This window comes from Camelus ferus, chromosome 19 (genome assembly GCF_009834535.1).
Source record: "Camelus ferus isolate YT-003-E chromosome 19, BCGSAC_Cfer_1.0, whole genome shotgun sequence".
NCBI lineage: Eukaryota > Metazoa > Chordata > Mammalia > Artiodactyla > Camelidae > Camelus > Camelus ferus.
In genome coordinates, this window is record NC_045714.1 from 23,432,758 (window position 1) to 23,504,846 (window position 72,089).

Genomic DNA, 72,089 nt, shown 5'->3' on the forward strand with positions numbered 1-72,089 from the left:
AGCTGGCTGAGCAAGTCCGAAATCTACCAGGTAGTTTGTAAAGAAGGGAAGGTTGGAACTCTTGGGCAGGAGCTGAAGCTGCTGTTCACTGGTGGAAATTTTTCTTCTTCAGGGAAACCTCAGTTCCATTCTTAAGGCCTTTCAACTGATTGAATCAGGCCAAACAAGATGATCTTGGATAATCTGCCTTACTAAAGTTACCTGCTTATGTGTTGTAATCACATCTACAAAATACCTTCACAGCAACAACTAGATTAGTGTTGGATTTAATAACTAGGAACTGCAGCCTAGCCGAGTAGACTCATAAAGTTGACCATCATAGCCAGGTATATCCTGATCCTTACGTGTTCATCTAAATTTTTGAATCTAAGTGAAAGATTTTGCATTTGTGTCTATCAGTTTCATTGTGTTCATTTTGGACTGTTTCAGCCTATTGATTACACCAATCAAACTCTCCTAGTTTTCTGTCATTCAAATTTTTGACAAGCATGCCTTCCAATCTCTTGCCCAAGTTCTTGTTGTAGAAGTTAACAAGACAGGGCCAAGTTTAGAGCCTAGAGCCCACAACAATGCACAATAAATTTCTATCTCCAGTATTACAATCACCCATTGATAACATAAAAATCTACATGTGACGAGGTTGAAAAACTAAAATTTTATTTACCAGAATGCCTTGTATAGAGTACACTGCTCTTGTTTGGAAAGATGCCTTAATAAGCATTGGTAGATAGAAGTTAGGCAAACACCCCTTTCAGATTCCCCACCTCCAACTCTGCACAGAAGCCTGGTGTCAAGAACCTATGGAACAAGGAGTTAACAAAGTAGAGGAAGCCATGGAAAAGTAGCCTTGCTTAGAAGGAAGGTTTGAACTTTACAAGCTGTGAAATGACCTGGGAATATAGGTTATATATGATATAGAGCTGACTAAAAACCTTGTTAAATTCCAGTCTCATTCAGTTCCCATTTCAACATTTTTTTGCAGTGGTATCATAAAAGATGGGATTTAGGTGTTTTATATAAATGCTACTCCCCAGACATGTTAGCCCTTCAGAAAAGAAAAATGAATTTTAACCTAACATTCTCAAAAAAAACTTCCTAATTCTTAGTGATCACAGCTCCTTAACTCAAGGTTCACAGGCTGTGGGTAACAATCTTTTCAAAAAAATTAAAGAAAAATTAAGGAGGTTGACATCAAGCTGGTTCTAAAATATGAGTACATTTTTCCAAATCTTGAAAATAGAGGAACTATTTACCAGTTTTCAGTTCTCTACCACTTTTTCCTTTCCTAGACTTTATGAAATATAGCCAATAGCATTTGTATTCCCTTTACTTCAAGGCAAGATCTGTGCCTGGCATTCTATCTGTCACATACTTAATATAAATAAATATTTGCTGAATTAAGTGGAGTTGAATTCTTTTCTTTCTATATAGAGCTAGGATGTAAACTTGAATCTTCTGACTCCAAGTTCAGCATTCTCTACAATATACTACAATATAGGTACTACATAAAAATAATAAAGCCTTACATCTTTAAAGTACATTTGAATAGCATTTTACAATTGAACACAATGCTTTCACATCCCGTTACATTTTTTTTCTAACAGCATGCTCATTTTCTCTCAGAGTATCTTATCCCTATAACTTCAACAACTAATTCTTCTTTCTGAGTCAGAATTGAGTCTAATAAAGTAATTATCTTTATTAAATTGTTAGCAAGACGAATCAATAATTAATCATGCAGTGGGAACAGTGGAGCCTATTCCTGCAGGCAACTGAAACAGTAGCTTCTTTGTCCTTCCTGACCAGATCCCTCCTGGCATTTCTTTGAATTAATCGTCATTAATTTTGGTGGTCAGACCACATCACTTCTGTGTTCTTGGTTAAGGAGGGTATCTTGGAATCTGGCTTTAAGCCAAATGTGGCATTCTGTTTTCTCACTTCTGGAGTCTGTGACCAGCTAGGCTAAGTTTATCATTTGTGTTTTACTTTACTGACTTTGGAATGTATGTGGAGGACTCTGAGAAGTGCCACTCAGAGTCCCTCTTCAGTGAGGGACTTTTTGCCTAGTTGCTGGGAGTGCAGTTTGCAGACAACTGCACAGGGACTTTCTCAGGTGCAGACAACTGCGTAGTCCAAGTTATGCCTCCTCCCTGGGTCAGTCCACTTCCAGTGACTAATCAATTCAGGGAACATAAAAGCCTGACCATCTCAGCCTAACTTTGGATGAGTTAGAAGAACCATGTTAACTCCAGAGTACCCTGTGGGGTCTGGAAAGAGTTTCTCTGGGCTTGTTACCTAGTCCAAGCTTGTACTGCTTGCCACACGCCAGGCCAGTGAATCAAGAGTGGGCAAGGAATAGTGACTTTATTCAGAAAGACAGCAGACCAAGAAGATGGTGGACTAGTGCCCCGAAGAACCATCTTACCTGGGTTAGAATTTAGGTTTCTTTTATAAATGGGGAAGAGGTATGGCTGGCTGTTGCAAACTTCTTGGTTTAGAAATCCTTTGTTCTTGCAGCTGTCCATGTAGGTCTGGGCACAATATTCCTATAAACCTTCAACAATACAATTGTTGTTTTCTGTTCCGAACTTTTTATTTCTATTTGAATGGAAAAGTGTTATACCTTTAAAGGTCAGAGGCTTGAGAATAAGCTATCATGTATATTTCAGGCTACAGGCAACATTCTTTTACAAAAGTGCAGACCCAGCATGACTAAGCACAGGCAACAGAGCAGAGGGTGAAGAGTTAAAAGAATAGATCCAATATAGAGTCAGGTTTGTTCTCCTCTGTTAAAATGAATGAATGAAGCTTGCTTGTATCAGGATGAATGAATCTCAAAAAGTGAAAAACCTAGTTGCAAAAGTATATACAGTACGATGCCATGTATATAAAGTATAGAATAAACACTGGGTACATATGTATGTAGTAAAAGAGATACGTAGCAACTTCAGGACCATAACCACCTCTAAAGAGGGAACAAGGGGAAAGGATGTTGGGAGGAGGCTTGGGTGTGTCTGTACATTCTTTTTCCTTAGAGTTGACACCTAAAACAAACAAGGCAAATGTTACCATCTGTTAAATTGTGTGGGATTGGAAGGAGGGTTAATAGTGAGATATGTTTTATTTTCTGGATTTTTTTTTGTATGTCTAAAATATTTCATGGTTAATTTTTTAAAGAAAAAGTGGAAATAAACATCATTTACACAAGTAGAATCTACAGATGAATGTATATTTAAATAAGTTAAATATCAAAGTTTTAAAGTTTGTGTGTGTACCACTTAAAATTATCTTACGCACCCTGTGGAAAACAGTGACCAAAGGTGCTACAAATTAGCAAGTGCAGCTAAGTGTCAACGCAGCCACTTCCAGCAGGTACTCTTGCTTCCCCCACCCCCCAGAGGGCCATGAGGACAGCATGTCACCATTTTTCTCTTGCCCCTTCTGCTTGCACTCATTACTGAAGATCTTCTCCTTATCCAAGGCCTCCCACCAGCACTGTCTTCTTACATAATTATGGCCAAACCAATCAGACTAGGTATTGTCAGGTCTGCATAATGATCCTCTGAATCATCAAGACCAGGTTAAATCATGCTCATTAGCTTCTGTTGGGGAAGGTGGAGGAATATATTGTATCCTTTTTAGACAGATTTCCACAAGAAAACAGTCAAAATAAAAAGAGATATGACTCATCTCATGGGAAAAATGATTTATATGAAACACCTTTCTCAATAATGATAGATAAATGAAGTATTACTATAAATAAACAACTTGTTTAAAATACTTATAACAAATTACAAATAAACGTATTTTTTAATTTATTTTTTTAAATGTATTTTGGACCTATTTCAAAATTTTTATCATTTGATAGTAACTTTGTGTTTAACACATGATTCTGCACATTGTGCAGCTCTAAGAAGCAGTATGAGCACAGACTCTGGAGTCAGACTGCCTAGATTTAAATCCTTATACTGAGTACCAACTGTATGACTGTGGATAGGTTATTTAACCTTTCTATGCCTACATCACCTCACCTGTACTATGGGAATAATAACTCTTCCTTTTACAGTCACTGAGAAATTTGCCTAGGACTCAAGTCTTTATAAATATTAGCTCCTATTGTAACACTAAATATTGTTTTTGATTCTTCACTTGTTTTATAACCCTTATTTCTTTCTGCTAAATTAAGAATTTTAGATAGTGAATTCTGTCTAAGTCAGAATCCCTATTATTTCAAGTTTTGCTCAGGAGATATTTGAAGAGGAAGAAATATTTTTCTACTTTGTTTATCCAAGAAATACCACTGGAGGTATTTATGTCTGACACAATGATCCAGAGACAGAATGTATAAACTTGACTGTTGTAAATATCTCTGCACTATTCAAGTGTATTTGAGTTGATCGCATCTTTATCTGACTGAACTCTGCTGAGTCATTCTTTCTTGGATGGAATGTTATTTTTAGAAATGGATCATTATTCTTGCTTCTTATCTGAGATTGTATCTTGCTGGCACATATTAAGGGCAAATGTGAAGAGCTCTTCTGATGCATTATTCAGAAAATCAGAAGCTGAAGTTGTTTTATATTAAATACGATCAAAACTAGACAGATGCAGTGTCTGTGTGGGCAAGATTTTCTGCAGGGCAAAGATTTTCCCATTTTTATCTCTGTATCATTTTATTGGTGAAAGCACCTGATTTTTAGTCACACCAAGACATTCATCTTCTTTAACTCTCATTGTCAAGACATTCTCTTAATACTCCATGATCCTTTATGTGGTTCACAACTATAATTTGAGATTCAAAATAATGAATTTATTATTCCCTTTTATTTTTCTAGATAATTTAGATGGTACTCATATACTTAAATTTAAATTTTAAGGTTTTAGATTTTCTGGTGAAACATAAAAGAACGTGAGGAATGCAGGACAGGGTAAGGGAAGGAGCTGAGCAAACAGTTTCAGGAGAAGCTTAGGGCTTTGAAGAATGAATTGCACTGGAGAATTGCCCCCTTCCCACAGATGAGGGAGGTGGGCTCTCATAATCCCACATCAATCAGCCAATGGCTGTGGGCCACCAGCACGCTGAGAGGGCAGGGTTAAATATCCGTGTTCAAGACCTTGCCTTACTTTTTGCACCACATCAATTTCAATCATCTTCATCTCTCTTTCTCCTCAGCCACTCAACAGTCACGTGTAGAGCTATTTCACCAATGTAATTTCAAACTCCGAAACAGTTGTCTCTGATCAGAGCTGCCTTTCTGTCACTTGTCTTCTCTCTCTTTCTCCTACTAAATCTTCACGGTGACCTCAGTTCCCTCCTCTGGCTCCCTCGTCCCTGCTCGGTCCACGGTCCTCAGTCTCACTTCCGCAGCCAGCTTTGACTGCGTGACCAACCGTGACACTCAAGCTCTCAGTCTTCATGTAAGACACACTGCACCCCTCCTAGTTCATTTGCATAGACATTTTCCTCCAAATGGAATGCCATTTTCATCTCTTGGCCTGACAAGCTCCTACCTATCTTTCAAGAACTATCTACCGTGCCATTTCATCTGTGAAGGTTTGTTTATTTCACTAAGCCAGAAAGGGCCCTGAAGTAAGCATTTGCTGTCTGTGGGCTTCCCATCACCCATTTTACCTTTCTCACCATCCCAATTTCCTTGTGAGGAATTAGGTCCTCCCCAGTGGATATGTTCTTATAGGAATGTAATAAAAAGCCTTGTCTTCCATACTAGACCCTTCGGACTCATCATGGAGTCTAGAATACAGAGGGTAAGATCCTAAAAGATTGGATTCCAGTCCATACCAGTAGCTGCATCTGTCTCTGCTTCCAGAGATGCTTTGATTCCTGACTGACCCCATTGATTCCATGAGCTTTCAACAGCCTCCTAATAAATTCCTTTTGCTTAAGTCAATCAGATTAGGTTTTTGTTGCTTACAAACAAAGCAAGCTCCTGTACTCCCACAGTGCCTTATTACATAGTGCCTACCACATGGCCTTGTACTTTTTGGTAAACATGTCTGTCTCCGCTAAGCTAAGACAGTGTCTCAGTCATCTTTGTAAACACAATATCTAGCATTGTGTCTAACACATGGTAAGTATTCAGCTCATACCAATTAAGTGAACAAGTAAATGTATGAATGACAGAGAACAAGTTGTTTCCAGGTCTCCTCTTTCTCATTAGTATTTGAAACAAGCAAGTGGACCATTTTTATTCTAAAGATTTGCTTCTAGTTATTAGGAACAAGAGGATTCTGCATGAATTTCACAATGACAAGTGACAGGCATTAAGAAATAGACTTGGTTAGAGAAATTTACAATTGAAGTGTCAGCAGAAGAAGGCATAGATTCCCATTTCTCCCGTTATCTAACAGAGAGTTGGTCTGGGGATTGCTGGACACATGAAAGATCTACCTACTACACTACGCTGAGTATAATCATGAGAAAACAGCCTTGTCAAAGGTGGGCTACTTGGGCATTCAGCTGCTTGGGAAAGTCAGATGTCCAGCATCTGGAGACCTTGAGAGCCCATGGGAAATTTCATCCCCTATTGCTTTTAGAAGGTAACTACTGATCTGATCAGAGGCTGAGTTTGGGTACATCTCTTCTCACAGGGAGAAGGGACATTTGTTTTCCAAATGCTCCAGGGTTGCCATCTGTATTAGTTCACTACGGCTACCATAACAAAATACCATAAGCAAGGTGGCTTAAACAGCAGATTACTTTCTCACAGTTCTGGAGGGTGGAAGTCCATGCTCAAGGTGTTAGCAGAGTAGATTTCATTCTAAGGCTCCTTTCCTTGGCTTATAGAGGGTCTCATTGTGTCCTTACATGGCCTTTTTTCCTGTGCCTGCATGTCCCTGGTGTCTCTTCCTCTTATAAGGACACCAGTCATACTGGATTAGGGCTCCACCCTAATGGCCTTATTTCTTTAATCACTTCTTTAAAGACCTTATCTCCAAATAAGGTTACATTCTGAGGTACCGGGGGTTGGGACTTCAACATGTGAATTGGGGGGGGGGGGACACATTTCAGCCCATAACAGTATCCAAGTTAGATATGGAGTAATGATAATAAGACTGCAGAAGTAATAATATGTCAAGAACTCTTTACAAATTATATCTCTGACGAACAGTGAAATACAAATTCATCTAGTTGGCCACTTTGCACACTTGCTGTTGTTCTAAATACTGCTCTGGTGTACCTACTCTGCCCTCTCATTCCTGATGGTCATCCCCAGAAGTTCTCAATCAGGCTAGAAAGGTCTTAGAAAGGTTCTGGGGAAGGAGGAGGGAGCCTTGGGCAGATCAAAATTTTCAGGGAGATTCTCTTCCAGTCCTAGGTACATACTGGTCATCTTGGAGATGCCCATTGCTCATGAAATCTTAGTTCAGACAAGGGAGTCTGAGAGCTGAGAGCCTGATGTCTAAGATCCAGGCTGTATAGTTCACCAGGCAACCCCCTGCCTTGGAGGCCTTGCTTCCTGTCTCCTGCTTGCAAGACTTTGCACCCTTTCCCACACCGGGAGCATCTCTCTTCCTCCCACCATCAGAAGGCTCTCTCTGTCTCTTCTGCCCTCTAAGACCCTTTCACAAAAAAGAGGAAGAGGGTACCTTTGTAGGCAGCTTATACCAACTGACCAAAAGTGAGGTGATCTTGAAATGTAGAGGTTCAAAAATAAGGAAAGAAAAATCCAAACAAATATGCCAGCACATTAACGTATTCCTTTTTAAAATATAAAGCATAGCAGGGAGGGTAGAGCTCAGTGGTAGAGCACATGCTTAGCATGCACAAGGTCCTGGGTTCAACCCCCAGTACCTCCATTAAATAAATAGACAAATAAAGCAAATTACCACCCCTCCAAATAATAAAATAAAAAAGACAGAACTCTTTTAAAATGTTTTAAAAAGGACCCACCATATAAAATACAAAACACAAAAATAATTTTTTTTTCTTGTTTGTTCATATACAGTAGGAAAGCAAGCAAAGAAAAATACCATAGATGAAGGAGATCAGCTTTTTAAGATGGGCCTCAAGATTCTTCAGCAGTCTAAAAGCCAAAAACAGAAAGCAGAGTAAGTCTTTATCCAGCTACTTAAGTCAAGTTAAATTTCCAGGTTGAAAAAAAAATAGTCCAAAATCTAGTTTGTCATTAAAAGCCTATTGGCATGACAAATAAGCTTATATGCCCATAAGCTTTTGTTTTTAAAAGGATCAAATGGTGTTTAAAGAATCCTACAAATTATTAGCCTAAACAAGTGGGAGGACCTTATGTGAAATTGTGGTCCCTACACATTAAGTGAAATGCAGAATTAAGGCACCAATCTGAGCATTTGCACAAAAATACTCTCTTTGGCTTTAATTAGGTATTTGAAATGAAATTAAGTAGGTATTATTTGAATTTGAGTAGTTGTTTTAGAATGCTTTTTCTGCCTAACAGCATTTGTACATCACTTTATGGTTTTCAAAGTGTTTTCATGTATGTGATTCAGTTTCATCCCCTGAATGGACTTATGAGCTAACAAGAGCTTCATTTTTCTCCCTTTGAAAGTTGGGAACAGAGACTCAAGAGTGTTAAAGTGAATAATCACTATTACATAGCCGAGAAGTGGCCGAGCCGTGGCCACATGGTCTCTTTCACGTGGTCTCCATGTCCATTGTTTCTCTTTTCACTTGTCTACTTTGTCTAAATCGGAGGCATAAATAATTTCTCCCCCAAGAAGAGGGGTACATCTTGAGGTCACCCCTCCAAGTCTCTAGGTAAAACCTTGGCATCAAATCCTGGTTCTACTATTTCCTGGCTGTGTGATCCTGAGCAAGTTACATAACCACTTTGTGCACAGAAGATACAATCAAGCTCTTAGAACCATGTCTGACACATAGTAACAAGGAGATAAGTGTTTATTATTTCATTTCTATTCCTCTAATTGGTAAGTGGGAGGAGCGGGAGGAAAGAAGGCAAGAATGTCTTGAATCATAATAGAAGGAACGGACTCTGAATCCCTGACAAGGAGAACTTTTTTTGTTTTCACACAGATTAGGCATATCTGCCCCGTGGGAAGCAACCCAGAGCTCTGGTAGCCAGCCCCAGGCAGGGCAACAGCAGAATCCATGAATTTTTTCTTAAAACCCAGAGCCTTCAAGAAGAGCCTGAGAGTGTAGAGGATGCAGGCAGGGGAAAGAGGGACTCAGCTATGAACCTGATTATAACACATCACAATTTCCATTTTTGCAGCTCCTTCTTTGTGCTAGTTATTGTGGGCACTTATCTGTGAAACATTATTCATTGCTCATAGTGGTATTGTGAGACATAAATTATTATCCTCAAATTATAGAGGCAGAAATGAAAGGTCAGAAAGACTATGTGATTTTTCCAAAGTGAGACGAAAAAATAAAGGATTTTGTTCTCCTTGTAGGGAAAGTTAAATTAGAAGCTCTTTGTTCCAGCAAAGGAAACCAAGCCCAGCAAAACCTGGGCCTCATGCTAAGCGTCCGTGGGGGCTGTCATGATGAGGATGGAGTTAAATGTGACCCCAAAATTACAATCCAGCCTGACAAAAATGTCTGTCCACTTGGGTGCCACTAAGCAGGTGGGTAAGAATAGGGAATTGTCAACCTAACGGGCTAGATGAGAGAACAGTGGAGTTCTGGGAAGGGGATGGTCCCTGAGATTTCAGACTAGCTCTTCCTATGGCAGGTGAACTGAAGATGAGGGGCCCACTGGCTGTGCCCCCATCAAGTCCAAGGAAACCCTAGATTCAGCCTGATGGGACAAAATCACTCTTAGAAGGTTCCAGGTAACTATCCACTTAACCTTGACGGGTGCCTTCCTTTTTGGCCTAAAGAGTGGGGAGAAAACCCAGCCCCTGCAGGACCATCCAGCAGTGCAGGCACCTTCATGCCTACCTGGTGTCATTCAGTCTCAGGCTTTCTTCCCCAGCCTGTCATGCCTTCCCCTTGCCCAAGAGCCAGAAGAATAGCTTATTTTTGCAGCAGCATAGACATGAGTGGGTACATAAAGCTGAGTCTCTTGGCCCTTCTGAGTTGGTAGCAATGGAGAACTGAAACCAAATCTGCTCATATCAAAAGACCCCAAGAGTTTGTGGGCAAGATGTGTGAAATTCCTTTAGTTTTCATGATGGTCTGTTCTCCAGTTGAGCCAGTGACATGGACTATAGCCATCTCTAAGGTTCCTTTTGGCTCATCCACACCCACATCTTGGTCTAATCCATTTATTCAGCCTCTTTGTACTATAAGGGGGAAGCTGTTGAACAAGTCAGTGCTGTTAGAAGTACAGGTGTTGAGCAAGCAGATGTCAGGGAGGCACAAACTTGTCTGAAGGAGTCAAGAAGCCTCTGATGGCATCTAGGCTTAACTGACATTAAGAATTATTCCCCATCAGCAAAGAAGGTTTGGGATAAGCTGCTGCCCTACACCAAGTTCCTGATGTGTCCTAGAGATGCATTTAGCCTCCTCCTTCCCCAGCACACACCTGAGCATCCAGTGCCAGGTCCTTCAGAGATAATCTAGGTACCTAACTGAAATTCTTTTTGAGGAATCTGCCCCTACTGCCCAGTTTCTCCTACTTTTTCCTCCTTGGGGATTGCAGTCCAGATGTAAATGCACCTAATTTACTGACATCTTTCTCAGGCCCTGGGTTCTGCTTCTGGTATTCCAGAATACCACCTTGGACTTTCCTGACAGGGCACCTGGATACCCACCCCTCGCTTGGAATCAAAGACACCTAGAGGCATTGGTTTTGCAAACTTTCACTGCCCCAGGGCTAGCGACTGCATGTACTGCTGGTCCCCTTAGCCCGTATCAGGCTTCTCTGCCCTGCACCATGTTGGTATCTTTCTGGTCCCAGCAGGCTATGTGGCTGCAGCAGTATGCCATGCGACAGAAGAGCTCCCAAGAGCCTGCATCCTGGTGTCTTGTCTGTCCCTGGATGCCAGACATTTACATTCATTGACCTTTGAGAACTTCTGTCTCATTATTTGCCTTCTGGTCCCCAGAACCTCAGCTTGCTTTGACCATGACTAGTTTCTTGCTCGACTTCCTGGCTTCCTTTTGTTCCACTGGAATCTACTCTCTGTTTTGCCCTCCAGGACCCTATTTTGTACCTGGATGTCACTGTGTCCTAGCTCTTTTTGCTTATTCTATTCTGCTCCAGCCTTTGACCAAGAGCATCTTATTGTAGCATCAGCATGGATAGGGGTATATAAAGCTGAGTCTCCTGATCCCTCTGAATTGGTAGCTATGGTAGCTTTGTGTGTTTGTTCCTGTGTTTGAGCCAAGGTCACAGGCAGAGGTTAATGCTTTCTGGTCTTACCACTACCAAAAGGGAAGTTGTAAAAGTAAAAATAAATCCCCAAAGCACTGTCTGTCTCCAACACAAGTTTTGACCTTGCAAGGTTCTGCATCATTACTTGTTATACAGATTAGGTCCAGGTGACTTTTGGCCAGGTCTCATAAAATGCACTGTGAGGCAATCCTATGGTATCTGTATTTGTAATCACTAAACTTTCACATAATTTACCCACTAATTATAGGAGAACAATTACAATGTTACAAAACTTTAGAATCTATGCAACAGTCGTCATAATAATGATAATGATAATAGGCAAATTTATTGAGTACTTACTCTGTATCACGCAGTATGCCAAGCATTTCACATGGATTATCTCACTGAATCTTCCCAACAACCCTGTGCTGTTATTATCCTCATTCCATAGATGAGAGAGGCACAGAGAAGTTAAGTAATTTGCCTAAAGCTCTCCAACTAATTAGTGGTGGAACCAGGATTTGAACCCTGTCAGCCAGACTCTACAGCCCTAAAAACCATTAAGGTTTTGTTTGGTTATTGTTTTTCCACACAGTCTGGCTTTGCTGTGCTGAAGAATATGTTCTATTTTAGAAAGTTACTTTGAAATGTGAAAAAGACAGTTGTTCTCATGATGGTAACTTCCTAGATATGACATTCCAGTTTTAATATTTTTTAATTGATTTTGATTATGTTGTTATGTATTTCAGAGTTCACTTTATAAAACAAGCTCTCATAACTAATGGGAGTCGCCATGGGAGAGTTCACTATTTTAGGGCAAGTGCCCAAATTTTTCACTTCACTTGGTCTATAAGCTTGAAGCATGATGTATCCTAAACACTTATCTTTTTCAGTAGCTTCATTAGTTTTCAGATATCATTTAAATACTCTCAGACTGATCAAAGCCTGAAAAAAATCTACTGGTCTAGAGATGTAATGGACTTTAGCTAAACTGTATGGTTAGTAGCAATGACAACTGGTCCTGTTGTTAGAGAGAAGTAATATGAAGGGGGGAGCAGAAATTTGCACTTTTGATAACCAAACTTCTAATGTCATATTCTTTGAAACAGAGCCTACCTACTCTTTGCCAAAGCAGCCGACATGGGAAACTTGAAAGCTATGGAGAAAATGGCTGATGCTTTGCTATTTGGAAATTTTGGCACGCAGAATATTACAGCAGCGATCCAGTTGTACGAGTCCTTGGCCAAAGAAGGATCATATAAAGCCCAAAATGTGAGTTTTGAAAGAAGTGTAAACCTTAAATAGCTACCTCCTGAAATAAGTATAGACAACAAGTGGAAGGAGCTGGGCCTCCACCGCGTGAGCCCAGGCTGGGGGAGTTACTGCAGGGCCCTGAACGCGGTGTTCCTGTCAGGGCAGGGCAGAGACGGGGCCCAGGGCAAATTCCTCCAGCCCCTGACGACTTCCAGGAGTGGAGCTGAGCTGCTCTCTACTCCACCTTCCCATCTGCCACGTCCATTTTTGGAGGACTCGCACCATTGGTGCGAGTTTTGAAATAATGTGAGAACTCCAAACCTCTAACGTGGTTAAATTTTAAATAAAATATATTCACCTCTACAAAGAAATACAGAACTAAATCCATTACCTTAGGATGATGTTTGCCTGGTTTTTATACTTCAAATATTTTTATCAGCTATACATATTCACTTTTCTATTTTAATAAATGTATTTCATTTTATCCCAAGAAAACATAAGCATTTCACAGAAAATCTGGGAAACAGGAAAAAAAAAAAAAGCCTTTCACAAGCCAACCATCCTGACTCGGCTACTATTAGGACCGCTTTGTATTTTTGCTTGGCTTCTTCCTCTGTGCTCCTCTCTACATCATCGTAATCACAAAGCAAATTCATATATCATTTTTGTTTCTGGCTACTTTCTTTTTTTCTTTTCTTTTTTTTTTTTTTTTTTTCCGGCTACTTTCACTTAATGCTAAAGCAAAAGTAGATTTGCAGGTTGCTGGTCTTTTTAATGAAAACATTCCTTTCTGATTACAAAAGAAATTTATGCTGATTACAATAAAAACTTGTGCATTCGGAAAGTATGAGGAAGAAAGTGAAAGTTGTCTAAAATCTTTCCTCCAGAAATCATTTTTGTTACCATCCAGTAAAGGGCAGAAGCTAGACTTCAGAGTAAGACAGATTTAAGTTCAAATCCACTCTTACCGGATAGCCACCTAACAAAACCCTTTCCTCCTCTTCTGTGAGAAGACCTCAATGAAAACTTGACCTTTGGTTCTCTCTCTACTTTTGTCTCCCTGGTAATATGATAAAAGTGTTAACTCTGTTTCTGGGTGGTGTTGCTTACGATTGAAATGACCTGATTGGTAAACTACCTTTGGACTGAGAGAAAGTGTAATGATCAATAAAGACCTGACGGTGGTAGTGATTCTTATGGGGACCCCAGACACTCTGCCCATGGAGTCCCATGCAGTTGTTACATGGGGCATGAGGCTTTTATTTCAGGGTGACATATGTCAGAAGGGCCCAGATGATGGCCGCTGGAGGACTGGGTAACCTGCTGCAAGGACTTCCACAGACAGGAAGGCCTGACACTGCCCTGCTGGCAACTGTGGTTCCTGTACTACCTCCACCTGAGTAGATGGTGGCAGATGTCCCCTGTGGGAGTCTTGTGTGTCTGTATGTTTATTTCATCCAGAAGTTGAACCAGAGGACCTTTTATGGGTGGGGCAACCTCTCTAATTTTCATCTGTAGAGTGAGGATACTGATAAAACACCGGGTGCGGTGTCTGTTTGGTTCACTGCTGTTATGTCTGCAATGCTTGGGACAAAAAAACCTAAGTTGAATGCTGAATTAATGGTGAATGAATTAACAGAGTCGTAAGGATTAAAATAATGTATGAGGGCACTCAATTCCACACCTGGAACTTTGTAATCATTTATCATAAAGAAAAGATACAAATATTATTATTACACTCACTATTATTCTTCTAGAATTTTTTCCATAATGATGTTGGAATTTTTTTTATAATAATGAGACATAATTTAATTGCTGTTTCTTAATTTGCTCTTTATTTGGTTGAAAATATATTATAGACATCTTTCCCTGTGAATACACCCAATATTTGCTTAATCAAAAATACAAAAAGTTCCAAGACAGACCAAATGTTACCATCATGTCCACCACTAAAAATAATATTACCTAATTCCTTTCCAAACTTGTGAACACGTACTTTATTTTCAGTGGGCATATTAATTAATTAAGTCAAATGTTGTTTCTTAGACACTTACTATGTGCCGCACATAATCTTGTTGATGGGGAGAAAAAGATTAATAGGTCAAAGTCCTTATGGGCCAATCTGAAATATAAACAAATAATTGCAGCACAAGTTAGGTGGACTAGAGTTAAGGTATGCATCAAGTGCTTTAGGCACAGAAAAGAGTCTGACTGGTTTTGCCTGGGAGAGTTAGGGAACGCTACAAGGAAGAAGAGATATTTGCACCCAGTCTGGAATATCAGATATAGGCAACAGGAAAGATTTGTTCTGTATTTAAATAAAGTACTCGATACAAAGTCAAAATACTACTCCCAGAAAAGAAATTCCAAATTAACATAGTTGGTACATGAAACTGAAAACTTAGAGCTGAGATCAGGGTTTCACGCCACACACTCTTAGTTAGAATGGTTCTATTGCATGGCCACAGACCGCCTGTCTGTCTAGTACATGTATGTTTGGTCTCAGGAGGACAAGAAGTCAAAATCTGGGTGAGGACAAACTTATCACCTGAAAGGTGGCTGACATAGATCTAATACGCAAAATTCAGCCACACTGTTTATTGAAATGCTGCAATACTGGTTGGAAAAAAGTCTCTGGCCCATGCTCCTCTTACGCTCTCCCTGACCACCTGACCTCCCTTATTCCTCACTCAGACTCCCCTTCCTCCCTTCAACTCCCCCAGATGCCAAAGTGTTAACACCTGGAAGGGCAGGGAGCCTACAGGACAGTGGATTCCATTCTGAATTTTGACTATCATTCCTTCGTTACTATAGGAAATCTGTTTCTGATAGCAAGCCTTCTTGCAGTTGATTTATCTCCTTGTACAAAGAACAGTTAAAGATACAAATGAACTACAAACAATGCTTAGTTCAATGACTGGTTGTTGGGACCAGGCTGGCCACATGCCATATAGATCCCAACTTTAATGGGACTGGCCAGGTGGCCACCTTTCCTCTTAGGCTGTTTGTGCAAACCTGACACAGAAATCCTACTGCACTGGTAGGAAATATTGCTCGGAACTGTGAGGACAGCATAGCAACAGAAATGTGCTAAAGAAGCTGGAAAGTATCCTGAGAATGACAATGAAAGAGAGACAGAGGTCAAGATAGAGAGAAAGAGAATGAAGAGAATGAAGACACCTATCTCTTAAGAACAACCAGAAGTACTGAAATGTAATACATGGGAGAGGCCTGGAGTGTTAAGAGAGCTAGCAGAGACCTGATTAACAAGGAAAAACAGAAAAGATATGAACTCAGATTATAAAGTGGCATTGAGGGGATGGGGGAAGACATGCAGTTTCAGGCTGTGTGTAAAGGGGAAGCTGGATGGGGGGAAAGAGGCATAATTTCTTCTTCTCATGAACCATGACTGGTTCATCTCACAAAAATCCAAATAAACTGAAGGAAATCCTGATAAGGGCAACAAAAGCAAAAAAGATTATGAACAGAGTGCTTTGACTTGATTTTCAGAGAATCCATTAACAAATGGAGTAGTCTTCATGAAAATGGTGGCAATTGAAGAAATAACAAACAAAAACAACTTTAGAGGAACTCCTATAAGATATTGTACTATACCAGCCGGAGGTAAATAGGTTAGGTATTTTTTCTTTCTCTGATTCTTATTTAGGAAGGAGAAATTCAGAATTAGAAAGACTCACTTTTTTTCTTGATATTGATAAACTGTTTCCATAGAAAATTTGTCTGTTAATTTGCCAAACAAGAAGGTAGGGCTTAAACCTCATTTGCTTTAAGAACCAAGAAATGGATCATTCACATTTTATCACCTTAAAATTAATTTAATCATGGGAATAATTAGTACTGTGCTACTAGTGGAAAAAAATGATTTTAAGTAGCAACCGAATAATCACTTTGCTAATTCTAAGATTATCTGTGTAGTGCATTTCTTTTTGATGTTAATGATCTTTCTGTATTAAGGGTACAAAAAGGATCTGAGTCGTTCAGTAGAGTTGACTCACACTTTGTTTGCTGTTCAATTTAAACTAAAAGTAATGACTACAGATGCTTTCAAGCCTCATACATGATTATAATAAATGCTTAATCTTCTTTCTCTTTTAATAATTTCTTATAAAAAGTAAAAGGAGGAATATTTACTTTTTAAATTGTTATTATGGAACCTGAGTAATTTACTTTGAAATATAATAAAAATCCTCTACATTTAACTCTTATCATTCAAATCCCAGCTACTATAACAATGGTTGAGTTCACAGTCTTATAAACAAATCTAATTTGCAGGGCTTGACCTTTAAAAATGAGAGAAAGTGTCATTGATGTCACCACTAAGATGTGGCTTCCCTTATATCTCAACATTACTCTTTTCTGGATTAAGATTTAATCATTCTCAGGGACATTATTCTGTACACCAGAAATTGACACATTGTAACTGACTATACTTCAGTTTAAAAAAAAAAAAAGAAAAGAAAAGAGACAAAACAAATTTTAATGATTTAATCATTCTACAATCCATCTCATTTCACCTCAGCCTTATCTCAGAAAAGACCAAAGACCAAAAACTGATTACTGTAAAGTTGTTAGATGACAATGTGCAACTGTAAATAAGACAGCCCTGACTATAATCAGCATATTTACTACATGACTGCTCATAACATCTTTTGTCTTCCTTTACTGCCTGCCATGCTTTAAGCAGTGAAAAAAAAAAAAGTTGAAACCTCCAGAGAATTAATTCAAATCATTCATTGTTATTTTTCTGCTAAAGAGAGAGAAAGCATGCTCTTTAAGCTGATTATTTGAAGCTGGGAAAATCATGGTTTCAGTCCTTATTTTCTAGAATGAGCTTTATACAGAGAAAGCTCTCCTCTCCAATCACAGGATGAAAATTAACTCCCACACAATCCGCTTCACAACTTTATGACCTCACAATTTTCTCCAAAAGGATCAGGCCAAAAAGTGTGGTAGGCTACTCACAAAATGATACGCTTTTGGCAAAAGCATCTTAAAATACAAGCTCACCTGAGTAGAACGGTATCTTCATTTTCTTCTATAAAGGTCTATTTATTTGTTTACTAACAAAGTTTCTACATAAACAAAATTCTAAATTGAGCAGAATCAAAAACTGCTAAGAGTTACAAGAAAAAGAAATTATTTAGCCAAGAACATTGGCTACAGACATCCTCACAAGGAGCCGATTTAGCTGTTTTGAATATAACTGCAAGGGTTAGAGGAGTACCAGGATTCCAGATGCCTTCATTTGTAATAACAGCCTTTATAATCAACTTTCCAAAAAAGGGAACCTTTGAGACTAAAGAGGAATTGTCAGAATCAGAAGATTTTTTTTTTACAGTTTATGGATTAAGTAGATTACATAAAATATACTTGTAAAGCACATTAGAGCAATTATGCTTTTAAGAACTGAGCTTTGCAGTTGATTCCTAAATTTAAAAAGTAACATAGTTCTTTGTCCTTGAAACTATAATTAAAAGTATAAGAAACTATTTATTTTCTGTTTTTGATTGAATTTTCAGACCTTGTTGTATCTTAATTTTAGGGAGACCTTTAACAAAGTCTTGCATGATGTTCTTATGAGCTAGATGAAAAAAGTAGAAATGTGGGCTTTGATGATGGTCGGTAAAGACAATAGATTAGTCAATTGATGACATTGTGAAAGCAAGTCTGGCAGTCCACTGCGGGACACTGCCTATGACCCTGTGCTCTTCAAATATTCCATTAACTATTAGATTGAATGTTAATACCAAATTGCTTTTTAATATGAAGCATGGAAAGAAAGGCATATTACCAATGATACGCATAACAGTATGGAATGAACTTCTAAAAATAGTGACAGGAATGATAATGATAAAGCTACAAATGAGTAGAACATGGAATATACTAGAACACCAAAACAGACTATTACAACTATTGTCTGCCAAAAAATAGTGTTAAGACTCTGTTGAGAAGAGGAGTGAGGAGGAAAAAACAAGAAAGTGATATAGATGACAAATCGCCGACTGTCATATAGCAAATCTGTAGCTAACGTGTGAAGTATGTGAATTAATACCAAGTAGTAGCAGCTTATCAGGAGTTGTAATGGTGGCAATTATCAGAAGAAAACAGCTAAAATAATTAAAAGTGGGTATCTATGGAGAGAACAGGGAGTAGCCTAGAAAGGAGCAGGGTACTGATGTTTATATTTTAAGCCCTCAGAAGTATTAGAATTTTAATTTTAATACATATGCATCTCTTAGTTTGATAACAAATACATAAAAAGTTAAATTTAGGTATTAACCCCCCCCCATAAAAGGAATTACATTTACAGTAAAAACCGGAAGTTCTCTCCCACTAAAAGGGAACCAGCATCTTTGGAAAATGTCCATGTCCAGGTGTGGGGCAAGAAATGTGCAAGATGATGTGGAAACGTCTTATCCTACCTGATAGCAAGGAAGCTGTCAGAAAATACGACGGCCGTAACCAAAAGACCAAGACAACTCAAATAAGCACCACTGACTAAAGATGGAACAATTGAGTGCCAAGGTGAATAATGACCACAATAGTCTGAAATACCTCAAATGTACCTATATCCATTAGTTCATGATGATACTTGGAAACAACACTCCTTAATCACCTTGGAGGATGTTAGAGAACCAATCTCCTCGTTTTAAAAACTGATAAAGGGAAAGGCTCAAACATTTATCTTGACCATTCTTCACAAACTATACCTAAGAATATAGGAGACAAAGGAAAGTTTTTCTTTAAAAAATTATTCCAGCTAATAAATGAGGAAGAAATGATAGAATTAGAATGATATCTTTTTGTCAACCCTAATAAATCAACCCTGGGCAATGGTCATCAGTGGCTGCTAAAGTCACAAAGTAGAGACAAGAAATTATGTACCTCCTGATGGAAATACATAAGTCTTTCTATAAGATCTTTATTCTTGCCAAACAAATTCTGCCTAAGGTTGATCAAGCCTCTAAATATACCAGTTTATAAAAAATATAGTACTGTGATCAGCAAAATGCAGACTAAGTGTGACTCTACAGGAGGAATGACTGGTTTTTTCAAGAACAACAACAACAAATTACAAGGAGAAAAGAGGTGGGTAAGAAACTTACAGATTAAAAAAGATTTGATACTTGCCACCCAATTGCAAATGTATTGGCCATATTTGGATCCCAATTCAAAGAAACTTTAAAAAAAATGAAAAGAAAAATAAAGAAATTTATAAGGCAGTTGGGCAGATAGAAATATGGATTAATGATATTAACAAATTACTATTAATGGCTTTAGGTAAATAATGGTACTATCGTTTTGCTTTTAAAAGGTGTTTTCTTTTAGAGGCACATACTTAACTATTTATAGATGAAATATATATTGTCATATATGTATTCATTGATGAAATATTTACTTCAAAATAAACTGTATGGTTAGGGAAAATGGGTTTGGGTATAAGTGCAGCAAGACTGGCCAAATTAATAATGGATAATGAAATTGGGTGATAGATCATATGTGTTTTTTATATTACTCTATTTACATTTACATGTTTTAAATATTCTATAATAAAAAGAAAAAATAGATGAAATGGGTATTAGACCTTGGTATTAATAACTAAGAGAAGCGAGCTGTCTCCACACCCTTGTGGCTTTTGTTGAGCAATATGGCATTTCCCCCCCTCCCAAAATAGCCGTGGCAATATTTCTAGTCGACATGCTATTTCATATCCCTAGTCAACATCATCAAAAAGTGGAGTCTATTTTCCCTCTCCTTGTATGCAGGGGGCTTGTGACTACTTCAAACAATAGAGTTTGCTAGAAGTAATGCTACACCATTTTGCAGGATAAGTCATAAAAACGATACAGCTCTGCCTGGTTTTCTTTCTCTCAGGATGGTCACTCTTGGAACCAAGCTAGCATGTTTTGAGGAAGCTCGTAATAGGAGAGGTCACACTTTGGTGTTCTGGTCATTAGCCTCTGCTAAGGTCTCAACCAACAGCCAGCATTAGCTGCCAGACATGTGAATGAACAAGAATTCAGCACATGGCAGCACCAGCCTTTGAGTCTTCCAACTAAGGCCCCAATATCATGGATCAGAGAAAAGCCATCCCCACTCTGCTTTGGCCAAATTCTTGACGCACTGAATCCTTAAGCATAATAAATGGTCATTTTAAGCCACCAAGTTTCTGGGTAATTTGTTACACAGCCATAGTAACTGGAACAAAGACACTGACATTCAGAATTGTAAGGGAAGATTGCACTTTTCTCAGAAGCACCTGAAACAGAGTTCAGCAATTTTACATCTATCTGCAGTGAGCTCAAAGCTCTTGGCCCCATTCAGTTCCATCCCTGTGTACTGAGAGAACTTATAAGTGATGTCACTGCCAACTTGTCAATGATTTTGAGTGACTAAAGAGGACAAGAAAGGAACCACAAGGCCTGGAGACTATCAAATTCTGCAAACCACACATAGTGCTGGCGAGTTTGATGTGTAAGATTCTCCATCATATTTTCAAAATGTTTGTTGTGAAAACCCCATAAAGTGAAGCAGTACTGTTTGTCAAGCTGCATAAGTTCACTGAGAAAAATTTGTATTAATTTTACAGGGTAGCTAGGCTAAGAAATCTGAAAAATGTGTTAGGGTGATAATCCCATATTTTATCCATTATAAGACAGCATTAACTATATGTTAGATATGTTTAAAATGTAAGTTATAATTGTATTGTGTGTTTTTATTATAAAAATATGTTGAATTTTGTCAAATTATTTTTCTGCATGAATTAAAATGATCATTTTTTCCCTTTTATTCTATCAGTGTGGTACAGTAGTCTGTTGGTATTCATGGGGGATTCATTCCAGGACCCCCTACAGATACCAAAAATCCACAGATGCTCAAGTCCCTTATGTAGAAAGGTGTAATGTTTGCATATAACCTATGCACATCCTCCTGTATACTTTAAATCATCTCTAGATTACTTACAATACCAAATACAAAGTAAATTTTATGTAAATAGTTGCCAGCAAACAGTAAATTTAAGTTTGCTTTTAGGAAATTTCTGGACTTTTAAAAATGGTTTTGAACTGCAGTGACTGAATGTGGATGTGGAACCCGTCAGATACAGAGGCCCAACTGTATATATTTCAACAGTTTCCTATGTTGAATCATCCTTGCATTCTAGGAATAAATGCCATTTGATCATGATGTGCAATCCATTTAATGTGCTCTTAAATTCTGTTTGCTAGTATTTTGTTGAAGATTTTTTTTATCAGTATGTATCAGGGATATTGGTCTGTCGTTTCCTATTCTTGTGGTGTCTTTGTCTGGCTTTAGTATCAGGGTAATGACGGCCTCATAAAAAAAAAGTTTGAAAGTGTTCTCTACTCTAGAGTTTTTTGGAAGAGGTTGAAGAGGATTGATGGTATTCTTTAAATATTTGGTAAAATTTTCCTATGAAGCCATCAGGTCCTGGGCTGTTCTTTGTAGAAGATTTTGACTACTGATTTAATCTTTCTAGTCACAGATCTGTTTAGATTTTCTATTTCTTTATGATTCAATCTTCATAAATTCTATGTTTCTCTATTCATTTCTTCCAGATTATCCAATTTTTGGTGTATAATTGTTTATAGTACTCTCTTATAATCATTTTTATCTCTGTGGCATCAATTGTAACGTCTGTATCCTCTGTCTCCTCTGATTTTTGTATTTTGGGCCTTTTTTTCCTAAGTCTAAGCATCTGTTAATTTTATTCATCTTTGAAAAAACTTACTCTTAGTATTATTGATTTTTTTCCTACTGTTTTTTACTCTCTGTTTAGTTTTTCTTTAGTCTTTATTATTTCCTTCCTTTTTACTAACTTTGGGTCTAGTTCATTTTACTTTTTATAGTTCCTTGCAGTGTAGAGTTGAGTTGTCAATTTGAGATCTTTTTATAAAAGTAGGTTTTTATCTCTATAGACTTCCTCTTAGTACTGCTTTTGCTGTATTGCGTAAGTTTTGTTATGTTGTATTTTGGTTTTCATTTGTCTCAAGATATTTTCTAATTTTTCTTGTGATTCTTCTTTGACCCGTTTTTTATTCAAGAGTGTGTTGCTTAATTTCTGCATATTTGTGAATTTTCTCGTTTTCTTTCTGCTATTGATTTCTAGTTTCATTCCACATACTCAGAAAAGATACTTGGTATTTGTTTTGTGACCTAACATATGATCTATCCTGGAGAATTTTCTATGTGCTCTTGAGAAGAACTTGTATTCTGCTGTAGTTGAGGAGAGTGTTTGGTATATGTTTGCTAGTTCTAATTAGTCCATAGTATTGTTCAACTCCTCTGTTTCCTTACTGATCTTCTGTCTGGTTGTTCTATTCATTATTGAAAGTGGGAAATTAAAATTTCTTACTATTATTGTGTCACTATCTATTTCTCCTTTCAATTCTGTAAATGTTTGCTTCATATATTTGGGTACTCTGCTTTCCTGATTTTGTTTAGTTGTTTATATATGTTCTCTTGTAGCACTTTGAGCTTAAGATGATTATTTTGAATTATTTGGTAATTTACATATCTCCATTTCTTTAGGGTAATTTTAAAGATTTATTTTATTCCTTTGGGCCATATTTCCCTGTTTCTTCATCACTTTGTTATTTGTTTGCTGTGATTTATGCATTTGGAGAAACAGCCACCTCTCCCAGTCTTTATGGACTAGATCCATACATATTTATAATGGTTATATCTTCCTGGTGAATTGCCCCTTTTATCATTATATAATGTCCTTTGCCACTTGTGACAGTTTTTGACTTAAAGTCTGTTTTGCCTGACATAAATGTGATCATCCCTCTTTTTTAGTTATTATTTGCATAGAATATCTTTTTCCATTCTTTTGCTTTCAGCCCATGTGTGACTTTATATTTAAAGTGAGTCTTCTATAGACAGCATAAAGTTGGATCTTGTTTTTTATCCTTTCAGCCACTCTGTGTTTATTGATTGAGGAAGTTTAATTCATCTACATTTATAGTAATTACTGACAGGGAAAGACTCTCACTTTTGCCATTTTGTTTATTATTTTCTATTTGTCTTATACTTACTTTGTTACTCTATCCCTCTCTTGATGCCTTCCTTTGTCTTTCATTCATTTTCTTGTAGTGGCATGCTTTAATTCCCTTCTCATTTTTTTGTGTGCATCTTCTATAGGTATTTTCCTTGTAGTTACCATGAGATTACACAAAACATGTTATTACAATCTATTTTAAACTGATATCAACTCAACTTCAATCACATGCACTCTGCTCTCCTCCCACTTTATGTTGTCAATGACACAAATCATACTTTTTATATTTTGTATCCATTAACGTAGTTTTTTGAGCTATAGTTATCTTTTATGCTTATATCTCTTAAATTCTATATCAGAATTAAAAATGATTTATACCACCAGTATGGCATTACAGGATCCTGTTTGTCTGCATATTTATTATTACCAGAGAGCTTTATATTTTTGTGTGCTTTTGTGTTGCTGGATAACATCCTTTCATATTAACTTGAAGGATTCCCTTTAGAAGTCCTTGTAAGGCAGATTTAGTGGTGATGAACTCCCTCAGCTTTGGTTTATCTGGTAAGCTCTTTATTACTCTTTCATTTTTGAAGGTCAGTTTTGCCAGATATGGTATTCTTGGTTGAGAGCTTTTTCCTTTCAGCATTTTGAATATATCTTCCCATGCCCTTCTGGCTTACCATATTTCTGCTGAGAGATCTGTTCATAATCTTATGGAAACTCTCTTGTTGACAAGTCTCTTTTCTCTTGCTGCATTCAACGTTCTCTCTATGTCTTTGAGTTTTGAGAATTTAATTATAATATGTCTTGATGTGGGCCTCTTTGAGTTCATCCTGGTTAGAGTTCTTTGGACTTGAATTTGGACACCCATTTCCTTCCGTAGGTTTGGGAAGTTTTCAGTCAATATTTCTTAAAATAAGCTCTCTGCCCCTTTTTCTCTCACTTTTCCTGCGACACTCATAATGTGCATATTGTTCAGTTTGTTGGTGCCACTTAAGTCCTTTAGGCCTCCTTCATTTATCCGTATTCTTTTTTCTTTTTGTTCCTCTGACTGTCATATCAAATGACCTTATTCAAGTTCACTGATTCTTTCCTTCTGCTTGGTCAAGTCTATTGTTGAACCCCTCTAGTGAAATTTTAAATTCTGTTATTGTATTCTTCAGCTCCAGAATTTCTGTAAGGTCTTTTTTTAATAGTTTCTCTTTGTTGATATTCTCATTTTGTTCAGGCACCACTTTCCTGATTTTGTTTTGTTGTTTATATGTGTTCTCTTGTAGCACTTTGAGCTTAAGATGATTATTTTGAATTATTTGGTAATTTATATATCTCCATTTCTTTAGGGTAATTTTTAAGATTTATTTTATTTCTTTGATTGGGCCATATTTCCCTGTTTCTTCATCACTTTGTTATTTGTTTGCTGTGATTTATGCATTTGGAGAAACAGCCACCTCTCCCAGTCTTTGTGGACTGGATTTGTACAGAGGAAGGCCTTCACAATAAACATGGCTAGAGATTCTGGAGGGCTCTCAAATATTTTCTGAAGTTGTATCTTCTCTGGGCTTGGGTTTGTAATTTCCTAATTAGAGTAGTTTGCTGGTTTCTTTTTCGGAAATTTGTAATCTCTTGCTCTCTCTGATGTCTGTCTGTGGTACTGCGGGTTTTCTGGTGTTGCAACAAGCTTCTAAGCTCTTTTTTGTACTTAGGGGCCTCCAGCATCTAAAGCATGCCAGCTCTGTCAGTGCTCCAAGTCAGATGAGATAAAAGCCAGATCTTTGAGCAGCCTCTCTTCAAAAGCCAGAATTCCCGTTCCATTTTTCTCTTTCCTTTCCAAAGTTGAAGCCATGAGCTAGGCTCTGCCTTCTGATTGTGCCAAGTTGTGCTGGCTGCCATCTGCAGTGCAGTTCTCTGGTGCTGCAACAATCTACTGAGCTCTTTGGTTCTCAGCAGCCCCTGGGGAATCCAAAGTTTGTTCGTTCCCCATTAGCACCCTGTCAGGCAAGACAGAAACCAGTCCCTCAGGCACTACCCCCAAAAGCTAGAACATTGGACCCCTTCCACTCTTCTGTTTCCCTCCCAGGGGAGAAGCTCCAAATTGGACTTTTTCTCCTGATTACACCAAGCTGTGCTGGCTTGGAAACGGAGTGACTGCAGATTAAATAACATGGCTTTTCTGATCTACTTCAATGGCCTGTTCTTTGTTTTGAACTTGATTTCTTAACTGGTTTCTGGAGTTCTCATAAAGGCTTTTTGGACTGTATATTATTGCTAAATTGGAGGAACGGAGTCTGGGGCTTCCTATTCCACCATTTTGCTCTGTATTCAGACTTTCACTTTTTATCCAATATAGTTCTTCTTGTTCAAACTTTTTATATTCATCACATTTTAAAAATAAAATGTGAAGAAAAATATTCAAATTCAAATTAAAAATATTGGATAAAAAAGTCTTTTCATTGCCAAGAAAGGCAAGTGCATGAGGAGTATTGGTTTATAATGTTTTAGTACTATAATTTACACTACAATTCAGTATGCATTAGCCTACTTTCACATGTATTATACTAAATTCCCACCATTTTGACATTTCCCAAACTATTATAGCCTTAGCAAAAGCATAATAAGGCATTTTGTAATGGTATAAGAAATAAATTAACAATACAGATTATTATAAAGCAGACATTTAAATATCCCTTACCAATGTAGATAAGAATAGCTGTGAAATAAATGGATTTATTGAGGTTTTTTTTTTTCTTTTGGGCTTTAGGCATTAGGATTTTTGTCTTCTTATGGAATAGGAATGGAATACAATCAAGCTAAGGTAAGGTCATTTGATTTTTTCTGGAACAAAACTCATTTCTTAAGTAAGGACATTGAATAGAGAGTCTGCTGTTTAGGTGAAAGTCTCACCCTAGTGTGGTGGTTAAAAGCACCAGCTCAATAGTCAGAGAAGTCTGGGGTTCTAATGCCATTGGTTTCTTCATGTTCCACCTTATCAGGTTTCAGTCCCCCTTTCATAGACTCCAGGGCTTAGTAAGCCCCCAGCAGCCATCTCTACAGAGGAAGACAGTAAAATTTGGAATTTATTTTGGAGTAGTTCAAGGCTCATTGTTGGACTAGGAATAAAAAAGCACTGATGGGTCTGAGTTTCAAATTTAGATGACCAATAACTTGTTTTTAACTTTAGGCACTGATATATTATACCTTCGGAAGTGCTGGAGGAAGCATGATGTCCCAGATGATTTTGGTTTGTAATTAAACATTCATTGGCCCTAATAGGTGTTTATAAATACAGCATTGTCAGAATATTAAGAATACATATGCCTGTGTTTTAGGGGTACAGATATTTGTCAGGAATCAATGTTCTACAGAATTGTGAAGTTGCCCTAAATCATTACAAGAAAGTGGCAGATTATAGTGAGTAATCCACATAATTTATTTTAAGATAAACAGACTTGCCAAGTAATTAAAAAAACAAATCAATACTAGTTAACATATTTATGAAGGTATTTAAAGACTATGCTTTAACCTCATTTATAATACAATGTTTTAATACAATATAGAGTTTCTGATTTCTTAATACTTTTCAAAAAGTTTTAAATGACTGTCCTCATCTTTTATTTTTGTTACTACATCTCGAAACAGTTCTGTTTTCTTGATCTTGTGATGTTCTTTCCTTAAAGTGAGAATTTTTGTATAACATTGATAAACATTAAGCAGTTTCCCTAATTCTAACATTTAGAATATGAGACGACTTGTTAAAAATTCCTGAAGAAATGAAGGTATATACATTGGCAATCTCTATCATAGCACTTGAAAACAATTCAAATAACTATTATTCTATTACCCTAGCCTTTGTCCACAAAAAAAAGGGTATGATATTAATATTTACTTCTAGAATTTTCTAAGTTGTTTATGACATTTCCTCATACAACATCACTGAATAAACTACATAATAGAGTTTTAAATAAAAGTCTTACAATAAGTGAATAAGGTAAAGTCCATTTGGTTAAATTCTATAATCAGAATAACATCTAAATTTACATCTTTGGCATTGTCAGGATCTGAGAAAAGAAAGAAGAAAAAACTACTTTTTAATTTAAGATGCTATATATAACAAAATGTTTTATATGCTTAATGAAACTAGAATTACTATATATATATGGAGAGAACTACATATATGGTTCAAAGTGCATACTTTATTAGGTTTCCTCAAGCATATTTATATTTATTTTCAGACTATCCACAAGACGTAATAAAAAAGCAGTTGTTACTCTTATACTGTAGTTTCGATATACCTGGAAAAAGTCAGTGGAAAAAGGGGTCATTTGCCTTCTTCTAAAATGTGTCTTCTTTCATGAGCCTGTTTGGCCAATATCTTCAATAAGGTCTGATATATGTTGTATGTTTGTATGGGTTTCAAAGAATAAGTAGTGTCGTGTACTTTTCTCAGAACCAAATAAATGAAATTAGCACGTTTCTATTTCTTAAGGATATTTCTCTGTTAAGAGACCAGATCTTGGCACAATTTGAAAAGAGTAGGCTTAACAGCATTTTCTCTAAGCTGACTGTTACCTTTTGCAACCCATGTATGCTGGCTATTCTCCAACTTGTTTCTACTCACAGTTGCTGACAAATTGGAAAAAAGTGAAGGTATTCCAGTGGAAAAAGTGAGACTAACTGAAAGACCTGAAAATCTGAGTTCTAACAGTGAGATTTTGGATTGGGACATATACCAATACTATAAATTTTTGGCTGAAAGAGGAGATGTTCAGATACAGGTAATGTACATAGACCGGCTTGAAATTTTAGGACATGCAAATTACAAAAGGCTTGGTTCTTTCTGCATCCTAGAAGGGTTAAGAGTGCCCCATCCTGAGTGGGAAAGGGAAGAGAACCCCCTCCTCTTTGTTCTACCGTCACTTGTTCCCTGTCATTTGCCATTACTTATAGCCCATGGGAGAGCCAGTTGCCATGGTAATGGCATTTTTTTTTTGCATTTATTCCTAAAATAATTTTTTTTTGAAAACTTAGATTTTAATTATAGGAAAAATTACTACCCAATGTTGGTTTTAATATGAATGAACTCTTACCAGGATGTAGACGTATCCTGTCTTTGGAAACGGGAATGGAAATGGGACACCATTTGTGTGACCTTTGAGAGCCAAGAGTTAAGGCCGCTAACTGTATGTGCCCAGGTGTTGCTGAACACCAGCAGGCCAGCTTCCCCCGAGGAAGCCATAGGCCCAGCGTCAACCATTTACCCAGTAAGGCATGTAGTTAGGAATGTTTCCCTGCTTCTTTTTTAAGACATGCCAACTGCAGAAAACTAGATCAACACACTGTAGTAAAATCATCACGTAATTTTTTTCTTTTCTTTATTTAAATTGATACTATTGCTAAAATAATTTTCAAAACTCATTGTTTCTAGGTATCACTTGGACAATTACATCTAATTGGGAGGAAAGGTCTCGATCAGGATTACTTTGTAAGTCAATCTCACGATTCAGTCATGTAGGGTGAGGAGGACGGGGGTGAGGGAGGCTGACGGAGCCGTGAAAGGGGAGAGGATGGGTGGGAGAGCTGCTGGGGAAATCCCACTGCTGCTTCCCTGGTCAGATCAGCTTCCCAGCTTTTGAGGGAGATCTAAGTTCATTGCCTGCCTCTAAGTACAAAGCACCAGAGGCCTCTGAGGGAACAACTGAGGCAAGTGAGTTTCCACGGTCCCACTGAACCCACCCTCTTCCCACCCAGACTCACTGTTGGACTGAGGTGAGGTGAGAAGGACACACCCATCCCCTAGAGGCCAGCTGTGGGAAGTCCACCTGGGAGTTCCCTGCCGTGGAGCCTGAGGACCAGCCTCGGCCCGTTTGGCTAGATCGGAGGACAGACTGCTTCAGTATAGCTAGGTGTATCGCTATTTGCCTTTATAAATTTGCAAAGCTCATTTCAACCATTTTGCTTAACCTTACTTCATCCCCATGAGGTTAGAAGATTAATTAACAATTCAAATTTATGGTGGAGAAAAGGCAGATAAACTTGACCTACACAAGATCCTCCTCAGAAGGATGCCAAAACCCCTGGGTGAGATCTTGTCTCAATCCTGATTACGGCTTCAAGGCCCTAGATACCCACAGATCTGGGGAAGTAGCTAGGATTCTTTTTAAAAGATGATTTTGCAGCCCTTGTCATTTTGTAGGAGCCATGTGCTCACTGTCTCAAAGGAACACATACTCTATTTCAACATAGTCCCAATGGCTAAGCAGTTACGTAAAAGAGTGATCTGTTATTACTTTCCATTTCATTTTATATTGTTATTTTATGAACGTGTTTTTGGCACTATAGTTTGTGTTTTATATGAGGTACTATACACATTAGGTAAATGTTGAAATTAATTTTATAAAATGTGATAAAATGGGTAGCAATTGAAATAAGCATATGCATCCCAAGACAGCTCAGTGGAAGGTCTTCAGATTTTTTTTAATCTTCATAATAACTAAGGTTGTAGCTTCTTAGATGAGAAGTTCTGTATTCAGAATATTAGCCCAACATCAGATTTCAGCCTGCCGTGAGTTTCTCCTGTTAACTATGAGATCCATAACTGAGATAACTGAGAAGAATTTCCACTTTCCATAAAGATAAATTTTGATCGAGTGTGAAGGCACCCAGACCACACCTATACGGAATCTTCACTAATCTTTGCAGAGGACATAAAGCCCCACAGTCGACTCCAGCCACATGAACGGCAGTGGGATCTGTGACTGCCTCCTGGTGAGAATGAGGTGCAAGCAAGGCTGGCAGGAGAAGAGTCTGGGCTGTGATGGCAACAGCCAGGCAGCTGGGCATCACCCAGGGGCCCGGCCAGGCTCTCCTGGGAGCTCGTTCACATTTATTACCTCTGCTTTACAGATGAGAACCTGAGGCTGGAGAGATGAAGTACATTGTTTCAATCTCACAGTCAGGTAGTGAGACTGTTAAGAAGCAGAATGTGAACTCAGGATTTCTGCATCCGAATCCTGTTCTCTCTTCATTAAACCATACTTACTTTTGACCTGGCAAAAACAAAAAAACAAATTAAAAAAACCCTAGCCATGAAAATCTAGTTTCCTCACTCATAAAGCAAGAAGAAGGAATGACATAACCTCTCAGGTTGCTTCTAATTTTCTGATGGTGGGTTGGGCCCCATTCTTCCCGTCCAGACATCTCAAAAAGGCTGGTTTAATTCCAGAGCTGTCTATCCCAGTAGTTTGACAAGCACAAGCTGATCCTTCCTGCCTTCCTCATCCTGATAAACTTGAACTTGCATGATAGAGATAAGAAGGGGGGTGTCCAATCAAAGTATCAAAGTATCTCCATTCAAAGTATTGGCTTATGTATCAGTTAGCTTAGGCTGCCATCATAAGCCACTCCCAAACCTAGTGGCTTAAAACAACAATCACTTATTTCATTCATGATTTTGGCAGGTCAGTAGTGATGACGGGGTTCAGCTAAGTGACTCTGGGTCAGGCTCAGCTAATCTTGGCAGGGCTTGCTCACACATCTGTAGTTAACTAGACTCTTGGCCAGGGCTGGCCCATTTACGATGGCCTCGTCCGTGACAGCCAGGATGGCTGAGTCTCTCCACGTGCTCTCCTCTTCCAGCCAGTTGGCCCAAGCTTTTCACGTGGCGGCCAAAGGTTTTATGAATACAATTGCAGAAGTCTCTTGAGGCTTAGGGTCAGAACTCACAAATCACTTCTGCCATATTCTTTTGGTCAAAAGAAGTCTTGAGGGCAGCCGGTATTGAAGGAATAGGAAAAAGAATTCCTCCTCTAAACAGGCAGGACTGCAAAGTATTGTGGTCATTTTTGCAACTTGACCACAGCTTAGCTGCACCAAAATCAACTTGGAATGACATGGGGGATGAGGAGGAGAGAGATAAGATAAAAGGACGAACCCAATTTCTGAAAGGCTGTCACTGCAGCTCTTCTCATGGCTAGCTTCTCATCCTTCAAGCCTTACTTCCTCAGAGAGGATTTTCTTCATCAACTCTGCTACTCCATCACCCATGTCATCATGCCATGTCTATTTTTCTCTAGCCCCTTGCACTCCCTGAACTATACCCACCTTAACTTGTTTACTGTCTCCCCACAATGGAATGTAAATTCCTATCTATCTTGCTCACTACTGTGTACCCTGTACTCAGATTCGTACCTGCTACATATTAGGTACTTAGTAAGTATTTAATATTGAATACTTACTTAAGTATTGAATAAATGAATAAATGAATGAATGACAACATCCTAAGAATTAGACGTTGCTCCTTAGCCTGAGAACCACCACTTGAGCCAGTATGCTAATGTTTCAGTCCACCAAAGAAAATTATTAATGTAAGGCTCTTTATAAATATAAATGATGCCCAGTACTGCCCAGCAAATTAAATATGAAAATACCTGGAAATGACTAGCTTGTCTTCCCCCCACCTTACTGTTTGATTGATTTAATTTCTCTTAGGATTTGTTACCGCAGGCAACATTTTCATCTCCCCCTCCCCCAACACCAAGTTCTTAATTACTGAGGAGTATTGTATATGCAATTCTTGATTACATTATCTTGAATTTGTACACATACATTTTAGTGTCATTTGCATTTCTAAATATACACAGGCTCAGAATGAATTGGATTAGGAAAGCTGTGTGTTTGGTGCATATTATTAAAGAGGATAAGGCATAATTAAATTAAATCTAGCAGAGGAACATACCAAATATGTAAGGGCAACTGCTTTGGCCACCCTCCCACCCATTAAAAAGAAAAGAGTTAATATTATCCCTTTTAAGGGTGAGTCTGGGATAAAAGAAGGGTTCATAAATGTTTTTAAAACAGTGCATTTTCTTGGTATTTCATTCTACAGGAAGTGTTACAAACGGATTAAACTAGGGACTTTCTTAGAACCAATGAAAAATCATGTTTACTTTTTTAAAAAAAAAGATGTGTATTCAAATAATAAAACTTCACTTAGCATAATGCCTGAGACATACTGTATTTCATCCTATCTAAGACACCATCGATTATAAGATACATTATGTTCTACTGAGAAAGAAAAAACACTGCCAATATAAATTATATGATGCCATTGGTAGTAAGAAATGCCCTTATTAAAATGGGAGATGAGGGGAGGTACATATCTTAGAATCAGTAAAATATGGTGGTAGGTGCTCAGTAAATATTTTCAGGATGAGTGCATGAATGGATGGTGTCTTAGTCTATTTGAGCTGTTGTAATAAAAATACCATAGACTGGGTGTCTTACAAACAATGTAAATCTATTTCTCACAGTTTGGGAGGCTGGAAGTCTGAGATCAGGGCACCAGCATGGTTGGGTGAGGGTCCTCTTACAATTTGCAGGCTTCTCATTGTGTCCTCACGTAGCAGAAGGTGCAAGCTAGCTCTCTGGGGCCTCTTTTAAGGGCACTAATCCCATTCATGAGAGCTCTGCCAATCACCTCTCAAAGACCCCACTTCCTATCACCTTGAACATTAGGTTTTCGACATACGAATTAGGGGGGATCACAAATATGCAGACCATAGCAGATGGATAGATGAAAGGATGGATGGGTGGATACTTGATCTTAACTCTTTGAGAGCAAGAACTCAGGTTGACCCATGCATATCCATCATAAATAGCTTGCATGGTACTGTCACACAGTATTTAATAAGTGTTTATACAATTGAAGCAACAGCATTAAAGGCAGGTTACCGTAAAGAGAAAGAAAAGAGAACCGAAATGCCAAATAAGCCAGGAGAGTGGAAGAGGGGATTAGAACCCAATTCCTTTGGTCTTTATGGGATCATTATTGAAGGATGGGGAAAACTCCAGGATTCTTATTTACTTCTAGGGAATAGAGTATTCTCTTTGAATAGTTGAGATCTATTTTCCCAGAGTGTAACTTTTTTCTAGAACTCTCTATTGCCAAATATTTGAGCCCAAATTCTGACACTGCACTTTGAAAGTGGTTTGATAGAATCATAGTGCTAGAGTTAGAAGGGACCATAAAGATTAAAATCCAGTCCCCTTGCTTTAGAGATTGACAGATTTATCCCTTCATTGAATGAATTTATTCATTCACCCCCAGAAATATTTTCTGAGTGCCTGATATACAGTAGGCACTGTACTAAATACAGAAGATTCATCTCTGGGGAGACAGAAAATTAAGCAGACAATTAAATCCAAGGATGCATGCCATGATACGGAAGGACAGGATGCCCCAAGAGCACAGAGGAGGAGAACACAAATGAGGAAACCGAGGCCTGGAGATATGTGCCTTGCATGAATTATAGTTATCTCCGGGTATATTTGGGTCTTGGCTCAGTAGACACATTCACGAGAAATATTGTTATTTTTTATATAGATGTGCTCTGATAAGTGTGATTGGTAAATCATACATCTGATCATACATTTGATGTATTTATCAATATATAAGTTTGTTTTCAGAGAAGATGCTTGAAATAATTTCTATTTTCTTAAATTTGCTGAGGCTTCTTTTGTGCCTGAGTATGTGGTCTATCCTAGAGAATATTCCATGAGCACTTGTAAACTGACTATGCTTCAATGACAATATATATGTAAATAAAAAAATATATGTGTAATTGGTAGCTCGTACATTGCTTACAACTTCCTCCTACCCAGTCAACACCTACGTTATTCCAGACGTTTTAGACAGCATTTATTTCAAGGCTCCCTCTTGCTCGTCAATCTCCAATGGCTTCTATTCTTACCAAATAGAAACAAAGTCCTTAGCCTGGTATTCAAGACTGTTTCTAATATGACTCCATCACATTTTTGCAGATCTTGGCTTTTGGATGTTCTCCTTCAGCCATACTGAAGTAATCACTATTTCCTGGACACACCTTGGACTTCCCCATCTCCTCTCTTTGTTCCTGTTTTCCTTCAGCCTGTGATGTCCTCTGTACCATGCATCCTCTGCATCTTTCTTGAGACCTTTATCATTTAAGTCCTTCTTTAAACTGTGAAGGCAGAGTGCCAAGTACATGGCAATTGGACTCAGGCTGCTGGCGTGACGCCAGTACCAGCTGCATGACTCTGAGGTTCACTCAGTAGGCTCAGATAGTAACAGCACCTTCCTTCCAGTGCTGCTGTGAAGATTAGGTAAGAAAAGCTTGCAAAACACTCGTCACAGAACTCGGTACAATTTCTGTTATTCTAAACTCCTTAATTCTTTTTAGTGTTCCTCTTAGCCCACCTCTCTCTTATTGTCTTGTTGCTATTTACATATACCCCTTTATCTCAGCAGTGTTGTTAGGGAACAAACGTAGGGGCAGTTTTTTGTTCATCTCTGAATCACCTATAATACCTAACATTCTTCATATATATAGCAGGTTTCAATCAAGTTCTTGAAAGGATAAACAAAGAACAGAAGAGTTGCATGGTTGAGTGGATGTGTGATGTGACAGGTCCCACACAGGTGGCGTGTGAATTTACTTTATGTCCACAAGGTGGACCGACTTTAGTGACAAGAGTGCTGGTCTCAAATAGGTTGGCAGTGTTTCTAGAGCAAATTTATAAATAAAAGAACTGCCTACATTTCTTCCTTAAACGTTCTCTCCTCTTTGGTTAGATGCAGAGCCTTGCACATCAATCTAGTCGAGGCTTTCCAAAGAGCAGAGAGTAGTGTCCTGATGAGACACTTTGGAGAGTGTGTGCATTTCTCATTCCTGGGGCTGGTTTCTTTTTACTACTCCACGTGGTCTCTGAGGAGCACTTGTGGAAGGTCAGGATGAGGTCTAAGGAATGAGGCAGCAAGACAGAGGTCAGCTCTCGTGTGTTCTAGACTGAGCATTTCATGTGATGCCACGACACAGAACCAGAGGCTTTGCTGGCCCCCTTCAATTTGATTTAGAAAGAACTGGTCTGAAGTTCACCTCTGCAGAAAGATCTGGTCTCAGCAGGCAGCCAGAAGTGTCTGGTCCTCCTCCCTCTGCCTGGTAGACATCAGGGCACTGTACATCCAGTGCTGCTAGTTACAGTCTTCTCAAATGTGTCAACATGCAAGTGTACTTCTAAACAGGGGACTACTGAGTTCTACAGCTGGGATTTCTCTCTCCTCCACAAAGTCAGATGCCCATCACGCCTTTCCAAATGTGAGAAGCAAGCCCCACATTCTCAAATTATACATCTGAGATACATATATATCTCCCAGCCTTCAGATTTATGGTTGAATTAGCATTCAGAGTAGTGCCTTGAACAAAGTGGGTATTTCACGCATATGTTTTGACTACATGTTGAATGAAATAAAATTTGGTTCAAAAAGCCATTATGTGGGATATATTCATGACTATCAATAATACTGTTCCTTTTCTCTCCAGAAAGCATTATACTACTTCTTAAAGGCAGCGAAAGCCGGAAGTGCAAATGCCATGGCATTTATAGGAAAGGTACTTGCTTCATCTTGACCAACATTTTTCATTTCTTAAAACCTAATAGTACTAACCAATTGAACCCAGTGTAGGGAGACAGGGCTGCATGCCTCTTTGTGGAAGCAGCTGAGTGGGGCATTCAGGTACAAACTGAGGGTAGTATTCTTGAGGTGACAGTTTGGAAAGAAGCCTCAGACAATAGTGGTCTTTATTTGAGGCACCAAAAGCAGTCTTGAAAGTGCACATGGCTGAATGCAGCTCAGAGCCCCGCCTGTGCGCCCCTGGCGTGTAACAGGAGGTCTGGGCTAGTTGTGCATCGAAGACTGGGACAGTCTTCGACCCAGCGAGGTGCCTCCCACCTCCAGCCCTGGGACGAGAATCAGCTCCAGGCTGCCCAAATTCCATCCCCGGGCCATCCCTGTTGGGAGGAGCCTGTGTGGAGGGTCCCTCTGAAAAGGCATCTTCTTCTCTCCTTCAAAGACCACTCATGCCCCCGCATGCTGCCCTTGGGTCCCTGCAGCCAGTCTGCGTAGTGACCATGGGGACGAGTGCCCTGCTTCCAGAATTGCTACCTACAGGACATTTAGATGCAAGGAAACATGAAAAAACACAAATAGGATCTTTTTTTTTCCCCCTGTGCAAGGTCACTCCAGAATGTATGTAACAGATTGTTTCCTCAGCTTTTCCTTTTATTAAAATTGAGGTAAAGTTCAAATAACATAAAATTAACCATTTTAGAGTGTACATTTCAGTGGCATTTACTACATTCACAATGTTGTGCAGCCGTCACCTCTATGTAGTTCTGAAACATTTTCATGACCCTCAGAGTCCTTAGTTTGTACATCCTGTTTTTGTTTGTGTTCTGTAGATGTACTTGGAGGGGAATGCTGCGGCACCACAAAATAACGCGACTGCCTTCAAGTACTTCTCCATGGCAGCGAGTAAGGTATGTACTCAGCCCATTTCTGTAAACACGTGTAAACACTTGCCTTTTATAACACACAGACTGGTGCTGAAGAGGTGACTTCAAAGCCCTAGGCCCGGCTAACAAACTCCCGGGAGGTGAAGAAGACTGTCTTTGACAATAAAATATGGGGTTAGGGTAGGCGGAGGCACATCCTGCCTTCTTGGTAAGTGGAAAATGGCAGTGATTTGCGCTGTCCTAGCTGGAGGCCAGACAGAAGCTCAGCTCTCCCCTCCGCAGTGCAGGAGATGAAGCCATCTAGCTCAGGAAACAGGAAACAAAAAAGATGAGGACAAAAGAAGGGAAAACTCAGTCAGTAACTGCAGTGAGTTCAGTACAGATGTCTCCTGTTTGACCTTACCCAAAGGCCAGAAATCCCCCTGGCTCAGGCAGAAGGTTGTCAGGCAGCCAGGACAGAATGACTGAAAGCATGGCGCTGGAGACAGAATCCCTGGTATGAAAAGGCAGTCGTGCAACTTACTAGCTGTGTGACCACGGGCGAGTTACTTAACCTCTCTGTGCCTCAATTTGCCTATCTATAAAATGAGAATATAAGAAAGTTTGCCTCATATTGTTGTTGTCAGGATTTAATGGGTTAATATTTACGTGCCTCATATTATAAAGTCCTGAAAGTGGTGCCTGCCCGCAGCAAATGCTGTGTGTCAGCTGTGATCTTTTGCAGTCTGGGGCCAGTTAGGTGGAACGAACTTCAAAGCATATCCAAGGCAGACTGGGTTGGATCTGTGAGGAAACATAAAAATGGTATAGTACAGCTCCTGCCACTGAAGTTTTTGCCTTTTCCTAAGCTCAGTGAGGCTGGTATCTGTCAGATAAAATTTAGGGGACTAACCTGAACCCCTTTCGTGCATAAAGAACATCTTCATGGCAACACCCATCAGCCTCCTGCTGGTGAATGGCCCTGACAGACTTTCGACCCTGGCACAGTAGGAGCGTGTTATTGTCTTACACTGTCACACGGCAACCCTGGCAATAGAGATGTGTTCAAATGGGGAATATTTTCAACTGTTCTCAGTTTTTAGAAGCCCACATGCTGCTTTAGGAGCCTATTTATAAATGACTAGCACCTCGGAGCTGCTGCTATTGTGGTGTAAATTACTGAGAAGGCTGGTATTCAGCTCCTCTCCCTTGTAATTTGTATGAAATTGTTGCTCAGTAAGACAGTCATCCGGAGAACCATGAGACGAGGGTGGCAAGGAGAGCAGACTGAAGAAGAGGCGGGGCAATGCTACAGGGGAAGAGCTCCTGTAATTGGGCAAGTGGTGCTGGTTTGTCAGCGCACAGGAATCACGCCGGGAGCTGAGTGTGTAAATTAACCCAGCTCCCAAGCTGTGCAGGGCTGCGTAACCAGTAGTGACCTGAGCTACCCTCCTTTACGGAGGAAATCTAAAATTGAACTTAAGCTAATTATGCTGAAGGGCATCAGGTGGGCAAGGCCTGTATTCCTTTATCATCTCCTGGAAAATTTATTAGATTTCTCACGTGGGGTCACTTGACTACCAAAGTGCAGAGTTTCTGTCTCCCATTCTTGCACATTCATTCTCTTTTCTTACTACTTTTTTTTTAAAAGACCGTTGCTCTTTAATTTGTTTTTAGGTCATGTCAGTACCAGGATGCAAGGCCACAGACTTCATGACTTGTTGTGTCTTACTTAGAAACATGAACAGCTATCCTATGTGATGCTGGGCCCAAGTCAGACCACATTTTTCTGGTTTCCTCTCACACCTCTGAGCACATCAGGCCCATCCCCACTGTCACACTTTTGCCCTTCCCCTGCTTCCCAGAATCCCCCATTCTGAAGCCCACCCACCCCCCCAAGCAGAGTCCAGTCCTCTCTCCCCCCACAAAGCCTCTCCTACCCCCTTGAAGTGCATAATCTTTTCCCTCTTCTGAACTTGCCCAGCATTCACTCTGCATAGCTGTAGCACCTCACTGCTTCTACCCTATGCCTTCTCTCCTACATCTGAAGGCTGTGTCTGTTCACCTAGAGGGGCATCTGTCTCAGTGCCCAGTAGGGGGTCATTACATGTTTGACACGTAATGACTATCTGCTCCCCAAGTTCTTGTCAGTTAATCTAGGTGAGAGCGTTGAGCCCTAAAGCGGAAGTTATATGTGGGGGGATAGTCTACACACGTGTTTTGTTTGGCCCACAAAGTGTTTTAAAAATTAGAAAATTTCATATCAAAATCTGGAAATCCAGCTTTTCTTGGAAAGTGAGAAGAGCTGACCACACGAGGCGGCTATTCCATGTGATGAGAACTGGCTGCAGAGAGTGGAGCAGGTGTTGCCTTTAGACCGGGCAGGTGCTCTCTGGTGGCCTCAGTCTCCACCACTCCCCCATCACCTGGCTTAATGTACTTCTGACATCACCTGCATAGCTCTGGAGGTATCTGAGTTGGCCACTCCTGACCTGAATGTACCCTTAACAGATAGTCTGGGCCTTAAACAGTTGGTACGTCATCCAATGAGCCCCTGGTTTCCCAAAGACTTTGCTACAGAAAGAAAGAAATTTGTTTCGTATTCTACCCTTTCTCTTCCTCCTCTCCCTTCATCCTTACTTCCTCCCATTTCCCTTCCCTCCCATTTTTCTCAACATCTAAGTGAGGATAGTTAGAAGAAGATAGACTCACCAGACTTTACCACACCCATCACAACAAGCCCTAACACCCCTAGAGCAGACTATCCCAAAACTCCTGGGACCACAGGTGGATGCAGTCAGAGGAGAAGAAGGTAGGGACAGCAGGCGTGTACCAGCTGTCTTGAATACAGGTGGACCATCCTTCAGAATCCTTACAATAGCGGGCCCTTTGATATGCATAGGCTCAAACTTCAGAGTCTTGAAATAATTTTTGAACTATGCCTTCTCTAGTTATGTGCTATTCCTGTATCACAGAGGAGTACTCTGGCTGCATCCACAAATAATTACAGTGAAATCATTAGATTATTAAAAGTAATTACAAATAAATACATTTAGGTGGTAAAAAGAAATTTGGAGAGTTTCTATCAGAACTTAAGTTCCTGAGGAAATACTTATAAACATGTAATATGACAACCTACAGGTCCGCTGAATGAAAACCAAGTGGCCAAACAAACATGACTCCTTACTCGGCCCCTAGAGGGTAAAATTCATGATGGGAGATAAAAGGAGAAGTGAGTTTCCTGGTTGGGGAAATCATTTGCAAGGTTCGCTCTTCATCCAGGATTGATATGCTAGGTATCAGGATATTTGAACACTTGCTAAATGCTAAGTGTGCTCTACACTCCCTTTCCTAGGCTATTCAGAACACTGATCAGAAGAAATGGCAATTAATTTAGCATTAAGTGGAAAAGAAAACATTGGTGATGTTATAAGCAGTAAAATTTGAATGAAGAAACGTATGCCAATGGCGCTTTACCATCCATAATGGCTAGACTGACATCCACAGAGTCTCTAACATGTTTTTTGGACATTCATGTCAACCTCCTCTGACCAAAGCAGATAACAAATGTCTAGATAGAGTTCTCCCTTCTGGAAAACTCTTACACTAACCCTTTAAGACCAAGCTCAAATGTCACCACCTCTGACGACTCGGTCTTCTCCATCCCTAGCCTCCCCCATGCAGGTGTGTGTCCCTGTCCTGGGGGCCCGCAACACTCACAGTCTGTCTCTGCTATAGGACTCACCACAGTTGACATGATTACTTTAAGAGGTCCTACCTCCTGGGTCAGAGCCCATTAGCCTGTAAGGCAGACTTCATCATTTTTTCATCTTCTGAATTTCACCTCCTACCTCTGCCCAGTGCCTATTATGGAGTCACACAAAGCAAGCACTAAACAAACGTTGAATAAGAGAATGGAGGAAAGATTTGACTTTCATTTCCCTCTTTTCTTTTCTAGTCAGAGGAGGGCCATGAAGGTGTTTAAGGAGACACTAGAGAGGGTCAGAATGACTTACCAACTGCCTGATTAATCTGCCTTAATTTGTCTCCTACTGGGTGCATTTCAAATGTTTTGGATGATTTTGCAATAATTCTCCTTATTGTGCATCCTTCTGGGGCTTCACTTGGGTTTTAAACCTGTTCTAGGGCAATGCAATTGGTCTTCATGGGCTCGGCCTTCTTTACTTTCATGGGAAAGGAGTTCCTGTGGTAAGTTAAATTATTTTATTGTCTTTTCAGCATGTGTCTAGCAATTTACTAGGCTGAAATTCATTAATTTAAAGGAATTAGTCTTTATTACCTGGTTTGCCAAACTATCATATCTGATAATAGGGAATAAAATAGAACAAGCTTGTGACAAGAATAACAACCCTAATTATATCTTAGAATCATAGACTCTAGGTAACCTTAGAAATCATCTAACCCATGAGGATTTTTTGATAGAGAAATTTGTTCAGCCTCTGCCTTTTGAGTGACCTTCCCCCAACATCTAACAAAACCTACTGTCAGTGTAGGAAAAGGCATAATTTACAATGAAAATGGGATAATTATTTCCTAATAGAATCTAGTATAATAATGAAATAAAATGTATAATACTTCTGATACTATTTTAATTAGCCTGAATCACATAGGGCACTGTCTATGCTCTTAAAAAAAAAAAGTGGAAGGCAACCGTTACCATGGAGTTATGCATGTACCTTTGAGTAACAAAGTGTAATTGTCTTGCAGAATTACGCAGAAGCACTTAAATACTTTCAGAAAGCTGCAGAGAAAGGATGGCCCAACGCACAGTTTCAGTTAGGCTTCATGTACTACTGTGAGTGCTACACATAAGGCTGCTTTAGTTCGAATGACAAATGTATCATTAAGTCTGCTCCTTTTTTGACACAAATCAAAGGGTTAGTGTGAATGGTTTAGACAGAACATTCAGGCAACAATTTGAGGAGGAATTTGAAGAAGACAGAAGGAAAAGGATACCAGTTGGAAGAGGAGGCAAGGAGGTGCTATCAGAAGGCTTACCTTTGAAAAGTTGAAGTTTAAGGTGCCTTGTGACGTCCAGTCTACCATACCCAGAAGCACGTATGAAACTCACAGGAAAGGTCAAACTTGGAGAGAAAGATGTGGATGCATCAACACACAGGTGTTAGTTAAGAGTAGCTGAGGTTGCAAGGGAAAGGAGAGAGTGTGTGAGAGGAAGGAGCAGTGAGCCATAGTGAGAAATCTGGTGATCTTTGGAGCCATGATGAAAAGATGGGTAGAGAAAGAGTGGTCACAAGAAGACTGAAAAGGCATGGTCAGAGGAATGAGGTGGGGAGATGATCTTAAGGAAGATAAGGGATAGAATTTTCAAGAAAGAGCAAATGAATGAGCACCCCTCTAAAATGCAAGGAGAAACTTGGTTCTCACTTTTCAAAAAAAAAGTATGCAAAAAGTAAAAAAAGCGCCAAGTATCCAAGGGACTTGTCAATAAGAAGGATGTTTGTGAGGACATCAAACTGGTTGGGATGGAAGCCAAATGCAATGAGTCGAGGTATAAATGGAAGGAGAGGAAGTGGTTGAGTAAAAATATTCTTGGCAGTAGTGTACCTTTAAATGGAAGAGAGAGATGGCATAGTAGCATAGGGTGGGGGGGGGGTGACCGGAACTAAGAGGGGGTTGTTCTAGATGGTAAGAGACCTGAGTATAATTTTTGGCAGGAAAAAAAAGAGAGAGAGAGAGAGAGCCAGCCAATGGAGGTGGCTAATGTGTCACAGGAGAGATGCAATAATTGATGAAGAGGTTCTGGGAAAATTTAGGTGGCATTTCTGATCTTATCTGACCAGGTAGGTGGGGGCCTCATTAGCCTTGATAAAGAGGAGGGATTTCTTACCCTAGAAGACTGGAGAGACGGGGGAATAGATGGTACAAGTGTAAACCTGGGGAGAGAGGCAAGTGAGGAAAGATACTGTGAGGTTCCCTCAACGAGCTCAGAGGTACAAGGTTATCTTCTGAGAGCGAAGTTAGAGTGATTGGGGTAGGAAGTCTCAGAAAGCCGTGAAGGTTTGTAATAATCTCTGTGGGGACTGAGAGAGAGAGAGTGGACAAGACACGTACCAGGAGACCTGAACATACCTGAGTACCCCTGCTAGGTCCTTCCTGTCTGAGGGGGAGCAAGGACAGCAGCAGACTGCATCATCAAGAAGCCAGATCTGGCATTTTCCACAGTAGCCCAGGTGGAGGGCCGGTTCTGTAACATCTTGGGAGGTCACCTAAGATGTCCTACTTCTTCTAGTTTATTCCAGGCCCCAGGCCCAGGATCTATCCTCTCCTCAAGCTTCTAGAATAAGAGCAATAGTTATGACTAACGTTTAAGTCTTTATATGTGCTACATGTATTTAGTCCTCTCAGCACAGCTAGGTGGTGTCCCACAGTTCACAGGTGAGCAAACTGAGCCACATCAAGGTCAAACATCTTGCACAAGCTCACACAGCTAGCAGAGCTGGGACTCAAACCAAATGATCTGCCTCCAGAGTCTTTGCTCTTAGCCGCATGGCCAAGAAATGTTAGAGCTGGAAGGTAACTTAAGAACCTCCTGAAAGCCCTTCCTTTGGCAAATGAAATGCCTAGCGGTGCCCAACTCACAGAAGGGGTAATGGGAGAGGCAGGACAGGAATCCCAGCTTCTGGGAGTAGCTGATTCCCCACCCTGGCTCCAAGTGCCTCTCCTTGCTCCAAGCATTATAGTTGAGCCTGAGCTGGGCCTCTTGGAGCTGGGATTTGCCTGCTCCAGACTCCATAGTTCTAGCTGGGCTTCTGGTATGGAATGTGGCAGGGGTGCTGCAACACATCATGGAGGGGCTTCTGGTCCTCAGAGAATACCACGTGGCCTCCTGTTCATTAACTTTAGTTGTACCATGTTGAGGAGATGTCTTCATGGCTAAACAGTCCCTTCTCTTTCAGTTTTCTGAATGAGTCAAGAACATACATTTCCATATTCTTATAATCTAACTCAACTTTCCTTCCCTCAAATTGTGGATCTAGAGTAGTTTGACTTTTGGTTGGCTTTTCTCATCCTATTTAACATAGCAGGCATCGAGAAAGAAAATTGCCATATGAAATCATTTATATGAGGAATCTAAAAAATAACAACTATAATAATAAGGACACAAATGAACTACTTATTTATAACTTAGATGATTGATTTCTTGAATATGTGTAAGCACATTTGACTGTCCATTATGATTGGATTACCACATTCTGTTGATTCTTATTTTGTAATTGGCTTTATTTCTTTGATAACTATGTAAGTTTAAAAAGCTAAAGCTCTAATCTGTTCTTAGAAACTATAATCAGTACACATATGTAAACTAAAAAAAGTGCAGTATACTGTGTATATGTATTTACACGCAATATAATGTGTATGTGCAGTCGAACTGTAATAATTCTACCTAATAAAAAAATAATTATTCTACCTACTAATACTGAAAAGGGGAAAAGAAACAAACAAACAAAAATAAGTAAATAAAATAAAATAGCAGACATCACTAAGACCGTTTCATCCATAGATTATAAATGTGAAAAATAATCTAAACAAGGGGTGGCTCAAAATAATTTTAATTTTCAGCTGGCTCTGGAGTATGGAAGGATTATAAACTTGCCTTCAAATATTTTTACTTGGCATCTCAGAGTGGGCAGCCCCTCGCCATTTATTACCTGGCCAAGATGTACGCCACGGGAACAGGAGTGTTGCGATCATGCAGAACCGCCGTGGAGGTAAACAGTGGGCTGTCTCTAACATACGCTTCTTTTATCACACAGAGGAGGTGATACTGTGCTTAAATTGTTAGTGCCTTTGATTTTATAGATATTATCTTGTTTCTTTCAGCTGACAATGTGAACACTGACATTTGCCAGGGAGGAAGAACAGTGATGTAACTCAGAAGGGGAAAGGGAGGAAGAGAAATGATCCCTCCTTTCTCGCATTTGGCTTTTATCAAGTTCAGAGCTCGCCTCAGAGATGTTTCAGCCTCTTATCAAATTGGCGGGGCAATTTGGCCCTCCTGGTGGGGTTGGGAGTTGTGGCTTGGGAGATGAAAGGCTTGATTTAGGCTAGAAAATGTAGCCCACTTCTTCCCAGAAGGCAGGGTCCTTCGGGTTTTTTTACGATTTGAATGACAACTGAGAAGGTGAATTCTTTCAGCCTGGAATAGTGATGCACTTCTCAAAAGAATGCTTTTAGGACCTTAATGCCCTTCATTGATTTATTAAACACTGTCACTGTGCCAATATAAATACCTCCGTGCTGCAATCTGGCCCCTCTGAGACTCATTTCAAAAGCTGCCAGCTAATAATCTATCTTTAGATTTTCTCCTTTGCCAACTTCCTAATGAATTATGTATGGTTAACCTCTTTGGTTACATAAGGGCTATTCAGCTAAGTTGACATTTGTCCCCATAGAGCTCTGCACAGCTCCCTCATGGTTATGTCACCTACACCCTCAGGCACTGTCTTCCCTTCCTTCTTTCTTTTCCACATCAGCTGCAGCCTTATAACTCACCCTCGCAGGGCAGCCGTGTCCAGAAAGGCCCTTTTAAAAAAACAAAAACAAAAACAGAAATTGATCCATTCTTGTCCTGCCAAATGGCCTACAAGTCACACTTGTAATCTTTGTGCCTATGGAAGGCACTAACTCCTCATCCTAAGTAATTTATAAGAGCCATGCTTCAGACTTAAAATCCTTGCCTGGCTGGCCAGCAGGAACTGAAGACTGCCGTTTATCATTTACCTGGGATGGAGTGTCTTGGCTAACTAGTCTGCTTGATTTCTCTTCCCATGTACAGCTTTATAAAGGTGTCTGCGAACTAGGCCACTGGGCTGAGAAATTCCTGACAGCGTACTTTGCCTACAAGGATGGTGATATAGACTCTTCTCTTGTTCAGTATGCACTACTTGCAGAAATGGGGTATGAAGTAGCTCAGAGCAATTCAGCATTCATTTTGGAATCCAGTAAGTTAAAACTCCCTGCAATTCCCCAATCATACATATGCATATATGACTTTACTACAGGGGCATTTTAAGCCTTCCTAATAGAAAGTCTCCTTTTTTTTTTTTTTTTTTTTTTAGAAAAGGCTAAAATTCTTGAAAAAGAGAAGATGTATCCAATGGCACTCCTCCTGTGGAATCGAGCTGCCATTCAAGGTATAGAACTTAGATAAAAATGAGCACATACCTGGCCCCTGTCCACTATTTGTCAGCAGATTTGCTCCAGCTGAGTTCTTGGGTACATATGCAGAGAGGTGCAGACATCCAGTAGGTGGTATTGCCAACTGCTGATGTTAGGGTCAGTCTTTGGTTAGAGGTCATTTCCAGGAATTTATTTTGTTATTCTCAAGGCCCCTGGTTTAGCACACCATAGGGATTTTTCTATGGCTTTTTCTCCATGGCATGAGAACAGTTGTTTGAAACATGACAATTGTACTCAAGAAATCAGTTTTCTTGGTCTGGTTTCAGTTCCTCATTTGCTGAGCTTTTTCTGAACTTATCAGAAGCATGACCTATGTTTCAGTGAGTTTATAGGTAAAGTTCTAAGACTTGTTTGATTTTTCTTTTAAAATATAATATTGAGGATTACCACAAACTTCAGATCTTTATTATAACCACCAGCATGGTAGCATGAGGGGAAAAAAAGTTAATTAGCAAGATCCTCTCCCCTTTCCTGGAGTTCCCACGCCCCACTGTGGGGATCACAAGTGACAGTGAGCGTAAGATAGCGCCAGTGGGAAAGCAGTGACAGGAGGCATTTGCACTGCTATGTCTCACTCCCTTCTTTCCCTAAAATTATGTCACCAGAAGCAGAGAGCTACTGCAAAGCTGTCACCATTGGCATTTGGATATGTGGTAGGAATCTCTTGCAGTTAAGAGAGCAATTTTACTGCCAGTTAAGTTTCTTAAAATTGTCTCACGCTAAGGCCGAATCATCCGTTTTCTACAAAAAATGAATGGGATGAAAAATAATTCTCAGATGATGCTAACATGAGGCGGAAGAAAAAGTCACAGTGGTGCCTTCTCAGATCCAGCTGAGCAGGTGCAGCAGCAAGCCATCCATGTGATTCCAGTGAGAAATCCCCTAAAAAGGAAGTCTGTATTTTCCAAAATGTAATAAAGACCTCGTTTGAAGTGGGGAAACAACACCAGCAACCTCTCAGCTGTAGCAAATCAGCTCAAGTGTAACCAATACAGGTTTATTCCAAGCCAGGAAATGGTGTGGAAGTTGCACCAAGGGAAAGAGACATGGAAAAGGAGACATTAATATTAAGCAGAATTCACCAATATGAAAATGTCAGGCCAGTAAAAAGAATTGTGTGTCACCAGAGAGGTCAGGCGTGAGTGCGCCCAAAGATATGGTTGCTGCATGGCTCACTTGGGGTTAGGAAATCTACTCACGAAAGTTTCCAGTCGCTGGTGGTGCTTCTTCCAGGAGCTGCTGCAGGTGAGGAGGTGCCGAACCATCAGGACCCAGTCACCACTCCGTGACTGTGACATTGCAGGGGAAATCCCTCCCACTATCTGGTGAGCCCCCTGGGAACCTATGGGGCTCGCCATATGCCCCCGGTCCCCTAATTAGGGTGGGACTGAGACCTCTGGAGAATCTGCTCGTTCACAACTTTTCATTCTTACAGACCTCTGGGGTCCTGCTTACTGCTTGTAAAGCTCAAAACTGCACAGTCCTTTTCTTTTGTTGTTATGGTGCAGAAGGAATCTTGGGGTCAAAGGAAGGCAGCTTTGGGCAAAATTAGAGATAGAGTGGGTTTCTCTTTAGAGCTCCAGGGGTTTCTTGCCTCTCCAGGCCCCTCCAGGTCCCTCTCCTGGGCATCATTTCTAGAAGGTCTTGTCCCCAGCTACCTGTACATTTGGAAGCACCTGGGGTGCAGACCCTGATAATTAATGTCTTTGGCAGTTTAAGAATTTTATGATGTTACCTCTACGCCAAGGAAACTAAAGATGGCTCATGGTATTACATTTTAGTAGAGGATTGCAAAAGATTGAAAAAACTTCAGAACCCAAAGGAATAAATTCCAAAAAATTATAGGCATTGCATTAGGACAAATGGGGGGGAGAAACCTGGAAGGAGCCCTTAATGATACATGTCAGACCATAGCAGACAGAATACTTTCTCCTGTTCCAAGTGAGCCTGGATTGTGCGAGAGGAGTTGGCCACAGCTGAGACGGATGTCCTAGATGAGCATTCCCTCATCTATCTATCTTAAAAAGTCACGTGAATTTTTTCTGCTCCTAAATATATTTGTTCATATGTCAGAAACTAAGATTCTAAAATACTTGACATCTGGGGAAAGCATTTTCGAAAAAGTTTTCTACCATGCCTATCCATTCCTTCCATAAATATTTATCAAGTACCAGTCCAGTTCTGGAGCTATGTCAGTGATCAGGAGCTTCAAAGTTCTCTCTTATGAGAGAGAGAGGGAGAAAGTAGGAAACAAATAACAGTGATACGTGCTGTGAGGAAATGACACAGGGAGGCGAGATGGGTAAGTCCTGGGTGCGGTCTGACAAGGGAGTCGGAGAAGGCTCTAGGAGGAAAGCCGCATTTGCAGTGAGACCTGAGTGGCAAGTCAGAGGAATTCCAAACATGCCAGAGGGAGGGGCTTGAAGGACCTCACTGTAGGGATGCTGCAAGAGTGAGCGTGGCATGCATTTTGGGGTTGAAGGAATGTTAGGAAGGCCGGAACATATGGAGAAAGTGACATGCAATAGGCTAGTCAGGGAGGCAGGAGGCAGATAAGGCACAATTTATAGGTCAGGTAAGGAATCCGGATATTATTCCAAGTGCAAAGTGAAGCACTTGGGGGTCTCACTTAACACAGGACATAACATGATTTGATTTTACATCTGACAAAGATCATCCTGGCTGTTGGTGTGAATAGAATGAAAAGTGGAGATAAAAGCACAGTTTGGAGGCTACTGTAGTCTTCCAGGCTTAGACCGGATGTTAGAGGAGATGGCGAGAAACAAGTGTGTGTTAGAGGTGGAACCATCAGGACTTGCTGATGGATTTGATCCTGAAAGTGAGGGGGAAAGAACTAGGAATAATTTTCCTAGATTTATGGCCTGAGCAATGGTGGTGCTGGTACTAATCGGGGAAAGAAACTGATGATTTTGTTTGGGGGAAGAGGTAGCAGGGTGTTAAGAATCTCTACCAGATGTTTTAAGTTTGAGATCCAAGTAGAAGAGTCAGGAAGGCAGTAGTAAGAATCGGGGGCTTGGACAGAGACAGGACTACTGATACAAATTCAGGAATAGTAAACATGAAGATAGCCATGGAACTAGATGAGATCACCTAGAAAAAGAGTTAAGAAGGGCGGAGGCGGGGGAGGGAAGAGAGAAAAGAAAAGAAAGGAGAGAAAAAAAGGAGGAAAAGGAGTTAAATAATGAGCCCTGATACTCCAACATTTAGAAGTTGAGTGGAGGAGTCAGTCAAGAGTTGAAGAGGAGAGCCTGTGAGGCAAGACGGAAGTCCAGAGATGAAAGTGTTTGGGCAGATAGATCCAATGTCCAGTGGTGCTTACTGGTCCAGTGAGACGAAGACAGAAGTGGCCGAGAGATCTGGCTGCATGAAGGTTATTGACCATCTTGAAAGTAACAGTGTCATGGAGGAAGGGGCAGAAGCCAGACTTGGGTGAGTTGAAGAGTATGTGGAAGGTGAAGCTTTGGAGACAGTGAGTGTAGAGCACACTTTTGAAAAGGCTGAGTGTGAACAGAGAAATGGGGAGTAGTTATAAGACGAGGCCATGGGATAAAGGGTTTGTTTTGTTCATCGAAGATACCAAGGTGTGTTTGGATGACTGATGGGACTAGTAAAGGGGGAGAAACTGGTGATGCAGGAAAGTAGAGCTTCAGGAGTGAGGTCTGGGAAAAGCAGGGGTGGGATCCAGTTTCCCAAGCATTGGCCTACCTTTAAAAGGTAAAATTAATAATTTTTTATTCTTAAGAACATTTGTACTATAATGTGGGAGTTATCCTACAATGAAGACAGCTAGCATTGTGTGTTATATTTTGTATTCCATAAAGTATGGAATCTAATCCTGATTCTGGGATTCTGAGTGGTTTTTTTTTTGTTTTTTCATTTTTATATAGATTATCATTAAGCTGCGTTGCTAGGAACTGTGCATGAATCATTTGAGTTACTATTCTCCTTCTCTTTCTAATATTTTCTATCAGGCAATGCATTTGCTAGAGTGAAACTTGGAGATTACCACTACTATGGCTATGGGACTAAGAAAGACCATCAGAGAGCAGCCACACATTACAGCATCGCTGCCGACAAGCACCGCAGTGCACAGGCCATGTTCAACCTGGCCTATATGTATGAACACGGCTTAGGTATCACAAAGGTAATTGTGCTGGTCATCATCCAGACCTAGTAACGGCAGTGCTATGGGAAGGAAAAATTTATAAATGTTCTACATGTCATTGATGTCATCAATGTAGAGAAAGGAAGGAAAATATTCAACATTTGCTGAGTCCCTCCCACGTGCCAGCACATATTACGTACCCTAATGTGAACCCTGTGAGGTAGAATTAACTTTCTCCATTATGCCCAAGGACATAACTAATAAGTAGAATAAATCTAGTCTTGGCCAATTTGATTCATAATAAATTCACGCTTTTTCCAGCAACATTAGTGGGCCCTGCCCCTTCTCCCTTCCACCTCTGGGACTTTTTCCATTAAAATTTCCATTGACTCTCAAGCTCTCAGTAATAAGAAGAAGGTGGGAATGAGGTCACAGCTGGATACCAAGGTGGCATTAATCCAGAAACATCTTTTGAAACCCCCACTGTGTCCATGACACCATGCTGAGCACTCTAGGGAGGCCGAAGAAAATGGATCCCCATCCTTCAGAGGCTACACTTGACTTGAGGAGACGAGGCATGTTCATTAAGAGAGCTAGCAATGGAATACTATTCAGCCATAAAAACGACAACATAATGCCATTTGCAGCAACATGGATGTCCCTGGAGAATGTCATTCTAAGTGAAGTAAGCCAGAAAGAGAAAGAAAAAGACCATACGATATCACTTATAGGAGGAATCTAAAAAGAAAAAAAAAGAGGACAAATGAACTTAAATATAAAATGGAAACAGACTCAGAGACATAGAATTCAAACTTGTGTTTGCCAGGGGGAAGGGGGGCGGGAAGGGACAGACTGGGATTTTGAGATTTATAGATACTGACAGATCTATATAGAATAGATAAAGAAGTTTATACTGTATAGCACAGGGAAATATATTCAAGATCTTGTAGTAGCTCATGGTGAAAAAGAACATGAAAACAAATACTTGTATATTCATGTATGACTGAAAAATTGTACTGTATACCAGAAATTGACACAACATTGTAAAGTGACTATAACTCAATAAAATTTAAAAAGAAAGAAAGAGAGCCAGCACTGCAGGGTGATATTGGGGGAATCCTTTAGACAGTAAATGTAATTGAGGCAGAAGAAGGCATTGGAGTTTGACAGGGTGAGAAAGGTGAATTAAATATCAGTAATGATTGTTAACGACCAGGTGTTGGCGTGTTATGTGCACTTAAATCACACAGCCAGTTGCTGAGATGAGCCCTGTTATTGACCTCCATGTATCCATCAAGAAACTGGAGTGTGGTTAAGTCACCGGCCGAGTCTGCAGAGCACATCAGTGGTTCAACTAGAATTTGAACCCAGACCTATCTGACTCCATGTTTCTGGTTGAAAGAGTGGGCTTTGCGTTATCGGAATTTCTATGCTTTCTTTATCCTTCCAGTTGTGCTAGCAACTGGGAGTTCCTGGCAGGGAATTTCCTAGCTGACAACTGCTCCTGGTGCACACACGGTGCAGCAGGGGCTTCTCATTCAGGATGACAGTCTGGCGGTAGAGGTCCCCGCCCTCCTGCGCTCTCCTGTGCCTGCCTTTGGGCTCATCACTTTTGATCATCGCCGGCACCCTAATCAGTGGAAAAAATGTCAAATCCAAACCCAGTCTGTTTTCCCCATTCCTAGCGGATGCAAGCTCCTGTGTTGCGGAAGGGACAGGCAGGGGCGAGGACTGGATCGAACAGCTAAATTGGATGATTCTTTGGATGTTATCTCACCGCACCTGCTCCCCTCCAACTGTCATCCACATCTGTAAAACAGAACCAGGATACAAGCCCTGCCCCGGGCTTTGAGGATAAAACGAGTGGACCTTTGTAGAAGAGCTCTGTAGTGAAACAGTGTGTGGAATGACTGTTATCTAGATCAGAAGGGAATTTGGGTGATTGCCTCAGTAGGATTAAAGCTTTCGTTCATCATTCCCCAGGGGAAACATAACAGCTTTGGTGAGAGAAGCAGCGTCTGTGAAAAGGATAACAGTAACCCCACCCCACAGGTTAAATTCAGATTAGCTCTCTCGTCCCCATGTGATTCAAGAAGACCTTGGTCCCCCAGACAGCCCCATCCTCACCACAGTGAGGCCAGTCCACCTGGACCCCTGGGGCGGGGAGGGGCATCCTCTCAGGACAACAGGCCACACATGTAGGAGAGGACACTGCCTGCCCTCCCAGGTGGCCCACAGCGTCAGGCGTTCAGTTTTGGGAGGCACTGCTGGGCTCTCCTCTCTCTCCTAGGCTCATTTCATACATCTAGAAAAAGACTTTGAAGTTTCTCTGTGGCCACATTTCTGTTCTTTTTGGTCAGGGTTCCTGTTAAATCATCGGTATTCATTTTTATCAGTCTCAATCACAGGTATTTTTTTTTTTCCTACAAAAAGTCTCTACATTTTAAAAATAGAGAGGCTGCACTTAACCTCAGACCTGAAGTCTGATTTTGGATTTAGCTGAGGGGCCATTGCTCTTTGTCTTTATCGGTTTCTTTTGTTTAGCAATTAGAAAAATAATAACCAGGTACCCAGGGGCCAGGTATATTAATCTTGCTATCTTACAATCAAATTAGCAAGGAGATACCACCTTTTCTAATTCTTAAGATGAATATGTTGATAATTGAAAGCCCAAAGCTTGTTCCAGTGCTAGTTAATGAAAGCAAAGCAATTAGGAGAACAGGATTCACAGAACCCAGTTCATCAAGTAATTCCACACTTCTTCAGCAAGGCTCTTCAAAACCCTCTTTATTGGTTGAACCTCATGCAAACCAGTGGGGAAGATGAGTCTAACATCATTACCAGGATTTCTCTGAGAATCAAAACAGGTTTTGTAAACTCTATACGGAAGCCCTCTGGGAGAAGGACGTAAGGTATCGGTCATCTCTTGATAAATCCGTGTAAAAACATGGGTCGTTATTGTTCTCGTCTGTCTTGAGGAAAGGATGCTGGGACTAGGATGATGTGGGTGGATTATCCTGGTAGCTTCACTGCGTAACATCTCATCCCTGATCGCTGACTTCAAATTAAACTCACTTGACTTAAACTGTGGTCCAGGGCTGACCACACCGCTGTTCAGGGAACACAAAATAATACCTGGGGAGAAACCGGGAGAGGACCTGAACTAACATAGAAATGTCAGCACTCAACTCTCACGTTGTTGTCAAACTCCTCCTCAGGTCACCCTTGATTCAGAAGCACTTCAGAAATCTGACCATGAAGATAACCCATTACCCATCCCCTCCTGCCCAGTGCGTCTGTCCATATCCCGGTTCAAGCCAGAATTGTTTCTCAGGTGTGCTGGTTGTAAAGGCTGCTCAGGGGTCTCCCATTCCAGTGTTCTTCCTTGAACTCTGTGGCAGAGGTAGCTCTGCCCACTGAAGGTCTGTAGTCCCCAGTGCGCAGGGAGGGCTTGTTTCTGGGATGCGTCTCCTAGTCAGAGACTACATTTCCCGGCTCCCTTCACACCCGCGTGACTCATTCTCACCAAAGGGGCGGAAGTAAGAGGGAAGAGAGTCATTTCTGGGCCAAGGCAGCTAGGAAGTAGGTGGCGCTTCTCCCAGAGGCTCTAAGGGATGGCAGAACCAGGAAGACAATTCACCACCAGCCAGGAACATCTACACTGGACTGCTGAGTATGTTAAGCCACTGAAATTTGGAGGTTTATGTGTTGCAGATATAAGCATCACCTTAGTTAACACATTTTACAGCTAACAAAACCCCAGCAGGTTATTTCTGACAGAGTATAACTCTGCTGCTGTTACCCCTCCACCTTATTTTCCCTGGCATTCAAAACCCTCCTGACCTAACCTAACAGTGGCCTGATATGCCACTATTTTCCTGTATATCTTCTTCTAGGCTGTGTATCCTTTCCCCCAAAGACCCTGAACTGCACCCTTGTGACCTTTGATCTAATCACCTCCGTTTGCTGGAATGATCTTCTCCCACACTTTTGGCCATTGAAGACCAGTCCATTCTTCAGAGACTAGCTCCCAAATCATCTCCTCTGTGAACCCTTCAGTGAATCCCTAGATGTAAAAGATCTCTGCTTCTAAACTTCCATGGTGCTGTGCCTTGATTTTCTTCAGCTATTTACTTACTCAAATATTTATCAAGGTCTTGTTTTGTGTCAGGAAGCACTGCACATGGTTCTGGGGATACAAGAGAATGAGACATCTTTCAAACAGCTCACCATCTCCCATGGAAGAGGCATCCATTGCTATAGTGAAAGCCACAAATGGCGTGCGTGTATGCACACCCAAGTGAAATACTATAAACTCGTTAAAGAGGAAACAACTAACTCAGGCAAGGGAATCAATACTGTCAGGTCCTGTTCTAAAATGTTTTTATAACACAGGATACTCTGTAAAATAGAAAAAAAAAATCAGGCTGTTTTAAGATGATGACTAGGAAATCTGTCTAAATTAAGACAAAATGTGAGAGGAAATTATCCTTTGGAAATTAGTTTATATATATATATATAGTTAGATCTACTAGATAACACATTTTTTTTTGGATCCTGTAGGGGAAACAAAACCATATCACTGAATAAATTATAAATAGAAGTGTCAAAAATAAAAGTAATTATGGCACAAAGCATTTTTGTTTCTCATTTTTCTGGTCTGGCCACCTATGGAGTGTTAGAGCTGAAACTTTAAACACCAGAATAGAAATATGTTCTGGAAAGGGCAAGTTAAAGTTAGATATTAAAATGGTCCTCTCAGAATTGTGACAGGACAGAATATACATCTCTTAGAAATGGCCATAACCTTCCTTGACATAAATGTCTATTATCTAATGAAATAATGAGAAGTGTGCAAAATTTTTCTATGTGTGTATAGCTTTATTTATTAGAGAAAAAAAAAAACCTGACAACCAACCAAAATGCTCCAAAATAGAGAACATGTTATATGAACAGTGGCGAGGTGGTATACTGTTCCATTATTTATTTTATGGCCTGCTGGTTAAGTGAGCAGCCTAGAAGCAGGCTGTCTGGATTTGAACCTTAGCTCTGTTACTTACAAGTCATATGAGTTTGGAGAAGTGACTTAACCTGTCTGTGCCTCAGTTTCTTCATCTTTAAAACGGAGTTAATAATATCATCTGCCCTATAGAATTGTCATGGGGTTTAAACAAATGACAGTGGTGACTGTTACACAGTAAATATTTAATAAGTATTAGCCATTATTATGAAATACTGAGCAACCATTAAAAATTAAAATATAGATTAAAGGAATATCTTAGGATGTGAAATATATTTGAAATATATTGTTAGACAAAATATTATGCAGAGTGAAAAATTCCTAAACTCAAAGTGTGTATATGTGAACATATATAAGAATGCTGGAAGGATGTATATGAATTACCAGTAGTTAACAGTGAAATTGTGGGTGTTTTTTTCCTTATTTGTTCATCTCTGTATCTTCAAAGTCCCCTCTAATTAACATGTAATACATTTATAATAAGAAAATAATAATAAATTATTCAAAAAAAACACCTCTGTCCCAGTATAAGAAATTTTTTACGACACCCAAAGATTCAGGGCTGCAAAACTCCTGAATCATGTAATTGAACAATTTTCATAAACCAGATACTTTATTGCTAGGGAATTCTGTATCTTTGCGTTATAAGCAGCTTTTGAACATATGAACATTGGCACATGTGACATTTTAGTTAGAAACATTTAAGAAGTCTGCAGGTCCTAAATCTGCATAATCTCCTAAATCACTGAGTTTAAAGCAGAACAAACTCTAATGCACTGCAGAAAAGTTTCATGTAAGTGGATTAGGTGTGCAATGGACTTCCTTAATGAACCCTTGCCATCATCAGAATACCATTTTACAAGGGGAAATTTTTTGTGTGAACAATTTGGATTTTTTCACTAAATAGGATCAAAGAACAAGGAGTCTTTTCTAGAGTCCAGTAATAAAATTTATTTTATATGAGTTGCCGTAATTAGCCATAAGGGTTCAGGAATTTCTTTCTCTGGGAATTTTAAAGAAAGACTTTCCTGTCTCACCCCACCCTCCTTGGCCGGGAGCGCGCTCATCCCACTTTAATGGCACTTCTCTTCTATTTTTTATAATATGCTAAGCGACTGAATTGTGATGTTTGTGACTCAAGAAATAATTAATAACTATTTCCTGCCTCAAATAAGAAGGAATGTCTGAGATACTGACAAAGGCTGCCTTTCCTCAAACATCCCACTCAAGTCAATATGCTTTTCACATCTGGGGCTGACACCACTGTCATAATCGGCAGGAGCTTTCCAGTGAACACCCACTGAATTTGTTGGCATTAGAGACACAAATTAGAGTTTTTAAAGCATCCGTTTTCTTTGTTGCCAGGAAGATTGGTTTTGAACAGTCTCCTGAATTTTAAGTATTTTAAGCAAGTAAATTCCTCTTTCTTAAACAAATCTACCAGTCCACAAAGCTTTGGAAAAATTTAAGAAATGACAAGCCTGAGAGAGGACACACAAGGACTGGGTTTAGCAGGGGCCTCACAGATTCACCATTATTGAACCCCATGTAATGGACGTCTTGGAGATGGAGACGAAAGACAAAGAGATACCGGATGACCACAATTTGTGAAAAATTCCTCCTCTTCCCCTTCTTTTGAAAATAATCTACAAGAACCCAAGCAAAGAACAATTCTGAGACTGCATCAGGGCACCTTTAAAAACACCTCTACTTAGCCTATTTGGGAAACAAAGAGAAGAAAACCAAGCCATAAGTAGGCGAAAATGAAACACATTTTTTATCTGCCTTGTCATAATTTAATGGGAAATTAAAAATATAGTATGTCATTTGTGGGGTCAACTTCCAGCCTGAGAACCAAAATAGTTTATTCACTCATTCTACAAGTATTATCAAAGACTTCACGGTGTCCTTGGCACTTCATTAAGCACTGGGAATTCAGGGGTGACAGGCAGTCCAAGGCCTTGTCCTCAAGGACCTGGAGATAGACAAATGAATAAACAAATTCCATAACTTCAGTATGATAAGTACTATGAAGAAAAGTAGGAATTTTAATGGCTCATCACTGTCTGCACTGCCATTTGTTTGGGGAGCTGTCCTGTTAGTGTCTGGTGTCCTCCTGCCCCCTTAATTGGACTCACGCCTAAGATCTCATCCAGCAGTATCCAGGAAAGCTTTTTGGAGACTGTTGGCTTGTGTATGGCTGCTGTAACAAATTACCACAAATTTAGTGCCTTAGAACAACACACATTTATCTTACCGTTTCTGTAGGTGAGAGAGCTAGGTGAGCTTGACTGGGTCCTCTGTGGAGGGTCTCCCAGGCTGAAATCAAGGCTGTGCTCCTTACTGGGGACTCTGGGGAAGAATGTGCTTCCAAGCTCATTCAGGTTGTTGGCCAAACTCAGGTTCTTACACTTGTGGGACTGTCCACATTCTTCTTCCTCCTGTCCGCGTGGCCCCTCCAGCAACGGCAAATTGAGTCCTTCCCGTGCCTGGAATCTCTGACCTCTCCTCTGACACCTCTCTTTGACTTTCTCTTCTGCTCGTGAGAAAACTCATTGTTTAAGGGCTCCTGTGATTCTACTGAGTGCACCGGGTCATCCAGGACAATCCCCCTATCTTAAGGTTTGTCACCTTAATTACATTTGCAAAGTTCTCTTTGCCTTTGTAACATAATATATTAACATGTTCCAAGGATTAGGGCATGACTCTCCAGGGCGGGGGGTGGGGGGTGCATTCTGCCTACCTAAATTAAATTACTACTATTTCAAACAATGGCTTCCATTTAATTACCCCTAAAGAATCTGCCCCTAATGAGTGTGGGCTGTTCTTCTATTTCTAGAACATTCACTTGGCCAGGAGACTATACGATTTGGCTGCTCGAACAAGTCCAGACGCTCACATACCTGTGTTCTTTGCCCGGGTGAAACTGGAAACTGTGCATCTTGCTCCGAGATATCCTGTTTTGTAATGTAAGTTTGCCTCAGTTGGGTCCCAGATCCCTGGAGGCTCTAATGAACAGCTCTTGGTGGGTGGGCTTGAGGGAGATGATGGTTTTGAACAGAGGGGGAGGCTTGGATTCTTTTTTTTTTTTTTTTTTTTTTTTTTTTGACAGAATGTCTCTCAGCAGCAGTTTACAGTGAGATGGAAATGGATGAACGTGGCCCACACCCTTGGACCACACTGGGATCTATTTGTGATTGGCCTGATTGTTGCCGTGCTGGTCTTCTTGCTTAGGCGTCGCTAAGGGTAGGATCTGGCCCGCAGGAAAACCTGCTCGCGGGAACCAGTTCACTTCAAGTTGTCTTCACTAAATAAAGAGTTTCCTCATCAGACTCCAGTCGGCTTCAAATTTCTGATATAGGCCTGGGATGGAAAATGGACAAAGGTTGGGACCCGTCCTCTGAGAAACCATTTCAGATGTCTTGCTTAGCTGAGATGACCACTTTGGGGAGAGGGGGTGCTGGGGACTGATTGCCTAAGATTTCCTTACAAACTAGTCACCTTGGTGATCTAGTCCTGAGTTAGGGGTTAAAAACCACCCATTTTCGTGTGCTCATAACAACTTGTTGCCTTTCGAGAGGACAAATGGGTTTCTTGCCTCCAACAGACATACTGAAGTGGGGAGAAGGGGGAGTTTGGGGAGGGCAGGAACATAGATTCCCTCAGAATCTGATAAAGGCAAAAATGACAAGCAGACCCTGCATCTTGTGGGCATGATCTGGTGAACCACGCTGTAGCTCTAATGAGCAGAAGTTCCTCATGGCATGCGGAGCTGGGGGCAATGACTCAGACTCCTCACAGGGGGACCTTTGATCAAAGCTCCCTTAGCAGTTGTGAGCAGCACTATTTGGGGTCTGTCCAGCACTGTATCCTTCTCTTCCATTCCTTGTTGAAACCCTGAGGAATTCCCTTTGGAGAAACCATAGAGGGAGGTGGCACCAGCCTCCTAGGACAGAAGTTAAAGTGCTTGTTCTCTGTCTTCCCTGACAGGCCGATCAGGGCTGAGGCCCAGGACTGGGGGCAGAGATGGGAGAGAAGAGCGCAGGAGGCCTGTGACTTATGTCAAGGGCCAGGTTTAAATCTCGCCTCCGCAGCTCCTCAGCTATTCAACCTCTCACGGCCTCAGTTTCCTGACCTGCAAAATGGGAAGATCGAAGATCTTAGCTGGTATGAGGATTAATGGGATAACATATGTAAAGGAATTATCACAGGGCCTGGCATATCGAATGAACTCCATAAATGGTAACTTTAAATATTCTTTAAAAGCTCATGGCAGATGGGTTGGAACATGGGGACAGCTGAGTTGATAACAATCAGTGTGGTTTCAGTGCCTTGCACTGGTTCTCCAGCCAAAATGCTGGGTATTTTTATGGGAAAAGATTGTGCTTGCCTACTTGAAAATCCAACCCAGGGCTAGGAAAAGAGTTAATTAACAATGTTGATCATAATCAGAAGGCAGAGTAAAATGGATTTGGAACCAAACAACCTGGGTTTGAGGTCCAGCTGTGTCCCTTAGTAGCTCTATGACTTTGGCCACAATTTCTTCAGACTTTGGTTTTTTCCTCCATAATATGGGATTAATTCCTATCTGATTGGAGATTTGTGAGGTTTCAACAAGCCCAACAGCTGTTTTCTAAACATTGCACACACACATACTAGCCACAGTCATTGGCCATTAATTATACAGGTTTGTCTGAGGTCCAAGTGTTTAGAACTTCCTGGACACAATCCCTGACTTACTAGAGAGTTCCAGTTCCAAAGGAACTGTAAAAGCCTAATTTACAAAAGTGCAAAGAAGGAGCAGCCATCCAAACCTCAGGTCAGAACCCAATGGGCAGGTGGATCTGCAGTAATGTCTGACAGGAACGTGAGCACATCAGAGAGGCGACAAGTGCAGACTGGGGAGTGAGAAGGTAAAGTCAGTGAGCCCTGGCTCCGGGTCTGGGTGAAAACTGAGCTCCTTAGAGGTAAAGCTTGTGAAGAGGCTGCAGGCAGGCGAGCTCATAAATTTCCCATTTCAGCTGATTGTTTCCAGTAAATGTGAGCCAAGGGCTCTGAGAGCATGAGTGGTTTCGGGTGTTTGAATCATTCAATGTCCATTTCTAGGCTGCTTCTCCAGAGCCTCCGTAATAGCTCCCACCACCGGGGGCAGGGAATGTGCACCTGCCTGTGCCCCGCAGCCACTGACCCAGCGAGGGACAGCCCCTCCCACATCCCTTCCCTGGTCATGACAGTTCCACCCCCTCCACAGGCACACAGGGCCGCTGTTATTTTTCCTGCTTCCGATAGCTTTAAATAGCCTGGGGACTGACTACAAGGTGGCTTTTTAAAAAATCTAATTTGTTTTGTAATACCCTTTTCCGTCTATATTTTCTCCCCCGATTCTTTATTAAAGTGGAGTAGATATTCAAGTCAATACAATTTTTTAAGTCAAATCAAGAAGAAGTCTTTTTTCCAGAGCAGAAGTCCATCCGCAGTCATTTTATGAGGAACATGGAATTCTGGAATTCCATGCTCCTTTTGGAATTCTGTGCTTTTCCCCAAAGTCTCAAATGGTGGGTCTTAACAGGAATGGTCGTGAGCAGCTGGGGAAGAGAGAGGGGAGTCAAGTTCCAGAGAAGCAGGGCAGGTGCTGCACCCCACCCCCACCCTGGCCTCAGGAGTCCCGGGAACCCGGGAACCCAGGAACCCTGTGGAGGAGGCTGTGCAGAGCTGCGAAGAGGAGGGAGTGAAGGCCGTGGAGCAGCCTCAGCTGCCAGACACTGTTGTCTGTTTCTCATTCCACCTTCATGATGAGCTGTGAGGTGGATACAACCACCTCTGTTTCACGCAGGAGGAAACTGAGGCAGGGGGAAGCTATGTAACTTGTTAAGAAAACATCAAGTATGTGATCACATAATAATAATGAAGCTAGAATTTGAATCCAGATCTAACTTTGAAATACATCTTTCCTCTCTATTTCTGACCCAGAGTAACCTCTTGCTCCTCAACAAACTGCTCCAAACATTAGTGGCTGAAAACAACAATCATATCATTATATCTCAGGAACTTGGGCAGGGCAGGGCCATGCGATTCTTCTGTTCCACGTGGCCTGCATGGAGGCCACGTGGTGTTCCGCTGGAGACAGGCTGTTCTAGGGAGCCGGAGACAGTGTGTTCCTCACTGGCACCTTGACAGCAGTGGCTGGAAGGCTGGGCTCAGCTGTGAGTGTTGACCCCCAGAATGCCTCCACGTCACTTATGACCTCTTCCACATGCAGGCAGAGTAGTGGGACATTTTACACAGCAGCTCAGGAGTCCAGAGAGAGTGTTCGCAGAGACCCAGGCAGACGTCGTCGGTTTCCTAAGACCTAGTCTTGGAAGTTCTAGAATATCATTTCTGCCACATTCTGTGGGTCAAGTCCTAGACTCCACCACTCAATAGAAGGAGCAGCAAAGAATCTGTACCCATGTTTAACCTGCTGCAAATATACTGCCCAGTAACCTGCCAAGGGTTCCATAAATTCCAGTACAAAAATTGGCGGAAGGAAATTGCAGCACAAACACTGAGCTGCTTATCTTGGAAGACAGGACTGGATAGACTGGTCAGATCCATGCCTGATTCTGTCTTCCCATCTTTTAGACTGAGGAAATCCAGGTGTCTGATGCTAACTGGAGGGAGGGAAAGATGTCCTCCTCTCTTCAGCCAGGCACACGTGCACACACAGTTTAAGAACACTCAGTTCTTTCTCGGCTTTGCACTCAAGAGAGTGCAGAGTCCCAGGCTCAATGGGACTGTCCCCTGAAGCACCCTAGGGGCAGTTCCACACTGCATCTCACCTGACCCACTACCTGACATGCTCTTAGCAGGTGGGAGACCCAGACCCCCTCCACTCCTGCCCATCCTCATTCACATTCCCTTCCCACCCCAAGTCCCTATAGAAACCTATCTTCTCTGCCTCATCCTCTGGAACTAAGGTCCTCCTGCTGAGATGTGACCTTCAGCACAGGTAATTGTTGGCACCCCCTGTCCTACAGTTGTGTTGCCAGATGGGGGGAAACAGGAAACTTTACATCCATGGACTGGGGGGTGGGATGTAGTCTGCACTGTGGACTGGCCCCTAGATTAGAATGTAAGGAAAAAACTCAGGCATCTCTTTTGCACTGTGATGGTTGTTCTTCTGCTAATGTAACTCCTAAACCTTATTACACAAAAGGAGTATCTGCTCCTTCTCAGCTTTAAGGTCCAAGTTGTCCTCCTCTTCCTTTAGCTCTGGGAGGTGCCAGGATATAGTCATGAAGTGTGAGGATCCAAGAGTTACTCAGGCATACTCCTCAGGTCAGGCTCCAAGAGTTACTGACTGGAGACTTCTGGTCTAGGAAATTAATGGTTTTTAATCTTTAAATTTAATTTTACATTGTACTTGATCTTATATATGATTATAAAACCCAGAAGTCCCATTTTCCCCAAAACACAAGTTGCCCGGCCATGAATACTACCATCACTCTGTTCCTTGCTCAGCAACCTCAATGAGCTTTACCTGAAAATTCCTCCAGGTTCTTCCACCTCCTTGTACTATTCCCCACATTGTTTAGCAAAGAAAACACATTGGCCCATAGCAAATGCCCTGAGTCTCAGAAGAGATTTACTCCTAATAAAGCCAAAGAAAAAGGTAAGGGAAAAACACAGACGGGCTGTTACAATGTTCTGTCCCCATCCTCACAGCAACTGGAAAAACGGGCCAGGACAATGGCTCCTGAATCTGAGTTTGTCTTCATGTTGAGAAAACAGGAGGACCCGCAACAGCTGTGGGGCCGCTGTGGGGCCCGGGCCCAGGAACCAGCCAGCTGAATCAGGTGATCCCCCCTGGCCTGTGCGGAGGCAGCTCTGGCTCCGCAGGCGCTCAGGCCCCAGAGCGAATCTGAGCCAGGCCAAGTAATTTCCAAATTAGACAGGGACCTGGAACCAAGCAGAGTAGGGCATGGCTGCTGTGGGAAGGAGAGGGCCTAGCTTCACAAAGCCCCACAGGCATTTCCAATCTAAGTGATGTGATTGGCTTAGTTTCAGTTCCCCAGAAGCTGCCCAAGAGACAAAGAGTTGAGTGCGAGTAGTTTGTCTGGATCTTACGAAGCATAGGCAGGGGAGTGAGGAAGCAAGACAGCGAAGGAAGCAGGTGCAGGGTGGCCAGCCCCTGGAGCACCTGGAGCTCAGTCCCAGGGGCGAGCTCGCGCAGCCCATGGAGAGGGCACACCTCATAGCGATCCGGTGCCAGGGACGAGGGAGCCGGGGTGTTTGTTCACAACTCCCGGCAGTCGCCGGTTGAGGGGTGCTCTAAGATGAGCATTAACTCTGCACTTCCGGCCTTCCACGAAGCCCGGTGTGGGGGCAGACAGACAGACAGCCGCAGGTGCAGGCGGTTAGCAACCTTGACTGCCGATGACAAAGGTAAGGCCTGTGGGCCTTGGAGCAGGGCCCCAGTGGTGCTCGCTGTGGTCATCAGAGATGCTTTCTGGACCTCCCACCCTTCTGCTCAGCAATGTCCTGAGCATTTACAGTGTCCCAAGCACTCCGCCGAGAACCTGGGATATAAAAAGGAGGCCGATGTGGCCTGCCTTCAGGAAGCTTGCAACGTGTGCTACAGAAGAGACAAGACCCCCGTCGCCAGGGCATCCCCCAAGGGCCAGGCATTTCCCTGGCGCTGACTGGCTTCCTCCTCCCCGACGCGGGATTCTTCTCCTGTTTTACAGGAGGTGGGATTCTTCTCCCATTTTACAGACATTTCGGGTAAAGGTCTGATTACTTCTTCAGAATAGCGTAACCGTGAGCAGAGGATATCTAAAAGTAGAATTGCAGAATTATGATTCCAGCTGCTGAACAGTTCTGTCTCTAAAAGAAATGCAGATGCTAGCAGAGTTAAATGGGTGATGACGGTAAGCAGGGTGTCGAAAGAACTGAGTGCAGAAGCAGGCGGGGGCCGGCGTGCTTCAGCCTGGGAGCCTGGAGGGAGGGGGAGTGTGGGAAATGGTTAGTTTCTGCTGTCCCCCTCCCTGCCCCTCTCTGGTTCCTCTGTGGTTCATGGGAGTGGGGGTGGCAAGAGATGTGGTTTAAGGAATTAGGAAAGATTTTACTAAACCAGCACAGAAGTGGTCCCCACAAATGTACCCACTGAGCACAGAATCTCACCATGTCGACTCCCAGCCCCTTTGTGGCTTTTTGGGGATTCCCTTGCTGGGAACCTTCTGTCTTTGGGGTCTTGCAAAAGCACAGCCTGAGACAAGATTTGGGTACAGGTGGTTCATTTGTGATGTGATCCCAGGACTCAGGAGTGAAAGCGTGGGAAATCTGAAAAGCCATAAAGAGGTACATTATCCCTGTAGGCAACGAGGGTTCTCTTCTACCAAGATCAGAAAACTACGACGCCTCGCAGAACTGTCCACCTGACAGATGGGGGCCTGGACACTTACCCACTGGCTCCTTTCTCCATCATTTGAGGATTGCCTCCAGGGTTCGCTGACTACACTCTCACCCCATCAGGCTGTTTCTCAGAGGCAGAAAAAGGCCCCCTGTGCCTTCCCTTGATGTTGGTCACAGTAACGGGAGTCTGAGCCTGCAGAGAAGGAAGCCACAGCTGCCCCTGAAATCAGGGGTGAGCAGTAAAAGCATCTGTTTCATAAGTGAGGCCCCCTGAGCCCCAAGGCCCTGGCCCTTCACCAGTGCATCCACCAGACCCCCTGTGATCAGCTAAATGATGGCCCCCAAAGATATCTACGTGGAAGCTGTGACTGTTGCCTTATATGTCAAAAAAGGACTTTGCAGAAGGGATTAAATTAAGGATCTTGAGATGGGGAGATTATCCTGGATGATCAGGTCAGCCTCAAATGCAATCACAAGTGTCCTTATAAGAGGGAGACAGGGGAGATTTGACAGAGACGGAAAAGGACTGGAGGCAACGTGAACACGGGGGCAAGACTGGGCGATTTTCCCCTAGAGCCTCTGGAGGGAGTGCGGTATGGCCAACACCTTGACCTCAGACCTCTGAGCTCCAGAGCTGTGAGGGAACACATACTTGTTGCTTTAAGCCACCAACTTTGTGGTGCTTTTTTTATAGCAGTCCTAGGAGACTCCTACCCTCTCTCTGGCAGCTCTACCCTGGCTCCTTCCCCGCGTCCTTTATCTGGTCCCTGAGAAACACATTCTTGTCCCTGCAAGAATGGAGATGGAAGTGCAGCCACCTGGGAGGGCAGCCCCGCTTCTCCTGCTCTCTTGGTTCCATCCTCTCTCCCCATACCAGGTGTGTGTCACACCCAGGCCACTGTGTCCCCCAAATTCTAGGGGTCACAGATCAAGTTCTCCAAGTGGCTTCCTTAGAATCCCTCTCCTTTGGCTGAAGTTGAGGGAAGGGTTCTCTCTTTCCCTTCTCACTGGAAAATGCAACAATTAGAAAACTCCCTGCAAGAAAATTTTGCCTCCACTGCCCAACGTTAAGCCTTAAATACCCAAGCCTGCACCCTCCACCCCTTTGCAAGTCCGACTTATCCCCTCTGGTCTCTGGGTTTAGAAAATTGGCTGCTTTCGTTAATTGTCAGACTTTGGGCCTTGGCACAGGTTGAGGCACAGAGAGTCCTGTTTAATCCCTGACAAGCTCGTGACTGAGGTGCGTGCTCTAGGCTGGGAAGCAGTGAGCAGCTCTAGCCCTGGATGTGCTGGGAACTGATGCTGTGGCCTCAGTCAAGTCACATCACCTCTCCGGCTTTACCAGTTTCCCTCTCAAGAAAATGAGACGATTGGATGGGTCTACAACCCCAAAGCCACAAAACTCAGTGGTGTTCAAGGATGCAACTTGGAGCTAAGATGGGACCCCCTGTCCTGTGGTAGGTTGTTAGAGAGAAAAGGTTCCTGCAGCCAAGAAGTGAAGTTTGTGCTCTGGCTAAAGGTCTGTGGTGTATGTCTGCAATTGGTTCATAAGAAGTGTTTGCCAACTTTATACCACAGCCACAGAAAACAAAAACAAACAAACAAAAAACCCTGAGAATTTAATCAGAAAGGGAATTAAATTTTTTTTTGTAATTTAGAACCATTACCAAAAAAAAAAAAAAAAAAAGGAAAGTGGGAGAAGGGTAGAGAGACATGAGCCTTGGATTTCACATCAAATCTTGTCCCACGTGGGGCTACGTGTTTTCCCAGCACTTCTATCTTCCCTTCATTCCTTACTCTGCCAGAATGAATTCTCTCTCCTGTGGAGTAGTTTGCTTGTATATGATTAATACAGAAAAACTATTCACCTCCTCTAAGACAGATCCTTTTTAATAAGAAAATGTACCAACCCACAGCAACAATAAATGTGCCTTTCTAACAATAGCTTGTTATTAACAAGAAGAAAAAATCATAAAACTAAAAATAGTGATTCCACTAGAGCTAACTTAATGGAAAATTGTTGTGTGCTGATTCTTTTCCAGAGGCACAATATACCTGAAGCTTTAAATCCCCCCAAACTCCTCAGCCCCCAAAACTTCTCTCCTCAGAGTCTGCTTCTGGGAACCCCAACTCAAACAATTTGAAGAAGGGATTGTCAGGTTTTCCAGGTAAGGACATCCTGGGTCGGAGGGCAGATCAGCAACTTGCCCCAGGTCACGCCGCCCATTAGTGGAAAGATTCAGGATTCACACCTGGAGCCAACCCAAAGCCAGCGCTCCTTTTTCCATTCTCTCCTCCCCCTCATGTTATCTTATTAACTTATTGTCAAATATAGCTTTTGACGTGATATTTATTATTTTTCATTTTTCCCATTAAAATATTAAAATAGACAAAAGTTAAAATTTATATAAGAAAAAAATCCTTTATTTCTGTCATCCTATGAAAGCATTGTAGAAAAAAATCTTGCCAACATACAAAATCCAAAAGGATTTTGGACTAATCCAATCCATTAATCTTGCCATTATCAAGTAACAACTGATTCACTAACAACTCAAAGTGGAACAGTGAAATCTGGATTGTGATTCATCCATACTGTTGTGATTCTTCTCTGAGCTACACAGACTTTTCACACTGCATGATTTTTCTCTTCCATTATCTCCCCCTCTGTCTATGTAAATACACTTTGCAAAGATTTCTCCCTTTTCCAGATGGACAGTGTCTGTAGTAGACAGCATCACTGCCCCACCCATGACCCTCAGCCCAGTTCTGAGATCACCTGCCTCTTCCATGGACAGTCCCCCGTCATCTCTGGCTTCCTTCCTCAAGTACCTGCATTCCTGTGCCTGAGGACACTCTCTGCCTGCAGGACCATTCTTGGCTGCGCACACAGGGCAGGTCATAAGTAGTGCCAGGGAGTTAAAGCTCCCAGGAGCAACCCTCAACCAATGAGAAAGAGGAACTGTCCAGTTTCCTTGCCTCCCAGTGGGCTGACTCAGAGTATTTTCTGTAAAGTCTCTCAGAAAGTGTCCAGCAGAATTGAGCACCCACCCCTCTGTTGTCTGCCATGGTAACCTGCTCGTTTACACATTCCTTACTGGCATTCCTCACTTTCCACTGTTCTACTCCCTCTCCCTCCTTCTCCCTCTCCCTCACCGAATAAACCACCCACATTCAAATGCTTATCTCAGGGTGCACTTTTGGGGAAACCCAAACCAAGAAAGAGTCTGAGGAAAAATCATGCTAAATACACCAGAAGACATAGAGACAGTAAACAGCTGGGAATTAAATAGTATCTATTTATAGATCATACACTCTGTGGGACAGGGGTCATTTTTTAATTTGTTCGCCACTGTATCTTCAGTACCTGGCATAGCACCTGCACATAATTGATCTCAAATGCTTTTTAATTAGTAAATTAGTCAATTAATTAATTAATTAATACATGAGGGCTCCTTGTTCTCTCCTAAGGTTCTTCAAAATTTAAGATGACAAGCTGTCTTAATGTCAAAGAAAGGGCTAGGATTACACAAGAGGAATTTGAAATGATGTAATAATTTAAACAATAATCTATATGAACAAATATATTGTATTTGAATATGACTATGCCAAAATATAGAGATGTTAAATCCCCAAATTAATCTTTAACTATAATACATTCTTAAAACAAATACCAACAGAATGCTTTTTAAACTAGGCAAGTTACTTCCAAAGTTCATAAGGAAAAATAAACATAGATGAGTTGCAAGGACAATTCTGGAAAAGGAAAGAGAACGAAGAAGAGCTATGATAATTAAGGAGGAGGCTAAATTATTGAACAACACTATAAACCAACTAGACCTAAAGATATCCATAGAACTCTCTACCCAACCACAGCAGAATACATTGTGTAGAAAAAAATCTGGCAGTTTCTCAAAAAGTTGAACCTAGAATGACTATATGATGTCATGATTCCAGTCCTTAGTATAGACCGAAGAGAACTAAATCCATATGTTTACACAAAAACTTGTACATTAATGTTCATAGCAGCATTATCCTTAACAGCCAAAAAAGTGATAACAACTCAACTGTCCATCAACTATGAATTGATTTAAAAATATTGTATCTCAAAAGAGGAAAAAATATAAATAAAAATTTAAAAATTTACAAAAGAAAACAAAAACAAAAAATGGTATATCCATATAATGGAATATTATTTAGCAACAAAAAGGAATGAAATAAGTAAAGATACTTGCAATAATGTGAATGAGCCTGAAAGGCAGTATGTTAAGTGAAAGAAGCCAGTCACAAGTGGCCACGTATTATACGATTCCATTTATGCAAAATATCCAGAATAGGCAAATTCATAGAGACAGAAAGTAGATGAGCTGTTGCCAAGGCCTGGGGAGAGGGAGACACCAAAGAGTGACTGCTAATGGGTACAGTGTTTCTTTTGGAGGCAATGAAAATGTTCTAATGTTATATACTGGTAATGGTTGCACAACTCTGTGGAAATACTAAAGACCACTTTAACTGTTCACTTTAAAAGGGCAAATTTTACAGTATATGAATTATATCTCAGTAAAGCTGTTATTAAAAATAACTAAAAGGATGCAAACATGATGAAATTTTAATAGTTGTTAAGGTGGGTCTTGGGGATATAAATGTTATTTTATTCTTTAAATTTTACTGTAACAGAAATATCCCTAAATTAAAAGATAAGGGATGCTGGTGGCAGGGCGGGGTTGGGGGGTTAGATCTCAGTGATAGAGCACATGCTTAGCATGCACGAGGTCCTGGGTTCAATCCCCAGTACCTCCATTGCAAATAAATAAACGAACTTAATTACCTCCCCCAACCAGAAAAAAAAAAAAAAAAAAGACAAGGGATGCTGGAACAATTGGCTAGAAAAAACTTAGTTTATTTACTCAGTCCCTCTAGCAGAATTAGTTGGTGCCCATCAATAAATGTTCCACAAGCTCTCCTAAATTTCCCAGCTTCCTTGGTGGCGTGTTGGGCCCCTGGGACTAGCTCTGGCCAATGAACTGTGAGTAGAAGCAATACTTGTCACTTCTAGGCTGAGGCCTTCAGAAGCTGGTGTGCTTCCTCCATCCTTCTTTTTCTTGCCAAGACCTCAGCAACCACAGGACGAGACGGACTGAGGCAGCCGCAGCAGGAGATGGAGCGAGCATGGATCCCTGAGTCACTAGACAGGGGCCCTCCCTACAGCCGAACAGACCTGGCCTGAGTGACAAATACACTTGTTATGCAGGCCACTGGCATCTGAGGGTTTGTTACTGCTACCTGGACTAGTCTACCTAAAATAAGTAACAGACACATCAAACTATTTATAGAACTATTTAAAAGTAGCCTAGAAAAAATTAATCTTAAAAAATGTTTAAGATCTCAGCATGAGGAAATAATTAAGTACTAAAGCAATGAAAATTATCACAAAGGAAAAGCTGTGCAGATTTGAGTAGAAATAACATGTAGGTGCATTAAGAAAGCCACCACACACAGAATGACAGAAATGTGGGGAAATGTCTGCAGTAAACGCTCAGACTGAGAGTGAAGGTCCTTAATGTTTAAAATAAATTACAAAATAGAAAAAAATGGGCAAAGGATGTGAAAGTACAAATAATCAATTTAAAACATAAGCAACATTTATTTGTGCTCTGTGCAGGCACATTACGTCAGTCACTCTCACAGTCATTCTATAAAGGAGGCACTATTGTCATGCCCATTTGAAAACGAAGTAACTGAGGTTTAGTGAAGCATTTTGCAAGACTCAAGCTCACACAGCTATGAAGTGTGTGTGAACTTGGATCTTATCAAATGCCGAAGCTAGCCACTGCCCTTCCAAAGGAAAACACGTGAACTGGTACTTAGTAATCAAAGCAATATTAAGGGAAACAACAGTGAAATCTTACTGACAAAGATCAAATTGGCAAAGATCTAATAAATAATTATAATCAACATACTGAGGGTGTGGTTCATTCACTCACTTTTCATTCATTTGTAATTTCTGAGCGCTCAGAAATTATTGAATACCCACTAGGAGCCAATACTTTCTAGGTGCAGAGAATATAACAATGATCAAAACAGACTAACATCCCTGCCCTCCTGAGGCTGTCACACCAAGCTAGTAGAAGGTGTATATTTGTACAACTTTGCGAGGGTGAAATTTGGTAATGATTACCAATCATTTGATCTATACGCTTAATCTAATCATTTTAATTCCACTCCTAGTAATGTATTCTTTCATCATATAGGCATCGATAGTGGGAAAAAAAGGTGGAAAAAACAGCTCTACAAAATAGAAATCTTTTAATAATTTATGGCACGCTCATGATGAAATATTATGTTGCCATTAAAAATTATGCTTTCTTAAAGAATGACAGGGAAATGCCCACAGTATAATATGTGAAAAAGGCCAGGGTACCAAATGCTATGCGATATGACTTGATTCTTATTATCTAGGTAGCCAAGCAGTTAGTAAAACCCTGGAGAGAAATACTCTGAAATTTAATGGTGATTGATAGGAGTATAGGATTTAAAGAATTATCATTTCTCCACATTTTCACAATGAACATGTATAATCTTTATAATGATGGTGGGGCAGGGGGTAACTAGGAAAAATGTTTTCTAAAATGTCTTCGCCATCTTTCAAAGGCCAGCTCGAGTGAGAAGGAAGATCCCTCCCTGGGCTCTCTTTCCTTCTCACTCTACACATTCTCCCTGGGCAATTTCACCCACACTCCCCAGCCTCCACTGCCAGTCAGTTAGGAAGCCCTATTGATCACCACCTCTTGGTCTCTCTCATCCTTCCATTTTAGTGTATGCCCACTGCCCTCACCCGAGTCCAGGCTGCCTCCACCTCTCACCTGGACTCTCGTTACCCTAAATATTCTATCTCTACTATTGTATTCTTCACACTGTATCCAGAGAGATCTTTTTAAAAAAGAAATTACGTATCATTCCCTTGATTAAAAGTCTTCAGTGACTCTACACTGTCTTCAAGGTAAAGGTTAAACACCCTGTTATTTGTTTGGGTTCCCCCTGAAGTAGACACTGAGACAAGAACTTAGATGCAGGTCATAGATTTGGGAGGTGAGCCTAGGAAGCACAAGTGAGGGAGGAAAAGGAGAAAGACAATAGTGTAAATTGCCCACTGTTGTAGGCAAATAGGATCAATTCCAGTGAATGTTCTTTGAGGAATCATGTAGAGTATGTCTCAGAAACATTCCACCATGAATGGCGGGCTGTGGAATTTATCCACTGCTCCTGTCTTCCACTGGTTGAGGGTGGCCCCAGTGGTAATAGTGTCCCCACATCCCAGGTGCAGCCCGAGCTTGGCTGAGTGAACTCCTGTAGGGCTGGGTAAAGCCCCCAGACAGAGCAGCATAGAGATGGGGGGAAGCTGTCAGCATGCCAGGAACTATTTGCAGCTGCAGAAGAGCTCAGGTGGGTGAG

General features: G+C 41.0%; 1 protein-coding gene across 1 annotated transcript; it reads left to right on the forward strand.

The window, feature by feature from the left end:
- The first annotated feature begins 8,020 nt into the window (after window positions 1-8,020).
- Window positions 8,021-58,565, forward strand: SEL1L2 (SEL1L2 adaptor subunit of ERAD E3 ligase). Its single transcript, XM_032461808.1, is given in 15 exon segments — window positions 8,021-8,070; window positions 12,389-12,551; window positions 26,333-26,386; window positions 26,753-26,812; window positions 26,901-26,982; window positions 28,192-28,346; window positions 35,928-35,996; window positions 36,847-36,924; window positions 41,026-41,088; window positions 41,608-41,695; window positions 44,482-44,630; window positions 45,981-46,055; window positions 58,087-58,188; window positions 58,190-58,216; window positions 58,375-58,565. Coding segments are annotated over 15 exon segments (1,332 nt in total). The 3' UTR covers window positions 58,492-58,565.
- Window positions 58,566-72,089: the final 13,524 nt, after the last annotated feature.